Source organism: Pholis gunnellus (assembly GCF_910591455.1).
Source record: "Pholis gunnellus genome assembly, chromosome: 6".
Taxonomy (NCBI): Eukaryota; Metazoa; Chordata; class Actinopteri; order Perciformes; family Pholidae; genus Pholis; species Pholis gunnellus.
In genome coordinates this window covers 21,198,643-21,270,491 of record NC_136532.1, presented here as the reverse complement: position 1 = coordinate 21,270,491, position 71,849 = coordinate 21,198,643, and the positions used below count along the sequence as shown (strand labels likewise).

At 39.7% G+C, this 71,849-nt stretch overlaps 6 protein-coding genes across 6 annotated transcripts; 3 read left to right on the top strand and 3 right to left on the bottom strand.

Annotated features, from left to right (window-relative positions):
• Positions 1-5,836: 5,836 nt before the first annotated feature.
• On the top strand, positions 5,837-8,614 carry LOC306697037 (uncharacterized protein; the record flags this gene model as incomplete). Its single annotated transcript, XM_079160778.1, has 4 exons — positions 5,837-5,897; positions 6,083-6,376; positions 6,490-6,600; positions 6,767-8,614. The coding sequence occupies 4 exons, from the start codon at positions 5,837-5,839 to the stop codon at positions 7,795-7,797; spliced, it is 1,497 nt and encodes a 498-aa protein (XP_079016904.1). The 3' UTR covers positions 7,798-8,614.
• An 850-nt stretch (positions 8,615-9,464) lies between these two features.
• Positions 9,465-12,296, top strand: LOC306697798 (uncharacterized protein). The gene is made up of 2 exons (XM_079161846.1): positions 9,465-9,712; positions 9,886-12,296. The coding sequence occupies exons 1-2, from the start codon at positions 9,541-9,543 to the stop codon at positions 11,325-11,327; spliced, it is 1,614 nt and encodes a 537-aa protein (XP_079017972.1). The 5' UTR covers positions 9,465-9,540; the 3' UTR covers positions 11,328-12,296.
• A 347-nt stretch (positions 12,297-12,643) lies between these two features.
• On the bottom strand, positions 12,644-16,306 carry LOC306697096 (gypsy retrotransposon integrase-like protein 1). Its single transcript, XM_079160838.1, has 8 exons — positions 15,991-16,306; positions 15,325-15,518; positions 15,124-15,235; positions 14,882-15,020; positions 14,696-14,750; positions 14,328-14,585; positions 14,131-14,247; positions 12,644-13,309 (listed from the first exon to the last, which is right to left on the bottom strand). Exons 1-8 carry the CDS (start codon positions 16,157-16,159, stop codon positions 13,052-13,054), a joined length of 1,302 nt encoding a protein of 433 aa, XP_079016964.1. The 5' UTR covers positions 16,160-16,306; the 3' UTR covers positions 12,644-13,051.
• Positions 16,307-17,160: 854 nt separating this feature from the next.
• Positions 17,161-20,774, top strand: ogfod2 (2-oxoglutarate and iron-dependent oxygenase domain containing 2). The gene is made up of 7 exons (XM_079162116.1): positions 17,161-17,389; positions 17,499-17,555; positions 17,990-18,100; positions 18,193-18,292; positions 18,569-18,693; positions 19,134-19,391; positions 20,179-20,774. The coding sequence occupies exons 1-7, from the start codon at positions 17,255-17,257 to the stop codon at positions 20,443-20,445; spliced, it is 1,053 nt and encodes a 350-aa protein (XP_079018242.1). The 5' UTR covers positions 17,161-17,254; the 3' UTR covers positions 20,446-20,774.
• A 1,923-nt stretch (positions 20,775-22,697) lies between these two features.
• On the bottom strand, positions 22,698-48,288 carry slc4a5a (solute carrier family 4 member 5a; the record flags this gene model as incomplete). The annotated part of the gene is made up of 25 exons (XM_079161789.1): positions 22,698-22,863; positions 25,748-25,806; positions 25,909-26,097; positions 26,488-26,661; positions 27,266-27,334; positions 27,908-27,980; positions 28,169-28,347; positions 28,538-28,699; positions 29,202-29,315; positions 30,699-30,890; positions 31,643-31,704; positions 33,367-33,638; positions 33,969-34,102; positions 35,568-35,742; positions 37,140-37,268; positions 37,531-37,685; positions 38,640-38,727; positions 38,836-38,993; positions 40,631-40,686; positions 42,074-42,190; positions 42,644-42,796; positions 43,737-43,897; positions 45,087-45,216; positions 47,192-47,398; positions 48,231-48,288. 25 exons carry the CDS (start codon positions 48,286-48,288, stop codon positions 22,698-22,700), a joined length of 3,432 nt encoding a protein of 1,143 aa, XP_079017915.1.
• Positions 48,289-57,052: 8,764 nt separating this feature from the next.
• LOC306697616 (tetraspanin-15) lies at positions 57,053-69,759 on the bottom strand. The gene is made up of 8 exons (XM_079161622.1): positions 69,466-69,759; positions 65,192-65,377; positions 64,053-64,127; positions 63,813-63,908; positions 62,096-62,212; positions 60,852-60,902; positions 59,206-59,322; positions 57,053-58,268 (listed from the first exon to the last, which is right to left on the bottom strand). Exons 1-8 carry the CDS (start codon positions 69,562-69,564, stop codon positions 57,933-57,935), a joined length of 1,077 nt encoding a protein of 358 aa, XP_079017748.1. The 5' UTR covers positions 69,565-69,759; the 3' UTR covers positions 57,053-57,932.
• Between the last annotated feature and the right edge of the window lie 2,090 nt (positions 69,760-71,849).

Below are 71,849 nucleotides of genomic sequence, written 5' to 3'. Positions count from 1 at the left end.
AGAGGTGTTTCAATGTTTCATCTCACTGGCTGTAGATTGTTAATTAATGATATAATACCGTAGCTGATGGATACTGATGGTTTGATCAGTGGAGCTGCCTCATGTTGAACAAGCTGTGGTGGAATGTAACTACATTTACCTAAATACTGTATTGATGAACAACGTTTTGTACTCAGATGGCTACGATTTCATGGAAATTACTCATGAAATATTGAACATTACAAAATATAAATCAATTTGAAGGTATTTGTAATTTGATTCTGCCTACTTTCATTTTATGTTACATATACTTTACAGGCAAATATTGTACTTTTTAGTCCACTACATTTATTTGACAGCTATAGTTATTTGCTGATTAAGATTTTTATAAACCAAAATGTATAGTGCATTAAATATGATCTCTTGTTAAATGATGTGTCAGTGTGTGAACCTAGTAAAAATGAAATAGCTCCACCATAACTATCTGTAAGAACAATATACCACTTGTATATAAAATATATTTAAATAACACTTCCACTCAATCAACAAACCAGTTAATGTTCCTGCATCCCTTGTATCTATAGGCACATAGCTTTGACTTTCCTCTTGTGGTGGATGGTGAGAATTACAGGCTTTCACGTGTTTCTCACGTTTTTCCTTTTTATACAACACAGGGCTGGTGGGTAGGATATAATAAATATGGTGTTTCAAACTCCCGTACAGTAGGCGGAGGTATGCACCTGCTATCAGTTTATCCACTATTCAAACTATTCAAACTGAGAGAAGAAGGAGCACAACAATAAAAAAGCGGAACGAAACAAAGTAACTCGCTTCTACAGTCGGAACTTAAAAGCGTGACATCCAGCGGAAGTAAGCAACACAGCCGCTTGCACGTTTGGAGTTGGCTGGTAAACGATATCGTAGTCATTGCGGAGGCAATTATTCCATTTGAGAGTAAACAACAATGTCTTCAGTTGAGTATTTGAGAGAGTTTGTCAACGAGCGACTATCTGCTGCTGCTGAAGAAATATTCAGAGTTTTTGAGAAAACTATCTTCGAGTACAAGGAAGAGATCGACCGTCAGAGCAAACTGTTGGATTTTGTTTGGAAACCTGTAATAAAGTTACACAGGATAGGTGAGTACAACTTCATCATTTTAATACCACTAAACAGAGGAATGCCACTTAATCTAAATTGTTTAAATGTGTACTGGTATTAATCAATGCTGCATTCACGTGGATTCAGTCAGATGGTAGACAGCAAATCAGATCTTTCTGTCATGATGGAATAAGATATTTGATACAACTATTTTGTGACTACTGTTCTATTTAATTATTCTCAGACTGTAGCGTTATATAGCTAAAGCTGTGCTTTCTCTTAATAATCTTTTGCAAACTTAAGCAACTATCTCCGGTGTGAGGGAGCTACGTAACATTCGGTTGCAAATTCTATTTAATCCAAAACAGATGCCGGTGTTACGGTTTAACCAGGGACCCTGTTAACTGGCGACCTTCAGCCGAATGCGTCTGTTGTCATAGCTACGGCAGCTGTTAAAAACGAGAAGAGAACACGTAGCTGTCATCGTGAATGCTGCATTGTTTAGTTTGGCAATACAGTGTCAAACCTTCTCATTTACAGTCTGTGGTCAAAACATACCGAATTCCACGTTGGAGCGTCTTTTGAGGAAACTAGTCCACTAGAGTTTCAAACGTTGCTTGCTTGTTGCTTATGTGTTGAAACAGGAAGGGAGCAAATTCCCCTTCCTTTGAAATAATAAAGTTGGTTTAACAACAAACAAACACATAATCGTCTTTGGAGCCTGTTTTGTGGAAACATGTTTTGCGTAGAAGAACTCTGTAGCACAGTTAAACAAATAAATACAAAGGTATATACGGGATTCGAACTCATATCATTGAGTGGAAAAATAACTTGCAGACAGAGACAGTGCCGTCACGACATGATGGGAACGACGTATTTGTTGGAGGCATACATAGAAATCTAAAACAGTCAGCAGTCGCTCCTAAGAGCAGGGGTAACCAGATCAACTTGTGACCGCAGAGGGAACCCAGATTAATTTGTGACTGCACTGCTCGTTTACCATGCAGCATTTTGAAGTGTACCGCGGAGTACTTTTGAATACAGCTGGTTTCCGAAACAAATCTTTGTAGCGCTGCAAATTAATAAGGCAAACGTTTGTGATGTTGTCATGAGTTGAAAATTCACAATGTGGACAATAACGCATCAGAGCAAACCATAAATGGCAATGCCATAAAATGATGAATTTAACCAGCCAAGAACACAGAGATATCAAGTTGAGTTCATTTGACTTTAATCAGTAAAAAAAGACATAATCTCATTCAATTTGTCAAAAAGTTTAACATGGATTAGATTATTTTCAATTGCAAGCTGGACACAGAGTCTAGATATCAAATCTTCATTGGTAACTCTTGTGTTAAAGTTTTACCATGGGCATCGCCCGCATTGAGTTAGGTACAAATTGATTTTTGCTTTCGGGCATTCATGCGGAAGAAAAATGTGAACGTATCGGGATGGATGTGTGACACTGTCTCACATCCCTTTCAACAGGATTCCACATCCTGTGGAGTGCTGGTGTGCAAAGTAAGATTATGAACTCTACTAGGCATTTAAAAACTGTCAAAAGGACACGTATAACACTAACCTGTTATTTAAGGTAGCCAAGCTGCTATATAAGGGAGGCAGCATTGACTTCGCTGTGGACGAAGTTGTGGGAGATGCCCATGGTAAAACTTTACCACAAGAGTTGCCAATGAAGATTTGCTATATTGACTCTGTGTCCAGCTTGCAATTGAAAATAATCTAATCCATGTTAAACTTTTTGACAAATTGAATTTGATTGTCTTTTTTTTCGGAAACCAGCAGTCGTATCCTATTTATGTTGCTCTCTGTCCCTCCAGAGCTCCCACAGCAACATGTCTGTAAGGAGGAGGAGCTTCTCTCTGACCAGCAGCTCTGTATTCAGGAGAGGAACTCCAGTCTGGACCAAGAGGACCCAGATCCTCCACAGATCAAAGAGGAACAGGAGGAACTCTGCACCAGTCAGGAGGGAGAGCAACTTGAAGTGAAGCAGGAGACTGAGACCTTTATGTTGACTCCTTCTTATGAGGAAAGTAACCACACTGAACCAGAACCAACAAGAGACCACCAGCTCCTCTCCAACAACTCTCATGTAGCAGAACGCCAAGATCAGAAAGGAAGCGAGCATGAAGACTCAGAATCAACTAGGGATTCAGAGCCAGAACCAAAGAAAAGACATCACGAAAACAGAAGTCACTGTAACGATATTAACAACTTGTCAAGGACTTGCAGTGATCCTCAAACAGGTAAATCACTTTTCCAATGTCACACGTGTGGAGAAGCTTTCAAGTTCAGGTCACATTTTGACAAACACCTGAGAACCCACTCAGATGAGAAGTCACATTCTTGCAGCTTCTGTGAGAAAAGGTTCAGTAAGATATCCTCATTGAAGGCTCATAAAAAAATCCACATAATTGAGAAGCCGCATTCTTGTAAAACATGTGGAAAAGATTTTCAATATAGTAGTCACTTGATGGCCCACATGAGAACACACACAGATAAGAAGCCGTATTCTTGCAAAACATGTGGACGAGAGTTCAGAATCAGATATGCCATGATGGGCCACATGAGAACACACACAGGTGAGAAGCCGTATTCTTGCAAAACATGTGGAAAAGATTTTGGACGTAGTAGTAACTTGATGGTACACATGAGAACACACACAGGTGAGAAGCCGTATTCTTGCAAAACATGTGGACGAGAGTTCAGAATCAGATATGCCATGATAGTCCACATGAGAACACACACAGGTGAGAAGCCGTATTCTTGCAAAACATGTGGAAAAGATTTTGGACAAAGTAGTAACTTGATGGTACACATGCGAACACACACAGGTGAGAAGCCGTATTCTTGCAAAACATGTGGAAAAGATTTTGGACGTAGTAGTAACTTGATGGTACACATGAGAACACACACAGGTGAGAAGCCGTATTCTTGCAAAACATGTGGAAAAGTATTTCGAAGTAGTAATCACTTGATGGTTCACATGAGAACACACACAGGTGAGAAGCCGTGTTCTTGCAAAACATGTGGAAAAGATTTTGGACGAAGTAGTAGCTTGATGGTACACATGAGAACACACACAGATAAGAAGCCGTATTCTTGCAAAACATGTGGACAAGAGTTCAGAATCAGAGGTGACATGTTGGTCCACATGAGAACACACACAGGTGAGAAGCTGTATCCTTGCAAAACATGTGGAAGAGATTTTCGATGTAGTAATCACTTGAGGGTCCACATGAGAACACACACAGGTGAGAAGCCCTTTGTTTGCAAAACATGTGGGAAAGGATTCAGTCAGAAATCTTCACTGAACACTCATACATCAATCCATACTGGTGAGAAACTATATTCTTGCAAAATATGTGGGAAAGATTTCAGACAAAATAGTAACTTGACAGCCCACATGAGAATCCACACAACGGTTTAAAGCTGTAATTTTGCAAAATCTGCAAGGAAAAGTATTTTATCGTGTCATATAAGGGATGAAGACAACAGACAAGTAACCTTGTATTTGTCAAATATGTGGGAGACTATTCTCGTGCTTAATGCTCAAAACTCACAAGAACTCAGAAATGAGGAGCCACATAATTGCAGCACTTGAGGGAAGAATGTTACTCCCATCACATGGTTAAAATAAACACTTGATGATCAACAAACAGGAGAAAGCATCAAGTTGAAACAACCGTGGAGACGTGTTCACTAACTGAATGAAATACACTTTTGCAATAACTACGTCTCTGTAACAATGTAAAATGTGTGAAATAACATTGAGATGACCATATCTTAATCGAAAGTATCCCTTTATTCAACTATATTACTGACTTTTCTTTTAGCAAACTTTTTTTTTTTTTAAATTGTAATCTAAAACAAGTAAACATGTTACTTTCACAGTGGTTGCTGTTAATGGTGTGATCTTGTTTGTTGCAATGAATGTCAGTTCACGTTTAGTGTATTATTCAACAAGAACTCAAGATGCATGTACCTCAAGTAGTATTTGACAGTTCTATATGAAGCCTCCTACACATTGTTACAAGAATGCATTATATCAGTGGGTTGTTAACTCTCTAGTGTTGTTGGGTGACTTGTGTTGTCATCCTGTCAACTAGAGTATTGTCTTTTCTGTTTGCAGCATGAGATTTTATTTTATATGTTGATGTATTTTTTTGTTTTTGTAATTGGTTCAACTTGATTTATGTTTTGTTTTAGGGGACTTTAGAGATGACGCACATAAATTGTCGATGTTCTATATTTTCTGTTATTTGATCTCATGTATGTATTCTAACAATAAAGCTGCATATGGTGGTGATGTAAGAATACCAGATTCATGCTGAAGTCTGAAGTTATAAACAATTTGTTTTCATTGAGTCTGCAGATGTGTGTGACTGTCTTCAAAAGAAAAAGTAGCCTTAGTGAAGAAAAGTTATTTTTAGAGTGTTCAGGTTTAACATGCAAGAGGTGTTTTGATGTTGCTGCTCGCCGGCTGGATAAATGAGGACACGCTAATTATAGATAAAATCTGTTTCGTGGCCTTCATCGGCAAAACTATGAATTTGGCAATTCAACAAAAGAGAAAAAGTGACAGAATTAAGACAATCGTAGAGGCAGCCATAGAGATACTGGGGATTAAAAAAGTTAATTAAGGAACAAGTGCACTATTTGTAATGTTACTGAAGACGTGGAGCATGTTATCCTAAAATGTCGAAGATATAATTCAGACAGGAACATCTTGAAGCCAAAAATGTGTCAGTTGGGACGGAGGTGGAGTTTGGAGGGAGTTCTTGCAGCGGACGAAGAATCGCGTGAGTGCTGCAGGGCACTGTTGCGATTTCTTAAAGAAACAGGATTATACCGTAGGATTTAGTTGTTAGTAGTTGTTTGGGTTTAGTTATGTATTTATTTATATATACATACATATTTTTTATTTATTATTATAATTTAGAACAGTGATGAAATGTTTACCCTGAAACTGCTCACTCCGGTACAGTAAGTGGTGGTAGGCACCCATTCAAGTTGGTTGCGATCCGCCAATCAAATTTGAAGAAGAAGAAGAAGAAGAAGAAGAAGAAGAAGAAGAAGAAGAAGAAGAAGAAGAAGAAGAAGAAGAAGAAGAAGAAGAAGAAGAAGAAGAAGAAGAAGAAGAAGAAGAAGAAGAAGAAGAAGAAGAAGAAGAAGAAGAAGAAGAAGAAGAAGAAGAAGAAGAAGAAGAAGAAGAAGAAGAAGAAGAAGAAGAATTCTAGCGGAAGTAAGCAGAAAGACGGGCGCTTGTCGCGTGGAGGAGGTACATATCATTTAAACTTAAAAAGAGTCACCTTAATTGTAGTTAAGCAGCAATGTCGTCAGTTGTGTGTTTGAGAAAGTTTGTCAACGAGCGACTATCTGCTGCTGCTGAAGAAATATTTGGAGTTTTTGAAAAAACTATCGTCGAGTACCAGGAAGAGATCGACCGTCAGAGCAAACTGTTGAATATATTTTGGAAACCCCAAATAAAGTTACACAGGATAGGTGAGTATAACGTATATGGTAAAACAACAACAGGGCAATATGACCTGTAAATGAATAAAGGATCCTAATGATTTAAATACAAAACGTTACTAGTATTTTTCTGCTTAATATCTGGTCTTCTATCATCACTGTAGTATCTTATTTATTTTGCTCTCTGTCCCTCCAGAGCTCCCACAGCAACATGTCTGTAAGGAGGAGGAGGTTCTCTCTGACCAGCAGCTCTGTATTCAGGAGAGGAACTCCAGTCTGGACCAAGAGGACCCAGATCCTTCACAGATCAAAGAGGAACAGGAGGAAGCCTGCACCAGTCAGGAGGGAGAGCAGCTTGAACTGCAGCAGGAGACTGAGACCATCATGTTGACTCCTTCTTATGAGGAAAGTAACCACAGTGAAGCTCAGACTCCAAACCTCAATCCTGATGACACTATCAACTTACCCGTTATAAGCTCTGTGGTATCAGGACCAGAAAGCGACTACCTGCTCCTCTCCAACGACACTTGTACAACTGAGAGCCAAGATCACAAACAAGCCAAGAAGAGAGACTCTGGATCAACTAAACATGCAGAGCCGAAAGTTAAGAAAAGACGTGCCAAAAGGAAAAATCTCACAAAGAGTCAATCTAACCCGACTACGTCAAAGATTGACAGTAATACTGACACGGGTAAAAAGACTCTCCAATGTACCACGTGTAACAAAAGTTTTAAGTATCAGTCACATTTGCAGAGGCATCTGATAGTACACACAGGTGAATGGCCTCATTCATATAAGACTTTTAAATGTGACACGTGTGGAAAAGCATTTATCTATCAGTCAAACTTACTCATGCACCGTAGAACTCATTCAGGTGAGAAACCGTATTCTTGCAACACCTGCGATAAACGATTCAGTCAGAAATCAGCATTGAACTCTCATATAAGAATTCATACAGGTGAGAAACCATATTCTTGCAAAATATGTGGGAGACGATTCAGTCAGACATCAGCATTGAACACTCATCTAACAATCCATACAGGTGAGAAACCACATTCTTGCAAAACATGTGGGAAAGATTTCAGACTTAGTGGTGACTTGACAGTCCACATGAGAATACACACAGGTAAGAAGCAGTTTACCTGCCTCTCATGTGGGAAAAGGTTCAGACTTCGTGGTGACCTGGCAGTCCACATGAGAAGAACCCACAAAGATTTAAAGCTGTAATCTTGCAAAATCTGCAAGGAAAAGTATTTTAATGTGTCATATAAGGGACGAACTATTGTAATCTCCGAAAGCAAGTAAACGTGTTACCTTCACAGTGGTTGCTGTTAATGGTGTGATCTTGTTGGTTGTAATGAATGTCAAATCACGAGGTGTGTCAGTTCACTTTTAGTGTAATATTCAACAAGAACTCAAGGTGCATGTACCTCAAGTAGTATTTGACAGTTCTGTATGAAGCCTCCTACACATTGTTGCATGAATGGATTATATCAGTGGGTTGTTAACTCTCTAGTGGTGTTGGGTGACTTGTGTTGTCATCCTGTCAACTAGAGTATTGTCTTTTCTGTTTGCAGCATGCCATTTTATTTTATATGTTGATGTATTGCTTTTGTTGTAATTGGTATAACTTGATATATGTTTTGTTTTCGGGGACTTTAGAGATGACAGAAACACAAATTGTCGATGTTGTTCTACATCTGTTATTTGATCTCATGTATGTATTCTAACAATAAAGCTGCATACGGTGGTGATGTAAGAATACCAGATTCATGCTGAAGTCTGAAGTTATAAACAATTTATTTTCATCGAGTCTGCAGATGTGTGTGACTGTCTTCAATAGAAAAAGTAGTTTTAGTGAAGAAAAGTCCTCAGGTCAGCTTTAACATGCTTTAACATGAATTTTTATATAAATAAATGTTGATTGATTGATTGATTGATTGATACAGGATGTACCATTGTCGGTGTCCATAGATGAGATAATGCAGGAAGTGGAAGGAGGGAAAGTGGTGAAAGCGTCGAGACTTCAAATAAATTGAAATGGAATGGAAACTGATAGCCTGTCAGTGCTGCTTGAGTTTGAAAAGATCTTGTCTAAGAAAATAAAAATAGGATATATGGGCTATGACGTAAAAGAGTTTTTTCCAGCTCCTTTAAGATGCTTCAAATGTCAAAGAATGGGACACACTGCAGGGCAATGTAAGGGGAAACAGAGATGTGCAAGATGTGGAGGCGAGCATGAGTACGGAAAATGTGGTCAAAATGAAAAAAATAAATGTAACTGTGGTGGTGAACACAGCGCTGCTTTTGGAGGATGCCCAGTTCAAATGCAAGCAAAAGAAGTGCAAAAATATAAAATACTCAACCAAGTGTCTTATGTGGAAGCAGCACAAAAAGTGAAGGAAAAGGATAAAGATACATCCAGGGAAACCCACATGAAAAAGAAGAAAAACAGAAAATCCAGAAAAAAGTATTTCCTATATTTTAAATACAATATACATGTATTTTGTTACATTTTCTGGCACCAGTATTTTGTATTTTGTTGTAATATATTTATTTGGGGGTATTTTGTATTTTGTATCAAAATACATTTTAATGTATTTTTGCCCATCTCTGACGTAGGATTTAGTTGTTAGTAGGTGTAGTTTACTTTTATTTATTTACATGTATATGTATATATAAATATAAATATGTATACATTATTTTATTTTAATTTTTTCTGTTTTGTTTTATTTTATTTTATTTCTCAGATAGAACAGTGATGAAACTTGTATCCTGAAACTGCTCACTCCGGTACAGTAGGTGGCGGTATGCACCTATTCAAGTTGGTTGCGATCCGCCAATCAAATATGAAGAAGAAGAAGAAGAAGAAGAAGAAGAAGAAGTAAACAGAAGACGAGGCTTGTCGCGTGAAGGAAGTACACATCAGTCATACTTAAAAAGAGTCACCTTAATTGTAACTAAGCAACAATGTCGTCAGTTGTGTGTTTGAGAAATTTTGTCAACGAGCGACTATCTGCTGCTGCAGAAGAAATATTCGGAGTTTTTGAAAAAACTATCGTCGAGTACGAGGAAGAGATCGATCGTCAGAGCAAATTGTTGAATATGTTTTGGAAACCCGAAATAAAGTTACACAGGATAGGTGAGTACAACTTATATGGTCTGTAAAAAAACAACAACAGGGCAATATGACCTGTAAATGAATAAAGGATCCTAATGATTTAAATACAAAACGTTACTAGTATTTTTCTGCTTAATATCTGTTTTTCTGTCATCACCGTAGTATCCTGTTTATGTTGCTCTCTGTCCCTCCAGAGCTCCCACAGCAACATGTCTGTAAGGAGGAGGAGGTTCTCTCTGACCAGCAGCTCTGTATTCAGGAGAGGAACTCCAGTCTGGACCAAGAGGACCCAGATCCTCCACAGATCAAAGAGGAACAGGAGAAACCCTGCACCAGTCAGGAAGGAGAGCAGCTTCAACTGAAGCAGGAGACTGAGACCTTCATGTTGACTCCTTCTTATGAGGAAAGTAACCACACTGAACCAGAACCAACAAGGGACCACAAGCTCCTCTCCAACAACTCTCATGTAGCTGAGAGCCAAGATCAGAAAGGAAGCGAGCATGAAGACTCAGAATCAACTAGCGATTCAGAGCCAGAACCAAAGAAAAGACATTACGAAAACAGAAGTCACTGTAACGATATTAACAACTTGTTAAAGACTTGCAGTGATCCTCAAACAGGTAAATCACTTTTCCAATGTGACGCGTGTGGAGAAACTTTCAAGTTCAGGTCGCATTTCAACAAACACCTGAGAACCCACTCAGATGAGAAGTCACATTCTTGCAGCTTCTGTGAGAAAAGATTCAGTAAGATATCCTCATTGAAGGCTCATATTAAAATCCACACAAGTGACAAGCCGCATTCTTGCAAAACATGTAGAAAAGATTTTCGACATAGTAGTCACTTGATTGTCCACATGAGAACACACACAGGTGAGAAGCCGTATTCTTGCAAAACATGTGGAAAAGATTTTCGATGTAGTCGTTACTTGAGAGAACACATGAGAACACACACAGGTGAGAAGCCGTATTCTTGCAAAACATGTGGAAAAGATTTTCGATGTAGTAGTCACTTGATTGTCCACATGAGAACACACACAGGTGAGAAGCCGTATTCTTGCAAAACATGTGGAAAAGATTTTCGATGTAGTAGTCACTTGATTGTCCACATGAGAACACACACAGGTGAGAAGCCGTATTCTTGCAAAACATGTGGAAAAGATTTTCGATCTAGTAGTTACTTGATGGAACACATGAAAACACACACAGGTGAGAAGCCGTATTCTTGCCAAACATGTGGAAAAGATTTTGGACAAAGTAGTAACCTGATTTCCCACATGAGAACACACACAAGTGAGAAGCCGTATTCTTGTCAAACATGTGGAAAAGATTTTGGACAAAGTAGTAACCTGATTTCCCACATGAGAATCCACACAGGTGAGAAGCCGTATTCTTGCAAAACATGTGGAAAAGATTTTCGACATAGTAATCACTTGAGGGTCCACATGAGAACACATACAGGTGAGAAGCCCTTTGTTTGCAAAACATGTGGGAAAGGATTCAGTCAGAAATCTTCACTGAACACTCATACAACAATCCATACAGGTAAGAAACTATATTCTTGCAAAATATGTGGGAAAGATTTCAGACTTAGTTGTGACTTGACAGTCCACATGAGAATCCACACAACGGTTTAAAGCTGTAATTTTGCAAAATCTGCAAGGAAAAGTATTTTAACGTGTCATATAAGGGATGAAAACAATAGACAAGTAGCCTTGTATTTGTCAAATATGTGGGAGACTATTCTAGTGCTTAATGCTCAAAACTCACAAGAACTCAGAAATGAGGAGCCACATAATTGCAGCACTTGAGGGAAGAGTTTTACTCCAATCACATTGTTAAAAAAAACACCTGATGATCAATAAACAGGAGAAAGCGTTGAGTTTAAACTCCAGTGGAGACGTGTTCACTAACTGAATGAAATACACTTTTGCAATAACTACGTCTCTGTAACAATGTAAAATGTTTTAAATAACGTTGAGGTGACCATATCTTAATCAAAAGTATCCCTTTATTCAACTATATTACTGACTTTTCTGTTCGCAAACAGTATTTTCTTTAAACAATTGTAATCTAAAGCAAGGAAATGTGTTACTTTCACAGTGGTTGCTGTTAATGGTGTGATCTTGTTGGTTGCGATGAATGTCCATTCACGAGGTGTGTCATTTCACTTTTAGTGTAATATTGTTATGGTCGAAATCTAAATGACTAATTATAATGTGTGCTTACAAAGTCTGGTGTCCTTATGAGATCATTTTTATGGCACCCTGTCCTCGTTGTCTGAACTTCCTCTGACATTAAGCGCCACAGCTGTTTAGTCTATCCAAAAGAACACTCAGCACTGCTTGTAATGGTAAATAAAGTTGTAGACGGCGTCAATACTTCATGGCGTCTTCCGATTATAAAAGTGACCTTTGTACTAGAACCAATTGTTAAAGTGTCCAGATACGTAGCTGTATGAAGGCAATTCGTGTGTGTTATCCTTTTGTGACGTATATTGCCTGTGACACTCTTGTTTATCAGAGGCTCGGAGACAGATCTCCGAGCAGCCTTGACCCATGTATACTGTATGTGAATCAACTCTGTCTCCTTCTTGCAAGAATAAATGGCCTATGATTAATGATTTTCCATCAGTCTCGAGTGAATTTTTCTAACAAATTTTCAACAAGAACTCAAGATGCATGTACCTCAAGTAGTATTTGACAGTTCTATATGAAGCCTCCTACACATTGTTGCATGAATGGATTATATGAGTGGGTTGTTGACTCTCTAGTGGTGTTGGGTGACTTGTGTTGCCATCGTATCAACTAGAGTATTGTCTTTTCAATTAAATTATAAGTTTGATGTGATACCGTTTGGTAGTCTAGTAAATGGAACTTTTTATTTTTCTATTTGTATGAAACAATGTGAGTACTAGACATCCTGATCAACTCATTTATTTAACAAATCCTCATAAGTAATATCTGATTTCCCATCAGGTAATGACTATACACCAAGAATACGCCAATCAAACAATACTTCTATCTTAAAGTATTCCAGCTTAAAAATCTATTGTATGACACGGATAGAAAAAAATAAGTTAACATCATTTTTATGGGAAACAAGGTTTGTAGGGAAATCGGGTAAAAGCTCAACAATTAATGTGGGTCAATGTTCACAGCAATTTCTTGCTCCGTGTATTCTGGTTCTAAACACCAGTGAAATATCAACCAACGGACGTTCGGTTAGCAGCAATAAGCATCAAACTCATTTCACCAACATCTGGATTTCCATCGTCTGTCCAAGACTTCAGGCAGCTCGTGACAACATATCGTCATGCTCCACTGATCCGTCCACTCTACAAATCTCTTCCCAGTCCTCCTCAGTGGACGTCAGACTCAGCTAAGTGGTATTCTAACTCAGTCTTCATGTCCTCTGAGCTGCTTTGCTCGGTGGCCAGCACCGTCTCAACAGGAAAAGATAAATAAATACCGTCTTTCAGTTTTTTCGGGGAGGGCGAGTCTCCTGCACAGAAAAGAGGATCTGCGATTTTAAAAGTCATCGAGCGCATGTTATGTGTTCTCCTCTTGGTGTTCTTCTTCTTCTCTTGTTTGTAGGCAGCGTTCATATTGGCGATCACCTGGAAGTGGAAGAAACACATTCAGACACAAAACAGAAGGGATGGTAGTTTTTTCGTTTTTTTTTTAAAAAAAAGGACAAAATAAATATAAAACATCTGAGCTGAATAATTTCTCCCCACATCTACCATATGCTACACACAGCCAGTTATGTTTATGAGTTTAACAATTAATCCCATAAATGTGTGCATCTGTGAATATTGTTTTGACACGTTTGTTGTTGCGTAACACATGGGTAATACCAGCATTAACTTTGTACCAGTAATCATTGATACTTTCTTTATACAACAGGAAACTGTGGCATGTAAGTCATTTAATAAATTATAAAATAGATATATGGTTTCTTGGTTTGGTTGTTTTCTTTTGTCTTTTCTTTTAGTATGCAACATCTTCATTTTAGCATGCAAAAATTTGACTTATAGTCAAATGGACAGAAATACGACACAGACATAATGCAAATGTAGCTCTGCTCTTCTATTATATGTAAAAAGACAACTGTTTGCTAAAGTCTTTGCAGTAAAAAGTTGTACTTCGCTCCACTGTCTTGTTTCACTTTAGGTTGCAAAAAACCAAGATGGTAACAGATAAAAATCAAGATGGTGACGGAAAAAATCTCAAACTCGAGGCTGTAAAACGTCAGTCCACAAACCAAAGGGGGACTACGTTTACTTCTTATACGCAGTCTGTATACCCCCAACCCCCATTTCTGGGTTTTGTGTCAAAACCCAGAAAGCAGCGGATGATGTGCATGCAACAATCAGATAAACAAAGAACTAGCTTCACCACCAACAGCCATTGTAATAGAGTAAGACAAAACAATTACCAGCTGCTTCACAGAGTTCTGCTGCTCCTGCATTATGGTCATATATGCCGAGGCCTTCTCCTTTGTGGAATACATCTCCTGCTCTTGGTCGTCATAACCGAGCAGGCTCAAAGTAGTCTGGAGCAAAGGAAGTCAAATTAGTAAGCAAAAACAAATCCACAGAGTTAGATCTGTTTTTCTTGACAATGGAGCCCTACCTCGTTTGGTAAATTAGCTTTCCTGTTGAACATTAGGGAGTAAGGGCTGAACTTGGTCGTAGGGTTGGTGGACGTCCTGAAGAGAAACAGCACTGGGTCCAGGAAGTCGTCCCATTCCGCCTGCTTCTCAGTTACCATCTGCAAAATGGCATCCTTCAGTAAAGGACTCGTGCAGTCGTGGAGCGGGTTGAGCTGAGGTTGATCCAGAGGAGACACCTTCTGCACAATGTTCCACCTGCTACACAGCAGCTTTGTCACCTAGAAAACACCAATACAGGCACTGATAAAACTGGTCCACGACGGTGTTACAATATCTAATCCTTTAATTGATCGGTTTATTCTAATTGACTTTGTGACTGACATCTCACCTCATCACAGAAGTCAGCATTCTGTGTACACACTATTGCTTTAGGGGCACCAAACCTGATTGAACAGAGATCAGAATAAGTTATATTCCAGCTTAAAAATATATAGACATCAGCAGATTATATCGGTAAAAACCTTGTTTCAACCTAAACATGAATATTGAAGATTTTGTGAAATGCTTCTTCTACCTGTATATGCATTTGGAAATGCATTTCGCAACAGAGAGAGCGTCTGTCTTTTGCACTGGAAAAGCTTCTGGCCATTTACTAAAATAATCAATGAGGACTGTAACACTGGTGTTGCCTTGCTGTGTCTCTGGGAAAGGCCCTGGTCAAGAGAAGAGAAGAGAAAAACAGGCAGCAGGTCTCAACGTGTGGAAAGAAATGATACAGAATATAAAAAATGTGATCAACTGAATTGAGGCTGAAACCTGTTATGTCAATCCCAACAATATCCCAAGGTGCGTCCACTTTTATAGGCCGAACAATCCTTGCCAGGTTTTTATTCCTCTCTGTGTGCTGGCAGGTCTCACAGACTTTTATCTGAAACAGTTATCGCAGAAGGTTCAACTTTATTATCATCACGCCTCATTGATGTTAACATAAAAATGTAGTCATAAAGATGTAAGTACCCAATCCACCACGTCCTTGATGATCCCCAGCCAGTAGTACTTGCTCTGGATCCTGTGGACGGTCTTCTTTTGGCCCAGGTGGTGACCGATGTCATTGAAGTGGCAGTCGAGAAAAACCTGCCTCTTCCTTTCTGCCTCTATCACTACCTCCCTCTTCTCTTCTTTCTTGGGTCCCACATAGTACAGCTTGCCCTCTTGAATGTAGAAACGAATTAAAAGTGGGACATGCTGTGAATCACTTGTGTTATTCTGACTTGTGGAGGATGGAGAGAACGTCCCACCATACTTAGTAGTATTTAATGTTGTCTTGTTTATCTTGATGGTAGACATACATAGTTTATCAGTTAGGCATTATCTACAAAACGCCACTTATCTTCAGAATATGTGATGTTTTATAAGTAGTTCGATTGCTATTCCTATAAATGATCTTCCAACAAAGCACAAGTTACCTGAACAAGTACTAGAGCCGGTTTATGAGTGCAGGTTTTAGTGAATCATTTCTACAGGCTCCTACAGATGCATTTGAAACATTACGTTATGTCCTACATTGTTTACACTTGATGACAAGAAAAGCGATTTGAAATGTGCAGGGTTTTTGAAATGGAAGTGAGTGATGAAAGCAGTGCATTCTCAGTGTTTTTTTAAGGTTTTTAAAATAAACCTTACCATCGATCATAAATTTCTGGGCGTATCTTTTTAGATTCTTCTTTCGTAAGGGATTCATCGTCTGAGGAAAGCAGCCTTTAGCCACAAAAGTGTAAATGTCACCGAGTTTATTGGAGCTGGATTCGACCACTTCCTCCTCAGCCACTTGCAACGACTCCACGCTTAACATTTCCGCTTTAGACTTTACAAAGTAGTACAATGCACTACGTTTGTATTCTCAATAAACAAAAAAAAGGTGCTAACTGGCAATCGGCATATTTAGCAGCAGTGCTAGCTACTCCTATTGAAGACAAATAGCAAATAATCCACAACAAAAACACTCGGGATGAAGCTACAATGCTTGTGCCTGTATTCGTTCTCTTCTTCTACGTTTGTATTTATCTGTTTGGTATCCATTTCTACAACGAGCGCGCCCTTGTGGACAACAACTGATACTTCCTGCCAATCGATTACAAAAATGTCTAGTTTTCAAGTTATACCGGACATTATAATGTGTATTTTTTAGAAACATGTGTATTTTTGATTACCTGCCGTCAATCCGTCAAAATTTGCCGTAGAGTATTTATTGCGTTGCGTTTTTCTTTTCTTTTTAAAATATACTAAAATAGTAAAAATAGTGCGAGTCTGCCATCTAGTGGTCGCAGTTTGTAAACGCAGCTGCCAATTTGCCCCCTTGTGGACAACAACTGGTACTTCCTGCCAATCGATTACAAAAATGTCTAGTTTTCAAGTTATATGGGAAATATTTCTCATTAAGAATACTGCCACCGGACATTATAATGTGTATTTTTTAGAAAAATGTGTATTTTTGATTACCTGCCGTCAATCTGTCAAAATTTGCCGTAGAGTATTCATTGCGTTGCGTTTTTCTTTTCTTTTTAAAATATACTAAAATAGTAAAAATAGTGCGAGTCTGCCATCTAGTGGTCGCAGTTTGTAAACGCAGCTGCCAATTTGTCAATACCAACATCAGTACAAGTACACGGAGGATACAAATATAAAGTCCAATGTTAACGGCTACTATATTTCTTCAGCAACAAAAAAAAGGTGTGCAACGTTAGTCAATTTAAGATTTTAGGAAATTACACTTTTATTATTAAAGACTTCGAACCGGAAGTGTTATGTGTGTTTGTTGCTGCTGTCTAACTAGCGTGAACACAGAATCAGCCGTGTAGCTTGTTAGTAAACAGTCTTGATGGTATTACTACGTTTATTACACGTCTGTGTGTTTGATTGAAGCGTTTCCTTTTTCAAACTGGTAGTAATGACAAACAAGGAAGACGGAAGTCGCCGGTTTTACACCTGTAACTGTTTCACCACTGATAATATTTTCCTGGAGGAATACAAACTCCATGTCCGCTTTTCATCCGAGCAGCAGTTCAGACTGGACTACCAATCCGTGAGTGGATCTTAGTTACGTTTTTAAAACAAAACAATATATTTTGGGTGAAATGTCCTGTTTGTGAACTCTATTGTGTGTATTGTTGTGTTTAATTATTGCTGCGCAGATACTTCGGAGGCTTGGCTGCGTGACGGACCAACAGTTTGAGGATGTGCTCAACATGGTGAGGAATAGTGTGTTTACATGAGTAACAATACCAACATACTTTTAAAGTACTGACATGATTTACATTTGGCTGGTTCGCTTAATTTTAGGTGCGAAATAATCCTCAAACATTTCACTGACTTTATTAACCCACATGCATTTGAAACACGCCCTCACGGAGCTCCAGATGAAGTGATACATTGATCAACAGAGAATTAATCTGAATATATTTTGATCATCCTTTTTTTGTGACGATACTTGATAATAGTTTGAGTTCTTTTTCTAAATAAAATGCTCTTAATTCTCTGTTTTTTTGTTGTTTTCTTAACCTATTATCTCTGGGTTTTACTGTTTACTGCTTGTCTTACAGAAAAAGACGAGTACAGGATTTAATGAGAATTAAAAAACAAACAAATAGATTAACAACCCTGCCTTTAACTGTACTCCATTTAGATTTCACAGGAAGTGGACAGGCGGAGGCGTCAAAGTGTGACTTCTGCTGAGAGAGCCGTTGCTATTAAAGACATGTACCAGCCTCTTCATCCTCACGTCTACCATCTGCAGGTACCTTCTGCATCAGCCACTGCTAATAGCTTCATTAATAATGTGTTAACAACACCTTGCTGAGACACACTTTGCACACCACCTCTCCTCAGGAGTCCTTCCTCGCACCAAAGTTCAAGCAGATTGTTGAGTCTTGTCGAAGCAGCAACGTTGGTGAAGAAGGTCTCGGAGGCATGTTGGAGGAAGAGGCAGGTTAGCTGGAGGGTGTTTTCATTTCCTCTCAGTTTTGGGTTGACATCAAAGAGTACCCATAATGCCATACAGACACCTCATATTAGCGTACAAGGATGTTTAAAACCTCTAGGAAGTGGACTTAAGAATGGTCCTAAACTTTGACTCAGGACAATGAGGACTGCTCTCATTTGTTTGTATTGATTGCACCACATCGTCCCAGTTAGATAACAATATATTGATGTACTAAAATGCCACAAGGTGCATATTTAAGTGATTCCCGTCTTTCTGTTGAAGCTGCAAGGGTTTATCGCTTCCCTGTGTTTGAGAAACGCTTCTGTGAGGAGCTGATGGAGGAGCTGGAGCACTTTGAGCAGTCCTCCGCCCCTAAAGGAAGACCCAACACCATGAACCATTATGGGGTAATGTATGTGTTTCTACAGGCAGAAACCCCTGAAAAAGCACCAATTAACCTCACTCAGTCATTCACATTTCATCTTTATTCTGCCATGACATTTGGATCCTTGGCCTATCGTGGTTCCTCAGCCATGAAATATTTAGAACTCTGTAAAATATGAGAGGTGTATTCTAAGCAGGTACTTGCAGGAACCTTGATAGATTGTCTAAATAAGTCAGGGAAATTCAAAGGTCATTTCACAGTAACATTTAAATATTTAGAGCATTATATCTTTTTTTAGCCAAGATGGAGCGCTGCAGCTGAAACCTTAAATTGGGAAGATCTAAAATGTTGAAGCCATGAAAGATCTAACTTAAATATGTATGGTCGCAAGAAGGTCAGGAAATAAAACATGAGTTATACGTTCTAATATTCATGATATTCGTCTCATTTTCTCTCTTCCAGATCCTCCTGAATGAACTGGGTTTTGACGAGGGCTTCATCACGCCCTTCCGTGAGCTCTACCTGCATCCGCTCACCTCCCTGCTGTACCCGGACTGTGGGGGACGCTGTCTGGACAGCCACAAGGCCTTTGTTGTTAAATATGACATGAATGAAGACCTGGACCTGAGCTACCATTACGACAATGCAGAGGTCACCCTTAATGTTTCCCTGGGCAGGGACTTCACAGAGGGCAACCTTTATTTTGGTGATATGAGACAGGTATAATACTATACTATGATACTAAAAGGCAAGTGAGACATTTTCTAAGTCTGATCTTAATAGTTTTCTCTACTGTGTTTATGATTTAAAAGCAGGTGAAGAAAGGTTTTGCAGGATAAACTTTATATGTTCCTTAAAAAAAATCACTTACTGATTTCTCAATGCACTCTAAACACAAGTAACATAATGATATTGTGTGTTAGCAAGTTATGTAAATAAAAAATCACCTGGAACAAAAGATGAATGCTTTTGGGGCATTTTGGCCTCTTGTGGCCAAAACGAGTATTACAACAACAAACACTTTAAAAGATTATATTGACAGTCTTTCTGTCTGTATTCACAAATTAAAAGAGAAAAATGATCACCTGTTCCTAAGTCACAAATATAACCATAAAATAGGAGAGAAAACTGTTTAGATCGGACTTAGAAAATGGATAACATTTGTTGAAATGTTGCTTCTTTGTGCATTTTGAATCCTTTAGTTTTTTTTCTTAGAGGAATTGCCTTTAAGAAAAGGTTCATGTTTGGAAAGATCACCATTATCACATCAGAAACCAGAAGATGTCCGACGGTAGTGAAAAGTTGTGAACGTAGTTTCTAAGATAAGAAAGTCTGATGCAACTTTTCTGGCAGTTTAGAGCTACTGTAATGGCATCTCATGAAAAGCTAAACAACCTAATATTTTAAATGTATTATAACAGCCGTAACGGTGAGACCATTTTTGATGTAATTTCCATACAAAACAGCTAAACCATGCTTAAAGTCAGCGGTTGTATCCCCCCTGCAGGTGCCTTTAAGTGAGATGGAGTGTTCAGAGGTTCAACACAGGGTGACCGAGGGCCTCCTCCACCGGGGCCAACACATGCACGGGGCCCTGCCCATCTCCTCCGGCCAGCGCTGGAACCTCATCATCTGGATGAGAGCCTCCCAGGAACGCAACAAGCTGTGCCCCATGTGCAACCGGAGGCCGACGCTGGCGGAAGGGGAGGGCTTCGCTGACGGGTTCACCAAACACTCCGACGCTCTGCTGAACCCGTCATGTGTGTTGACGTGACGCTGCTATCAGCTTTTTATAAAGCCGCTGTAGGATTGGAAATTAGCCACTTTCAATTTCAAATGATTTGAAAATGATTTAAGTTTCTCGTTGTTGTAGCGTAAATTACACATTTTGAGTGTATTCCAAATTGGAATAATATTAATATTTATTGTTTGTACTATTAACAATGGTCATGGTACTCAAACTCTGTGTTTCGGACGTTTGGTGTAGAGTCCTATTTTGTGACTTTATTGTCTCAAATATTACTCCAATATTATCAAACAACCCATACTGGTCGAGCCCCCGTCTTTATAAACAGTATGATTGTACTATATGTTGTGCCAAAGAATAAAAAATGAGGGATACACCACTCTGAATGTATCTCTTTCATTACCAAACACCCAACATCTGTACATGAGGCCAGGGATTGCTGAGGCATTCACAATGTTTTTCAGAGTAGGTCCCTGTTTTGTTTGTATCTGTACTAGAGTGTGGATACCCGACCCGGCTGGGTTCGGACAGTTATTTACAATTCATGTTTGAGTTCGGCCTACTTCACACTTTTACTGCTCCGTTTCCTTAAGCTTGATTTATGCTTGCAGTATCCGTGAGCATCGCGAGCGTCCGCCCATCCACAATTACATACTTAGAACATTTTGGATGTGAAAAACCTGCCGCACGTAAATCACAGCCAACTCAGAATTTATGAACGGTCTGTTGTGTTTAAGAACACAACCCAGTGACCAAAAAAAATCAGTGCTTCAGCCTACATTAACTGTGTCAGGCGTGGGTCGATTTGGACATCGGGTCGGGTTTGGATAGAAATATGCGGCCTGAGCTGCACTCTCATCTGCACACACGAGGGTAACGCAACACATTCCCGCAGCTGGTTTCATGCTATTCCACTGGCTGTGACGAGCAAAGAAGCGTAGCTATGTTCCAGAAAAAGGCAGGGAAGAAGAAAATAGCCGGCTAGCTAACCTGGATGAAAACAATGGAGGATTTCAAACAAGGATGCACACAAGAAACACTGAAAATAAACATTGGTTTGTTTAGAAGCAAACTCCACAGGAAACCTTTAATCATGTGATATGGTGGATTGGTCACATGACCTGGCCGATGCCCGATCCACTTATTTAGGTTAATTTTGGCGCCAGAAATCCAGAAGTCAACATTGACAATACAAACCCGTATAATGTGCTTGTTTTGTGCACATTTTTAATGGCTGGCTGTAATCTTGTGTTTTCAATTTGATCAACTGTGTTTACCATTTTTACAAAATTTGGAATATCTGGAAGAATAGAAGTGAACACACCTTTGTGATGATGTGTGTTTAAGCCCCTGTGTTCAACACAAGACAAACCACATGCTTTGGAGTAACTGTATTTTAATTACATTATATCTGTCATTTTTTTGTTATTGACATATGCGTGGAGTGTTGTGGTGGAAGTTAATTATGTTTTGATACAGAGTTTTTGAGAGTAAAAACACAAATATAAACCCGTACGATACATCATGCATAATAAATCGATCCTTTTCAACAACATCAGCGGTTTTTGGTTGTTTCTTTTTGTTCCAGGTTAATGTGCCAATATGGAGTGTTGAACTGGAGGGAAACAGGGAGAGGAGAGTCTGTTCTCTGGGGTCAGAGGCACACTATAGCATATTCAAACAAACACCAAAACACAAATATGCAAACGCTACCATATAGTGAAAGACAGTAGACTTTACAACCTCATGGTAAATGGTTGTCACTAAAATGGTGCTTGTTTTCACATTTCCTGCCTCAAAACCAAAGCCTGTACACACAGACTGGTGATTGGACAATACGTTTTGACATTGTACCAATTTCAAGATTAGTTTGGATTTGGAGTAACTACATTAATAGTACAATATCAATACGTAGCTAAATGTATAAAGATAAATATTTTCACATTCAATATATAATCCTATACAGCACATACAAATAAATAATTCCTCTGGTATTGTGGCCATTTACATTATACAAGTAAATAAATAAATGTTTTATTTAATATATTATTCAAAGCAAAATCTGTCAAAACTGCACCAATTTAAAAGCAGACGAAGCTAAACCTTAAACTTCTCAAACTGCATTGATTGGATCAGTCCCATTTCAGTCGGCCTGTTAAGGAGTCAGTTTGCTCACAGCCGCAACCTTGTACTGTCGGTGGGGCAGCACTGGCTGCGTTGAGTAGTTTGCCCACACTGAGTCGTGCGTTGTTCTGTCAACAAGACGTAGAGTCTGAGCTTCATAACGTGGTCTCGCTGCTAATGTCCCGAGGGCGGCGGTGGTCGGTGTCTGAGTCGTAGTCCGACTCCATCTCGATCTTGACCTGGGGCACCGGGCAGGCCATTCCTCGGCCCATAGGCATGGCCGGAGACGACGGGCAGGAGATCTTCAGGTGGAGGGTGATGCTGAGGAAGGGCAAGCTCCAGTTACCAAACACACCCACAGACAAAAGCAATGAGGGGCTGAAGGAGGAGAACGGGGAGGGTGGAGGAGCTCAGCCATGTGGCATCATGACTCCCACTATACAAAAAGCTCATGTCAGTGATAAGCAGGAGAAAAATGAGTGATGAGTGAAATGAGCTGCTGTAGTGGTTGTCTGTGGCCACAACGCCTCATGGTTAAGGCTGGGACTGGTGGCAAAGGTAACTTTGAGGCTGGGAAAGGATTTATACCATGAACATGGGAATCCGTTTGTTGTGGCCCTTTGCAAACCGTCACTCCAAGAGAGACACGTTTAATATTCCAATGGAGCTGAGAGTATTTTAGTCCATGTCTACCTTATGCCTTATGAACATTATGTATACTGGAAACGGAGGAAGTTCTGATGCCAAAAGTAAATGGACCTTTATATTATCAAGACAATGTGATGTAAATAGTGATAAAAGAAAAATGTAACCTACAGTATCTTGACTAAATGACTACACTTTATTAAATGAGCAAATTCTGTTTTTTTATATATAAATCTTCAGTAGTTCACAAAACAAAACTACAGATTTGACTTTGAAGTTTCCCTCAAAGCAAATGTGTATTCATCCTTTCACCATTTACACTGTTTAAGTCAGTACATGTTGTAACACGACTGAATGCAGAACCTTATTTGAAGGCGGTATCTCTTTTGTTTTATTTTGAAACTGTTTAAAAACAGATGGACTTTGGTGAAAGAAATGCATTTAAGGCAGGTATAAAAGCACAAAAGAGAATCACAGAGCAACATCTTCTTCATATTAACCCACAGTTGACAACATCTTGCGAAACAAATTCAAATTAATCAATAATAAATTACACAGTCAATTCCAAACCATGCCTCTTTCAAAGCAATGCAGACATAAAGCACAATTTAGAAATGTTGAATCTTCCACAAAGGGAAAGAAACAGGGTCAAACTGAGTATTTGTGGTGAAATGTTTAGCTGATTGAGAAAAAGTTACCAGAAACAGCCTCACCAGCTGCTTTTTCAATGCAAACATCTCCATTGAAACTGCTGCAGCTCCAGGTGAAGGTAGTTCAGAGAGCAAAAAAGCGAGGGTCAGGCTACGTTTCACATGCAGGTGTGAGCATCACAGACTTATTTGCGAAAGCGATTCATCACATGGAGGAAAAAGAAACAACCAAAACAATGATGCTTGTTGCATGTTGATAATTATAAATTTGTAGACAAACTGGCCTAAAATAAATCCTTTCCATGTACTATACAACAGGCTTAATATACCACACATTATTTTTATTCATCTATTTAAATTCCATATATATGTGAATCCAAACAAAGAACCCTGACCAATGGCTTTGTAACACAGAGCAAACTATACAGCATGCAACACACAACAATGAAGAATTACAAAATGCTGAGTTGTATAGCGCAGTGCACATACTGTAAGACTTTTGGCTTTGGCACATGACACAGGAAGAGTAGCAGCAGGAGTATTAATAACATCACAACGATCTGCATTGCCTTAAAGTGCATGGAGAGGAGACTGAGCTCAAACATGACAATGAGGGGAACTGGACTATGATAACATATGTTACGTGTAAATAATCTGTCTGCAGTTGTAAATGCAAATGTCTGCCAACGAAAATGACAATTTTCTAAATTCATATTTATTCTTAAAACCTGACAAAGAATGACTGAAGGACAATGAAAGTAACAAGGGCATTGTATTATTAGATGGCTTGTCATAACATAATTAATTAATTTGGAAGTAAACAACACAGTACACAACTCATTCTGGCAAATAGTTTGTTTTTCATGGGAAAAGACACCATAATGTAATGCAATGCAATAATATGGCAGAAGAAGAGCTTTTATGGACTACATACATGCTACAGTGTCTACCTCTGTATCAGTGTTTGCTGTGATCATTCAACTAAATATGTTGATTGGGGCATATTCTTAAATGGTCAGTTCACCACAGAAACAAAAAAAACACACTTCAACTCACCCGCAGTGGTATCGAGCCGTGCAGAAAGTTTGAGTTGGAGTTGCTGGTTATTAAATATGCGTCACATAGATTTCTGCTGCCTCCTCATTACAACAAAGGTGAATGAAATTCAGTTTGTGGTGCCCACATCATAAGAAATTACATTTAAAAAAAACTGCCTAACTGATCTATTCAAACCTTTTTGAATGTTCCAAATCTGTTCCAAATCTGCATCGCTGCCGACAAGACACAAAGCTCAGAAGCTTTTTATATCAAAACCTTGACAAATAAAGTCTGCAAGCAACTGGAGGTTGCTGCTACACTCACATACTACACTCGTCACACTAAAGCATCCTTTTAATCATGGTATAGTACTCAAATCATCAGTGCTCTGATTGCTCTTTTACTGCCATGCCCGCTGCCACACTGCTCACTTGAAACCTCACTTCAACCCCGGCACCCCCCTGTAGGCTGTAAAGTCCTCCAGGGGGGGAATTATTATCGATGGCCTCCTCCTCTCTCTGCCTGGTGTTTCCTTGTGGCAAGTGATTAAGTCAGAGCCTAGACGCTAAATATTCAGACATATTATACATTCACATAATATTCTAGTCTGTTGACTGAGATATAACTAAAACTAGATTTACTATGTACCTTTTTTCTTTTTGGAATTTGTGTGAACTGCCCCTTTAATCTGTGCACATTTGACTGTGTATGACACACTTTTTCCCATGCACACGTGTGTGTGTGTGTGTGTGTGTGTGTGTTAAAGACCACTGTGTGTAGCAGCAGCCTGGCAGTACGCTCCCCACTGAGACTGAGCAACATCAGGATAGACAAGATCTTTGTAGGGGATGTGCAGTTTAAGAACACAGTACCTGCGATCCAAGTCTGAATCTGGGCTGGGTGAGTGGTTGGAGTAGGCGTGACACTTGTCCTGCAAGCAAACACAAACACACAATAGAGAGCCAAATCATCAGAAACCTGTGTCATGATCCATCTTTTACTGCAGGGGGCAGCAGAAGCTCTTGTTCCTCACCTCCTCCTCACTGTCGTCTGGTTTGGTCTTCTTCTTCTTGTCCTTGTCCTTGTCCTTCCCCTTCTTCTTATCGTCATCCTTCTTCTTCTTCTTCTTCTCGTTCCCGGGAAGGAGGTCGTCTAGCCAAGCCAGGTCGTGCTGGGAGAAGACCATGTCCAGCATCTTTCGGACGACCATCAGACCCAGAATCTGAAGGGTTCAACAGGAGATACACTGAGACACAAGCCTAATTTGAACTGCCATTAACATTCATCTCACATCCAAGTTATGGTCTGATTATCATTTAGCTGGATGGCATTTGTAAATGACATTAACATGTACCACTGATACACACAGTGCAATCAGATCACTTCCTCTTTGTGATAGTTAATAGATAGACTCTTTTAAAAGGGACATGATGCCTCTGTTATGTTTCTTTACATTCACTAACATCCGAAGAATACATTTTGAAATGGATATGTTATTTGATAATACTGGTTAGATCTTTACCTCCGTGGGCCTCTCTTCCTCCACCCACGATACAACAACACAGGATTTATCAAATGCTGTGTTTGGAAATGTGAGCATTTTATCACATACCATAACAGGGAAGATGATGGCCAAGAAGGTGGATTTGAGGGTCCAGAGTACAGCCAGGCATATGATCTGGACCAGTGTGAACAGGTGAACCTTCCTCAGAGGAACATGACGAAGGTAAGAGAAGTCGGGCTGGTGCTTGGACGGCATCATGTACAACTTAATCCTGTCCCAGAACTGTAGACGAAGGTCAGACAAGGGGGGAAAATGAATGAGAAAAATGTCTGAATAGCACAGGTTACTTACATGCAGAGCTCCATGAATGATTAATCACAAAGTATTTGTATGCGTCAGCTTCCTCGAGTTGGAGGAAAGTTACCTCGGAGCACCTGCTCCAGCACAAACTCACTGAGTCCCGAGATATAGTTTTTTGAACTCATTTGAATGTATTTGTAAAGTTGTTACTCTAGATATTGGTTATTATAATGAGACACCTGGCCATCAGAAGCCTACACTGACTCATTCAGTACAGCCACCCGTAGGTACAGTTTATGTTTTCAGCCCAGGGTTTGATATCTCTTGTTTATCCATTCCACATTTGCACATTTACAAAATGTGGGAGCTTAAAACAAATCCTTTTTTTTATCCCCCTTGTAATTCTGCTTTCTCTGCTATGTGTAAGGACACAACGGATCCCGTCTGCCAGCCTGCTTCTTTGTTTACTTGGCAGCTTTAATAAGCCGCTTCCCGCCTGCTGTCAGAAATGCAATAAGTAAGATGTCCGGCCACAATAACTCAATTTATTATTATAAACAACATCAACAGCTGCCACACAGTGTACCTGGATTCCACTGAGGGAAGCTACGCCCATGTAGAGGAAGACACCGTACAGCACAGGCATGGGGATGAACTACAAGCAGCAAGAAGGCCAGAAAACATGTTATTACAGTCACAGTTCAGACAGGTTTCTAGACTGCTAACACGATTGGCAGTGATGTGTGTTACATAAGCTCTGAGAGGCAAGTAAGACGTCTGAACTAAGTTGTTTTCTCTCCTGTGTTAATGACTTAAGAACAGATGAAAAAAAACATGATTCATTAAACAGGTTTTATTGTTGTTGTCTTTTGCCAGGATCATTTTTCTAAGTAATCTATTTTTCAATTTTAATGATTTTTGGGGATTTTATGTCCTACAAATTGTCAAAATTGGTAAAGGGAAATTACATTTTTATAAAAAAATATTTTAAACAAAACAAACTTTTCATGTGATTATTTATTTCATGTCTCATTTATTTATTTAATATCGAACACTTTGGGGTTTCAGTGTGATGTAATGGAAATACTAATAAGGATTAACTTGACTTCCAAAAGAGAAAAAAAAGGCCACTAAACAGTTTTATTTTCAGGAAAGTATTTGTTAAAAAGTAAGCTACATTCTCCTACATAGCAAATCTGAACAAACATGTGATTCATTCACTTCATACCTTAAGCACTGGGGCGAGGAAGATGGAGACTCCAGTTAGGGCAAACACCAAAATGCCTGTCATTCTTTGTTCTCTGTATATTGAACATTGAGGAATTACACACAAGAGATGGTCAAGTTAATTATTACTATTTCAAATTTTCAATTACAAAGGACTTAACAAAGTGTGTCTCTCATACTGTGATATTGCCAGTGGCAGCATCGAGGGATTAAGTCACAGTTTTAGTTTTATTTCTGTGTTTCTATCTTATTGAGGACCGACCTGACCCCGAGGAACTGAGGCTGCTCTCCGGGAGCGCTTGACTCACTCTCCATCTTCAGAGAGTCGATGTGAGCAATGGAGATGACGGTGGCAGCGACGTACCAGGGCAGGCCCATGAAGGAGCAGACGGCCATCAGGACGCCCACCCAGAACAGATCCAGGTGATATCCACAGCCTTTCTGCCAGGGAAATTTGGATTTGTTGTTGCTTGAATGTTACACTAGCTGCAATGTTTTTTCTTGAAGAAATACATTTTATTGATAAATTGATTCAATCAAACAAAGCGCGATATAGCAGAGGTGGAAACATGCAATAATACCACTTCATGATAAATATGAAAGATATGTATCATCCATAGATATGCCCTACCTTGAGTTTGTTCTCCTTGCGGTTAACAATGACGGCGCTGATCTGCTGGTCCATGAAGATGAGGATAGTGACGAGGAGCGCAGGGACAAAGCTGGCCACGTAAACCCACCACGGATTCTTACCGAATGGCATCACCAGCCAGCCACGACCCGGCCGAGTTGGCTAGTGGGAGACGAGAGGTCACTTTACTTCAACAACTGAGCAGCCCATCTCCACAGAGGTACGGGCACATTTTAGACAGAAATCTCTATCTATAATGAAATCATTCAACATTTTGGGACAGACATCTGCTTCCTTGCAGATAATTTGATGTATAGGTGCTGGTAGGCAGATTTTGTTTTTTCTTTGGAATGAGCCTACGCTAAGATAAGCTAACTCTCTCCTGGCCGTAGCTTCATATTTAATGGACAGACATGAGAGAGGTATAGATCTTCTCATCTAATTATCAGCAAGAAAGCATATAAGTATTATTTCTCAAAATGTGAAACTATTCCTTTATAGCATGGATCATCCAGTCTGGGAAAGCACTTGTTTGTCAACTAAAATAAATACATGACAATGATTTGCTTTTGTGCTGTCAAAAACGTTGTGAGAGCAGCTAATTCATATAGCTAATTTATTAACAAATGTAATCTTATTTTGAAAAGAGTTTGAAAATAGGTACCTTAAATTCTGTGGGGACGATTAGCTTGGGAGTTTTGAGTCCCAACAACATATCAAGCCCCACGAATGTCATGATGGCCATGAAGATCGAGAAGTCACTGATGAGTTTCCTCAACTGACAACAGACAGAGAAAAAATAAAATGAGAAAAATAGAAAAAGAAACGTTTCTTAGCAGAGAGACACAGACTGATAGGAAGCAACTCATATATATATATAAAAAAAGCTGAGCTAGTGCTTGCTTCACATGAGTCAAAGTATCATCCTCGTGTTTGTCTGTTTGACCTTCCACTTCCTGTTAGAGATCAGAAACAGGACAGATGTCAGCAGTAGTGCCATGTTGGGTCTGAGGGTATTGTATCAACACGGCTATTCAATCAACAACAGTACATTAACTATCAAAAGGGACAATAAGTCAATTAGAAGTCGTAAGCCTTTTTAGGAGCAGTAGGCTGCTTTGAAGGGCTGGGGGAGCAACTTGAGGTTCAGTGTCTCGCTTAAGGACAGACCTTCCGTAGGAGTCGGGGATCGAAGCGCTAACATTGTGGTTGAAGGACGACCCGCTCTACCCACTGAGTCAGAGCCGCCCCCACTGACTTAACATTTCTGGTATTGTATTCCACTGTTGTGGACATTTGGTGCATCAGTCTTCATTATTTGTTCATTATTTGACTTTAAATTAATCTTAATAAGTACCCTGTCTAGTTATTGGCCACTAGTAGTGCTATGGAGCAATGTTTTTCATTGATGGGCCCCTGTTTTGTTTGTATCATGCACACAAGCGCATTACACATTCCTGCTTTTGTATTGATCGACAGTTGATGGCAGTAACGGCAACTAAGCATAGCAATAGGCCAACAAAGGCATTATAGGTTAAGAATGCAAGCTAGCAAACGTGAATGGAACACTTTACAATTTAATTAGTTTGTTTAACCTGAAGGATGCTCACAGTGGGCCATGTGCAAGAGCCACTTATACAAACAGTTGCTACTAAAGTCAACTAAAATAAACTTAATGCAAAATGAATATTTTGTAGTTCATAATGTCATCATCATGACTTGCCAGTTTACTGAGAAATGTGACGGTTTATTTTCTTTTTGTATTTCTTGATTTTGTTTCTTGACATTCTCAATGTCATAGAGGATTAAAGCACCATAGCTTTTTGTATTTCATTAAAGCAATTACCATCATCTGGGGAGTCAAACTAGTTGGTTTTTGACGATAGAACTTGAAGTTCTAAGTTTTCTTTTCTCTTTCTAAGTTTTTTGTGAATAAATTTGGCCACACATAGAGCGGAACAGGCAGCCTGACAAAGTTTGTTGAGAGGATTTAGTGAGTCCAATTTCATTTAAGTCCAAGTTCATTCAAGTGCAATGAGGCGATGAGTCCAGTGTAATTTAAACTAGACTAATCTTACTTATTCTACAAAATATGTTGTAATATATATGTTTTATTCATTTAAGAAATATATACAGATAGACTGACAGATCATATTGTCACCTTGGTGGGGAAGTAGCGACTGAACTTGAACTTCTTGAGGGTGACAGTCATGGAATAGGTGCCGAAGAAGAGGATGAAGGACATGAGGGCCAGATCAGGGACGAACTTGCAGGTCTTTCCCACCAGAGAGCCTCCGTACTTAAGACACTCCTTCTTGCTCAGCTGGCTCCAGTCCAAACCTGTCACATTCAACTGGGGTGGTGGTTGGCAGTGGTGGGGAGACAGGAGAGGATGAAGAAGAGTGAAGTGTTTTGACACAGATGTAGAGAAAAAAGGAAACACAGACAGAGTAAAAAATTGTCATCACAGATGTGAAGTTGTAGTCCAGAGTGAGACGAGACGATGGGTTCGATGAAAGAAACAAACAAAGGAGAGAAAGAGGAGAACAAAGCGACTTCTTTATCAGACAGAGTTGATAATACTTGGTTTGGCTGTAAACAAAACAGGTAGCTCTTTTCTAACATTGCTATCATATGGGTTTAAATACAGCCCCAGTACTTCATTCTGGAAAAAGCTGATGTTTCCGACCCTTTAAACCTTCAGCTTGAACGACAATGCACCAAAATAGCAGCTCTATCTCCTGAAAATTACGTTGTCATACAACGAAACTTGTGTTGCCTAAACATAACCAAGTACATTTGTTGCGTTTTTTTGTTTTGTTTTGTTTAAACTTAGTTAGCATTTTAAGCCAAACTATGATGTTGTATGATGTTGTATGATGTATGATTTTTACTAAACTAACTAAGTAGTTTTGTATCATTTTTTAGTTTTGTATTGTTTGTTTACCACATGTTTGAAACGTTTAAAACTGCAACTGTTCCGGCCAGAAGAACATTTTTTCGTAATTGAAGGTGCAGTTGAGTTGTATGGAAACATATTTTTGAAGGAGACAGGGTTGTATATGGAGGCAACAAAATGAAAAGGGAATGAAAACAAGTACTTACCCCAGAGACACTAGAGCTGTTATCTGGTATTGGAACTAAACCATTGAAGATCATTGCAGCCACTGTTTATGAATGGGAGAGAGACAGGCAGAAACAGGGAGGTAATGAGACAGCAATGGAAGAGGGGGTGAGGGGGGAAACAAAAGGAAGAAAAAAAAAGGCAAAACACAATGAGAATCCAGCGGCTGGGCATTGCAGAGAGCACTCGAGGCTCATGCAGACAAACAAAGAGATACTCACTTCCAAGAGACGGTAGCCAAATTGTTTGTGCGTGGCGAAAACAAACAAGAGACAAGTCAGTTACAGAAATCAATGTTTACAAAAATCACTGCAAATCACTGCCATTTTCAAAGATCGTCAACAGATTACATAACATCTGTGAATTGGTACAACGAGGGAATCTCATTAGATTACCATTAAGCCATGCAAGCAAGATAAATAGTTCAAGTTCAAAATGTATCTTTTTACACATAAACAATGTTTATTAATAATCTTATATAATCTTATAATATAATCTTAGTGAGAGTTCTCTGGTGGACCAACTATGTAATGGTGAAACTGTTTCTGCACTAGTTTAAACATATACATTTCTGTACTGCAATTTTGTGTTACTTACTTGCCGGCATACAAGCGAATATTGTATATCTGCATAGGCTAATAGCAGTCAACACAGTATATTATCTGGGCCAACAGGAACCACAGATAAATGCAAAAATGTATACTTACACTAGAAAAACTATGAATATTTTTTTTTTCTTTAATCTGACATCACCATTGGCTTCCTAAAATGGCTTTAAGAGGCACCTGTTACTCATATCCAGAGCAATGAGTAAACATGAATATTTGGGAAAAAGATGTTTGTAAATTTTGTCAACAGTTTGCCATTCTGCTGCTGACTGTTCACTCTTGTTCTCGAAATGCACCAAACGGGACTGTTTACGAAGCAGCTTCTGCTTGCAACTGTTTCAACCTAATTAAAGGAAAAAATTGCAGCTAATTTTTCTCACTGTGATGGATCTCAAATGACTCTTCAAGTTAGTATTATAGTGCAGAGGTATGGTAGGAAATTAACTAATAGACTGCTGTAGAAAATGGTTGGTAGTAATTACGTAATTGGCGGCATAATTTGATTTGGAAAAGGAAGGCTACCACTAATGAGAACTGGACTTTCTTCTTAGAAGCAGCACTACATTTATACTTAGGCTGATATGATAAATGTTGTTTAAGATAAAAAATCACTTTAGTGCAGCTTGAAAATTTACATTGTTTTCCAAAACTCTCCGATAACTAGGCTTTAGTGTCATGACAAAACATTCTCACTCCCAACTCGACTGACTTGGTTTCACACGGGGCTTATTTGACCCATCCAATCCTCCCATCCCATCTGTCTTTTGTGGACTTTCTGACTCTATACTCAGATGAGAAAGTGTCGCTCATGAAAAGTGGGAAAAAGGTTCTCCACAACCAAAGGTTTGGTAAAGTGAATACGGACGTTTTTTGGTCTCCTCTACAATCAGCCTGCTTCGAATGTAAATTAGCATTCTTGCTAACTCCCACAGGTTTGTATCTTGTATTTTAAAGTGATGTTCAATAACATGCTCAGTTCCGACAAAATAAATACATTAATGAATCAGTCTACTGAGCCCCAAAAGAGCCACTTGTAGCCACACTGGCACCTTGTGGATAAGCCCCCTGCATCTCCCTGGGCCAAGGGGTGAACTCACTCAGGTCTGGAGCCAGGCATTCGCACTTGTAGGTGGTGACGTAGTCAGGCTTAAAGTCAGTGTTGATGGGGTAATATTTGAAGGAGCCCACCATCTTCTTGATGGCGTCAGAGATGAAGATGAAGGAGATGAGGCTTGAGAAACCCTCCTCGGTGAAGCGTGTCATGTATTTAATGATGTAACTGGCGTCTGTAGCTACCAGGATGAAACACTGCAGGCAGGAGTGCATACCGATCCACAGACGCAGCTCCATGTAGTCTATGTTGTTGTTCCTTTGGCAGAAGTCAGAGAAGCATGGTGAATGCATTGATGAAGGGAATTCATGTATACAACCAAAACAAACATATCCAATGCTAGTCTTCTGCACATATAGCATATGTATCTATAACATGAACATACGGAAAAATATAACAAATGCAGCAACCTATTCCAAGTGTATAGACTTTGAAAACATATGATACATATGTATCATTATCAAGAAGATATTTTCTTTATAATGGGATTATGTAATAATCCTCTAAATTACACTAAGAAGGGTGTCAGGTACAGTACTCCCACTTTGTCTGTCTACTGCAAGATCATTTGGCGCTCAAGAAGCTCACTTGCTGAATTCAAAAAGGAGCTTTTCAAATATGAGGATGGGTCCAGTGGAACTGAGGATGATGAGGGGCTGACCGCTGAAGAGACAGAAGACAGTGCCAGCCAGAGCTGTTCCCAAGAAACTCTCCATTACTCCCTGTTGGAAGGGAAAGAGAAAGGGAACGGAGGGAGTTAATATATACACATTGTTGTGGAATGAGACTCACAGATCAAGTTGGTGTGAAATGAAAGTGCTGCTGAAAATAGCTAGGAGAGTTGGGACTGATTTGAAAATAAAACGTTGAGGTGTGTGTGTGTGTTGGAGGGCGTGACGTGGAAATGACTGCGGTGTGTTAGTGCATCAGACATTAAACAAGATGTTTTATTTCAACTTGACAGTGAGAGGAGTGAACGAGTGCCAGTCAAAGCACTTATCTGAAATGATTCCTGTGTGCATCTGTGTGTTTGTGTGCATGAGTGTGTCAATGCTTGTATTGGTGCAAAGGTATTGATGCAGGAATAGGAAAAGGGAGACCTAGTCTGGTGCAAAACCACAGTGAGCTAAAAATACTCTGACTTCACAGTGCAGTGGAGCCTGAGGCTTATTTATGAAGCCAGACACGCTCTGGCAAGGGGAAGTTTATATTAGAGAGTCAAGTATCACTGTTTTATGACTGAGAAGTTTAAATTGAATTAATGATAATGTCTTGTAGTTTTTCTCAATTGTTCAAATATGCAAACACATTGAGATGACTGAAATGCTTAAAATATAGTTTTAATTCAGCACAAATAACATTTAAAACAGGAAAACAGTGTCACTTGTATACAAACTAGCACTGCATAGGTCAAGACCGTAAATATATCTTATATAACCTGATAAATATGACACACAAATTAAACTTCCTTAAATGACACCAGTGGCTGCTACTTGCCTGTGTGCTACAGCAATATTGTCTAGGCATGCTTTGGCACTGGACACATATATGCGTCAAGGACAATCAGACTTAGTATCAAGGATCATGCATGCTTAACTAATATGTATTGAATACACGATTTTAGTTTGACATTTTGTAAAATATGCTTATTTGCTTTCTTGTTGCAATAAATACGAAGCTGTAGAGCAGCTAAATAGCTTAGCACAACAACTGGAAGCAGAGGGAAATGACCAGCCTGGCTCTGTCCAATGGTAAGAGGAACAGCCTACCAGCACCTGAAGCTAACAAATTAACGTATTATCATTTGTTTAATACATAGAAAAAAAAATGTAAAAGGGCAAACTCTGGATTTACGGTGGGTTATATGCTGGACTACTTAGGAGCAGTGACTTCCTGAAGTCTTTGCTGGATGCCTGATAACCTCAAATTGACCATAAGATTACAGGAAGTGACTGCTCCCATCCAAGAAAACACATATAACCCCCCCATAAAACTGCAACTTGGTGTTTTTTCCTATTTTGCTTTTTGTATGGTTTATCTTGGACAAAGCCATGATTTATGCTATGATGTAAAGCCATAGAAACACAGCCTGACAGCATGTATAGAACCCTTTGTGGCAGAAGTGCAAATGTAATTCATAAATCACTTGCTCTGTTTCTTGAGTTTGGCGCTCTCATTCTGTTTTACCTGGTAGTTGTCGGTAGCATCTCCCAGCAGACCACCGAAGGTGATGGCGTTGGTGATGCAGCCCAAGTAGATGAAGAGCACTGCGGAGATGGACTGAATGTGGAAACCCTCATAGATATCACTAGGCAGCCATGGCAATTTCCGCTTTATGTCCCGGTACAGACCACCACAGAAGCTAATGTACATGGAAAAAACACACTGGTTAGGATGCTTAATAAAAAAGTGTCACAGCACTGAAACTGGTAGTCCATCACTGCTGCACTGACCCAAGATTATTCTTTGTATCCATTTTGAACAGACGCTCCATCCAAAAAAAAATCTGAATCAAGAACCACTTCAGATATATATTTCAGATAATGCCAGAATGGTCAACTATCTCAACAAACACTTGGTTATGGCTGGTCATGCCTTTGTAGCTGCTACACCTTCTCCTGCCGTCAACCCAGCTGACTCAGCACCAAGCGTTGATCCCCTCCCTCCAAGTAACCTCCACTTCTCCTTCCAGTCAGTAGAGGAGTTTGAGGAGCTCAGGTAGCTGCTCAAACTGGATCCTCATACTTCAGCTGGATTGGATACTCTAGACTCTTTCTTCTTGAAGTTAGCCGCTCATATTATCGCAGCCCCCATCAATTATCTGTTCAACCTTTCCTTGCAGACCTGTGTGGCCATGGGTGTATCTCTGCAACACTTTAAAGTGTTAAATGACATCATATGTGCCATCGATAGGAAAGAACACTGTGTGGCTGTGTTTGTTGACTTGGCAAAGGCCTTTGATTCGGTAGACGATATCATTCTGCTTGATAGGCTCAAGGACACAGGTCTTTCAGAAGGTGATCTGACTTGGTTTAACAGCTATTTCTCTGGGCGTGTACATTACATTACATTACAGTCATTTAGCAGACACTTTTATCCAAAGCGACTTACAATAAGTGTATTCAACATCGGTATTCAAGATAATTACTAGTCACCTGAAGTCATAAGTGCATCTCCTTTGTTAAACAAGCATCTAAGAGCATAAACCAGAGCAAAAGTACAGTGCAGAAACAATCTAATTCGAATACAATAAGTGCTAAGTGGAAGGCTCCGGGTAGCACTTCTTGAAGAGGTGAGTTTTCAGCCTGCGCCGAAAGATGGGCAGCGACTCTGCTGTCCTGACGACAGTGGGGAGTTCATTCCACCACTGTGGAGCCAGGACAGAAAAAAGCCGTGACCGGGTCGATCGGCCGCAGGGACCTCTGAGCGACGGGGCAACCAATCACCCCGAGGCAGCAGAGCGAAGTGGTCTGGCGGGGGTGTAGGGCTTGACCATGGCCTGGAGATAGGAATGAGCTGTTCCTTTCACTGGCTTGTAGACTAGTGTACAATCTGTGAGAGCTGAGGATTACCATCTGTCCCACTGTCCTTGTCCAAGGGTGTTCCTCAAGGGTCCATTCTAGGTCTAACATTATTCAAAATCTACATAAACAACGTTGCTCATGCTGCAGGTGGCTCTCACAACCATTTGTATGCCAGAGTCAGGTTAAGCTTAATCCAAACCTCTCAGTTGTTTACCATGTGGGCTGAACTACCTACCGTCCAGTGAATGCCAGCTCCTCTCCGAGCTCATGCTGCGGTGGCATCTCCTCGTCCTCAGCCAGGCCTCCTCCTCCTCCAGCTGTACCGTTGACCTGCCCCAGCTCGTTTAAGGAAAACACTGACTTTCTGCAGAAAAGACATATACATCACAGATGGGAGTAAATATGGAGGGTATCAATTTATACTTGTATGATTATTAAAGGATTATTGCACCCTGCATAAAGCTTAATTCAGGAATCAATATATTTAGCTCCCGTCTAAATCTTTGACAAAACAAGTTGATTTTAGTGAAGGCTTGACTTTGTACAAGCATATAGCTCATTGTGCGACAGACAAAAAAACTGAGAGCATTGCTGTACATTGTGGATGTGGATTAAAAAACTCCAACCTTTTGTCAGCCGAGGTGACTTTCTTGGGCGGCTCAATGCGAATTTTGGGATCCCATTCTCCAGGCGGCAGCACAATCACCTCATCCAAAAACTCATCTATGCCTGCGATGAGGTCCTCACGATCTCTGGCCTTGTAAGCTACATCACTGAAGAGCTGGAAGATGAGAGATAAAGAGAGGACTTCACCATTTTAATCAGTTTATATCACGATGATAGTAACCTGTCTATAAACTGCTCTAATAACTAGGAAGACAGACAATATTTTTTCCCCCAAGAGTGGTATGTGGTACCTTGGGGGTACCTTGTGTTGGAGTCTTTGCTGCTGAGTTTCTAGAATGACTTAAATCAAGCTAATAACTGCATAGGGATTCAGACGATGTCAGTTTTACTGTATGTTAAATGATTATGTGGGCGCTTAATGAAACTATTTAATGTGATAAATGTTTTTCCAATTAAAGTCTTGCAATCTTTGGTTTTCTGCCTCTTTTTCAGCTAGCTATTTTGTGGGCACATACAGATGAAGTAAGCACAGAAACAAAGCCAGTGGGCATTTTGTCATTGGATAGATGAGTAGGCATTAGTATACATTCATGTTAAAGCAACAAGCCAAAGCGGCTCTGTGAGGCTGTCATTGAGCTAAAAGCGAATGTCAACATGCCAACATGATCACAATGACAATGTTGACATGCTAAGCAGGTATACCATGCGAGTTAATTTGAACTCCCATTAGGATGCCAGATTACAATTGGGGTCAACCGGAGATCCCTAACCACTAACCTTACAGTCAGTGTTTGATTGTGGCAGGTATACATACTATTTTTGTGCAAAACTGTGGCAATCTAAAATAACAGCCTATTATGTATTTAATACTTGCTGTTATTCAAATACACACTACCATTAACAAGCCATGGGTGACTCATTATCCCAATAGAAGCCCTGCTCCTAACTGATGCTTAAAAATCATCATCACTTCCAGATGCAATTTAAACCCATGGCACATACATTTTAGTTTCACCTCCAGTTCAGTAAATGACACGTTCTCTTCCAACAAGTTTAGTGAGACAGATACAGTGTGCTGTCTAATAAATAAGGCATATCATGGACTTACGTCATCCACCATTAGGGTTGCTATGGCTCGGCCGATCTCGTTATATGACTTGGCTTTTCCTAGGGGTCCCAAGAGAATAAACAAGAATCTGTATGGTAATGAGACAAATGTGAGGCATGAGCAGGGATGGCAGGAGTCTCTGACAAGGCCTTTGATGTGTGGAGGTGAAGAAGCAAAAGACTGCAGATCATTTCACCTGGTGGGAACAGGGACCTCAGTGAGACCTCCTAGTGTTGTAGCCTGGGCCAGACGGACAAAGGCTACAAAGGGTTTGTTGAGAAAATCAACTTCTCCCACCAAGACGTTGGATGCCTCTGCATCTCTGGGTATTTTCTTCATGAATTTATTTCTGAGCTACAAAAAGTAGAGAGACAAAGAGAGAACAAGTTAAGACATCTTTTATCAGTACACGTCTGATTTATGTTGTTTTTGTCCTTTTTTTTCACCTATATCTCTAACTTTTCCTGACACAATTATACTGCAACATTAGTGCAAACTATTTTGATATTCAATTAATTGTTTCAGTCATTCAACGCCAAATTGACAAACATTCCCTGATTCCAGCTTCTAAAATGTCAGCATTTGCTGCTTTTCTTTGTCATAAGTGATAGTAAAGTGAATGCACTGATTATTTTATTGTTTTATGACATTTTATGGAGAAATAAAAACGCAAGAAGACAATAGACCAATAAATCGATAGTAAAATGAATTATTAGTTGCAGCCATATATTTGCGGCTGAAATGACTGGCTCTCCCCACATTGATCATTAAAGTGTCATGTTTATCATTTATCACGAACAGTCTCTAAACCTGGCAGTGATTCTGGGAGGGTATCGTTAAATCGGCAGAAATTTACAAGATAACAACCCTGTGATATTTCACGAGCATTGAACAGCATTATTCAGAGAGGCAAAACAAGACTGAAAGAGGGAGGGCAAGCTAACCTGACCTGTCTGATTGCACGTCAAGGTGTGGCAGGATATTGGATGGCAGCACAATACCACTCAGTGATGAAGAGCCTTGCCAATAACACACAGCCCAAATCTGTGGCTACATGTGAAGCCCAAGCACGTGGACTGGACAAAGAGATCCATGTTTTTCCAGGTGCCAGTTCAATATTGACACACATACACATACACACACACACACACACACACACACACACACACACACACACACACACACACACACACACACACACACACACACACACACACACACACACACACACACGCACACACGCAGTAACAAACTAGCACTTGTCCATTGTCACATGTGACCTGCTGTAGGCCTGTAAATACAATTTGAACATCCAGCCAACCACTCATGACTGGGTTACTTGGAACTGGACAACCAGTGCTCGTCGCCGTAGTTGCACCAACAAATAACACATTTTCATTCATTTGTTTTTTAACATTAGTCATCGCTGTGAAGGACACTTAATCTTGACCTGTCTGTTCAAAAGCTTGGTAGCCTAATCCAAGCAATAACAGCACGCACTTGCATCGGTCCAAGCATGTGACACATGGGTTTAAGCCACATTATTGCATCAGCCCCACAAATGAGTGAGTTATGGGCTTGCATGCTTCCTCTATCACTAGCTGTCACCTTCACCAGCAACAGCAATGAAAGATTGATGACACTTACGACTGAGCTGGTTCGCACCACTCTGGTAAAACATCAATTCAACATAACATAATGCCTTACTGAGACATGAGATCTCTGCGGTAATAAAAAGCCACAAAGTGGAAAATGAGTATAGATTCCAGACATAGCTTTGATGCAGATAAATAGACATTTTGCTATTGTAGAAGTTAAAACATGAATTTAATGATAAAGCCAAAACCCTGCAAATGTAAAACACACTTGCTTTGAGGAAATTTTGAGGTTGTTGAGCCAAATGATTGTTTATTACCTCAGTCAATATCACTCTCTAATGTGTTAGTACGGTATAAACTGCTGAAGTATGTGCAGCAGATTAAAGTCTTCACCTGGTCTGTGCTCGGAGTATCTGCAATATCATTCATACTCCTACTCTGGGCGTGACCTAGAGTTCAAAACAACAACAACAACAGTGATAACATCTTAATTGCATGCAATACATTTTAGATCATTAATGATCCAACTTTTGTAACTGTAAAATGAGCTACACAATACAGCTATAGCCTACAATAACAATATATGTACTTACCATTACCATTTATGACAATGAAAGAGCAAGGTAAAGCAATTAGACAAAAGATTGGCATTTTTGTACTACGTCTCCTCTTTTTCATCTTAACCACATTGGGCACAATATGTAAGACAATATACGACTTAGAAATTAGGGAGCACTGCTTCCAGATGAAAACTTAATAATAACATATTGAGTGAAATTGGTCCTTCTAATGCAGAAAACAAGTTGATGCACAAATCGTGCGTATTTAAAAGATGCTAGTTGAAGATGAAAATGCTCTGGGAAAATCCAGTTCAATCCAAGCTTTTTTACTACATTAAATTGTTAAGATGCCAACATCCATGACTTGTTACTTAAAATAGGTTATTTTACCCCAAAGGTAGTGAGCACTATTTACATTTTGAGGACTTTAATAACTCTTAAATTGGGGACAGTAAACAAATGTTGGTTTATGTGTTTTAGAATGAGTGGGTGAAGGGGTTGAGTCCAGCATTCATGAATTCTGCAGATCAATATGGCTGACACTGGCCTTTGAGTAAAAAGGTAGGTCAATTTGATTTTGGGCAGTTAATGCCATTCCTCTCTGACAAGCAGGGGCAATTCCAGGATTTAAAAAAAAATGAGGTAGCACAGGAGAGACCAAGAACAAGTCAGGGGGGCACCATGGGAAATCAGAAAATTCTATCAGAAATAAACATAGCGTTGGAAATTGGCTTAGAAAACATTGGCTATGATTTTCAGGCTCATGTGCAGTGCCCTGTGCTCTAATACATGCAATCTTACATTAAAAGTTGCACAGTGCACTAGACCTAAAAATCCCCTGGTACTCAAGCACAATGTCCATGTATGTAATTTAATCATATGTGGGGGGGGGGGGGGGGGGGGGGGCAGCCTGTACCTCCCCTTTAGACACACCCCTGCTGACAGACTGGAGGTTTGTTCCTGATGACAGTCAGTATAACTATATGATTGTGAAGTGAAAGAGTCATTGTGTAGAAGTACACAGTCTCTGTGTCAAAGCTGTTGTGTGTCAATTGGTTTGAGAGTTCTGTGATGAATATATGCTGTTTCAGAGGTTCTCACCTGATTTAAAAAAATATATTTTATTTAACCCTGTGTTTACATGAATCAAAACCTAACCAAATATTGTAAAAACCTTAAAAAAAACAGACAGAGTAAGAGAGACAGAGATGTATCTAACCATAATGCACAGAATGCATGCAAACCACAAACTGTGAACTTATAGACACACACTCACGCAGGCGACCATAGTTGGCGGCTTGCTGTTTCATTCGGAGGTCCTCTGTGGATCGATTAAAGTTAGCTATTGGCCCTGGACCTGTCCCCGGACCACCTCGGGGCCCTACATTACGATCTGGCAAGAAAAGGGAAACAGAAACAGACACAAACAGTAACAGAGGGGTGGGGGGTGATGCTTTATGATTTGTCTAGCAGTAGGTGTCCTGCCCGGATGAGATGAGGAAATGCTACAGCGGTAATTAACTCATCAAACATTAATACATCCCTTGTGGAGGATATGAGCCTTGTTGACTGCAGGAGTACGTTCATTCATTTACTAAGTGAGTCCAATATATGCATAATAAATGTATCAGTGGCTGCAAAATTCTGCATAGGACTAGAGTGGAGTAATCATTGATAAAGAAAATAAATTGCTATATATCAGTGACACTGTCATTTTATGTGATGGCATGTCGTAATACATGCTGTTCAATATTGTATGTAGTATTATCAATCATGGAAATGGTGGTCCCATAATGTATTTTTTTCTGTTAGATCATTTCCAAAAGCTATAGAACTGGACACTCACTGGAGGAGGAGCTGGACTTGCCAATGTCGGCTAGCGAGCGGTGGATTGGCTTCTTGGTCTGGTGTCGATGTTTCCTCAGCAGGACGAAACTGATTTGATCTCTTAGTTCAGGAGATATCATGCCTTCCTCTATCTGTCTCTCAATGATGTCATCTGGAAATGGACACATTCAAAGTTCACATGAGGGAAATTGGCATTGGGATCCAGTGTTCCCAATTTCACGCTTTCACACATTGTATTACTGTAGTTTGTTACCATATCATACTTTGCAGTCTATGTTGAGAGTATACACATGTATACAGTCCTGCTGGTCTTGTGTAAAGTACAAGTTATTGGTCTCAATTTAACACAGTGTAGAGCAGTTCACAACTGAGTGCATTTTGGAAAACTTTTAATATCCAAACAGCATGCAAATGCCCTTTAATATATACGCAGCTTATATACAACATCCTGTGATAGTGTCAGATTACAAGAGGTTGAGCAGCACTAAAGCACTGTTTGGTGTTTGGTTTAAAGAATGACTGTGCAGGGTGATTTTCGGCCTAACATTGGGAAATGTTCAGAGCAATAGACAGTGTTTGTGCATATCAGATGAATGAATGAAGAATCTTCTGTGTATTATCATAAATGTGATTTGCTGAAGAATTGCTCACAGCAAGCAGGAATTTCCTAAGAACAGACAAAAACACGAATTCTTCATTTAAGCCTAATAACACCAATTTGATTCAAATAGACCTTGTAGTTGTGGAGGTACACTCTATTAATTTTGGTCACGCCATTTTTGAGTTGGGGCCTGAGCCAGAGGCCTAGGGTTCAAGATGCAGTCACTTCCAGGTTGATCATCCAGAGCAGACAACACCTTACTATAATGCACTCATGGGCTTTTGGAGGGAGCTGAGTGTCTGGTGCACGGAAATAATTTACCTTGGGACAATCTATAAAACAGCTGACTTTCTGTGCAGCTCACCACTAAACTAGGGAACGGTTTGGTTTGCTAACAAGATATTAGCTAACATTATGCTACAAGCTGACATTGTGTATACACAGAAATGTATCTGGCCCAAAATGACCACTCAGTGGCTGAATGTCTCACCAATTATTTGCGGTAGTGAGTAGCCCTCCAGGTCCAGCAGCACCGTGCCTGTCTGGAGACACGTCCTGAGCTCAAAAAGACTATGCAGGGACAGCGTGGACACGTGTGGTTTACTCCACCTTTCTCCTCCCTCTTCCACCTTCTCTTCAAACTTTACCCACCTGAAGGCAGCAAAAACCACACAGACAGAAGACACGGGTGAGGAATACACAACTGTCGAGATTTCATTGAGCTCTGCATCTCAGCTCTGCTGGTGGTGCCCATTACTCAGAGATGTCTGTGGTTTGAGCTTCCAGCTGCCAGGCATGATGCTGGCAACTGATGTAGCTACGAATAAGAAGCAGACGGGTGTTTGTGGAGAAGAGCAGAGACCTCAGTTCACTCAGGAAGGAAAAGTGTTGCTGCTACTCATGTCAAATAATCACTTTTATGACCTTAACAAAATGTTGAACTCAGTCTTGTCTTGCAACAGTCCACAGTCTGACAATGCCAACTATTTTCATTTTGGCTTATGTGGTCCAAAATTCAATTTGAGTAGGCTGTGCAATAGAAAGTTGACAATGCTTTCTACATTGTTGGTTGATTGTGCAACATAACCATTTTCTGAGTTGATGTTGACCTTTAGATCAGTTTTTCAAACTGATAAATAGGGCAGCTCCTCCTGAAACATCAAATGTCATTGGCAGTTTTTTCATAAATATAATTTGGGATGAGATATTATGTTTGCCTTTTTATATGTATAATATCACTGTATATCTGCAATCAGCTTTTGTGATATTTTGCCTTGTCTAACAAACCCTTGGTTAAAGTATCCTGGTCTTGTAAGGATGAAAACTTGACATGTTTTCTGTGATTTTTTGTGTAGGCTTCTCTGTTTTTATTGCAACCTATATTGAAGATCTATGGTTGGTTCTCTCCCATTTATAATGTATAAAAACTTTTTTCTGCACAATCTCTTCTCGTGATATTTAGTGTTTTTATTATTTAAATTTGTTTCACCTGATATTTTATTATCTGGGTCATTTGATTGCCTCCTATTGGCTGTTTACACTATATAGTAACACCTGTTTTGTTTGTAATTCCTCAACGAAGACCTACAGTGGTTGAAACATGTAATTTAATGGTTTAGCCACTTTTTTTAAGACCTTTGAATATATCTCTCCTCATCGTTCTTACATTTTGGTGTCTGGATTGCCTTCTTGATAGTTCAGTATTGAGTCACGACATAATGTGAACATAGTTTGCTGGACACTGATCATTTTTCAAGTGGATATACTATACTTGCAAAAGCAAAGCAACAATGTGTGAATGAATGTGATTGTGCATGTGTTTGTGAGTATAGTCATCCACCTGGCCGACTCCTTCCACTCCAGTTCGTCTCCTTCTCGCTGTAGAGTGTCCATCTCAGTGAAGAGTGTCGGCGTGGGCATGTCATCATCTTCATTCAGGATGTAGCGTAGCCGCTCTGCCGCTGGAGACACTATGGAATGAAAGAATATTTTTTTGACATTTTATACCAGCATTCATAGAGTTTTAACAGGCTTTACAGGCCTGACGATTATTAAATGCAACCTAAGTCATAATATTAAAAAGATAAGCCGACAGTTTCTCTACAAGACAAACAGGATGTCCCTTTTCCTTTGCTGAGAGGTCAAACCAAACTGATCTTTTCTTTGTGAATGTAAATAGTGAACTAAAATCTGAATGAATAGACACAGACTTTAAAACTATAAATATTTTTACTTCCACCTTGTTTACGACCAGCTGTTGTATGTCATTCCAATACTGCTAGTGCTGTAGAGTAAATGCTCTACAGCACTAGCAGTATTGATTGCAGTATTGAAGTGTACATCCAGATCACACATTCCTATCTGATTATAGGTATTCAATTGTGAGCCTACTGTACTTAAAATCCATTTCATTATTGTATGGAAGTTCAATTGAACCCAATGTTCATCAGTGGTGCTGCAGGGTAATGAGTTGTCAGCTGACATGCTAACCCATGGACTGAGCTGTATGGTAGTAACTGTACACGGGGTGAGTCAATTATATTGAACGAACTATGAATATGTTGTTTTGTCTGAATGGCAAGTGAAACACATTTAAGAAATACAACATTGATGACCACTTACACCTTTCAAACAATATATTTGATGTAGAGTTTATTTTCCTTCCAATGCTCTCCAAGTCGTTTACGTCCCACACACTGGGTAACATTTTTGTCTTTTACATCTTTACTGTCCCTGCTATTTCCTCATGGTAATGGCACTATATGCATCATTGATATTCATGCCCACATTCAAAAAGACCATAGTTGTGTACAGTCCAGACAATTTATAACACCTCTGCTGCACTTGCCACTGCTTGTACCAAATTGATTTAGCAAGGTTGACAATGTTCCCAGGCAGAGTCTTTGAAAGCCAAAGCATCAGTGTTCTGCCAGGCGACTCATTACTCCAACCTGAAACAGAAGCTACACAGTCTCAGGCTGTGTCTCAGATTCCTTCTGTTCTCTGTTAAAACTGCTGGAAGGAAGGAAAATCAAATACAAAGGCATGAGGTAGAAAAGTGCAACAAAATTGAAATACATGACAAAGTCTGGATAATGTCTGTGCCAATTCTTTGGAAGGTGTTTAAATGTTTGAAGTAAAGCCTCCTTGGCAGCGGTGTGCAGAAAACTTGTTATGTACACCAGACTTCACTGGATTCATTTCTACAAGAGTGCAGCCCTACTTCCCTATATTAGCAGAAGTTGTATTAGAGGCTACTAATTTTCCTTTATTCTACAGTCAGGTTCTGAGTGGGCACTCCAGCAGTGTAAGATTGCACTCCATCAAGTTGTCGGACTTGTAAGTGGCCGATTTAAAAAAGAATGGTAAAAATCAATAAAGCAGAGGCTGTGATATCCTGACTTTTGGTTCCTATATGGTTCAAGTCCTAAAGACATTCAATCCTACAATTCCTATAATGCAACAAGTAGTGTCAATTGTTAGACTTCTACTGCCTTCTACGCAACCACATCGTCAAACTCTACATGCCACAGGTTTTATGATAAAAATGTGTATCCAAAAGCCCAACCTGAGATGACATGATCATCAGTTATTTTTTCTCAGATTTGATAAAGCCCCTCCAGAGCCACAGTAGACATTATAAGACTGTTATCTAAGGCTGAATAACACTAACCAGGATAAGTAAACTGCCTTTGACATGTAAAATAGGTTGAGTGTCCCTTTAGATTCGATTATTGAGATTCAGACACGACATTAATGGTTAGACTCGCAAGGCTGGTGGCCAATAGAGGTTGGTGATTGAAACACATCAAAGCCAATCAAAATGTTCCAGCACAATAGAAACAGGAAGAGTGATACATGGGAAAACTGATCAGGCCTCACATCATAACAATTTGCGGTTCTTGCTTATCATGTAACTTTATGGCTCTCTGGGCACTGACTTACCTGTGCGGTTGATGTCTTGGAGATTCTGCTCGTTCGAATCCACGAGTCCTTCCTCTGCGTCTCTGTAGCGGTTGTGCTCTTGCTGTCTGTGGTGACTGTAGGGTCTGTCCCTGTTCGTGTCAGCCGCCTCACGACTAGAGCGTCTTCGCCTGCGTTTTCGACGATATCCCCGAGGCACTGGGACACCTATGTAGATGGACTGATGGTCTGGGGACAAATACGGACGGTTCCTGGATGGTTACATGAATATTGTAAAATGCAAAACTAAAGTGCCAATATGGGTTCCTGGAGCACACAGATTTACCTAAAGAATGAGAGCACAGTTTTTCCAAAACAAGTGACTTAAATTAATGCTTCATGAAAGGCCTCAACATAGTTGACTGACAGCGAGTAACACTGGCAGATTGTTTAATTAGATCTTTCATTGATTCCTCATACTCAGAGAAGTGTTTTCATCAACTTTAACAAACTCTGAATTTATTATGTTTCACACCATGTCTGCTCATTAACAGATAAAAGCAAATCAAGTCTATTTAGAATCACTCAGGGCAGCAGCTTTCCTTCGACTTAGCATTTGGCTCCTAAAGTCCCTGTTTTGCAAAAACAAACCTGGATTCTGTGAGTTTGATCATCTGCAGGCAATTAGAGTGTCGCTCTAAAAACTAATTGCACACTAAACCCCATGTGAAATAACTAAACAACGGGGAGATGCAAACCAATATTGGATGTTTGGAAAAAGAACAGAACCTGCTGTTCAGTGTGAAGACAGAAAACACACAAACAAGGATATGCAACTTCCAAACCCCCCAAAACACAGACTCATACAAAACCACACAATCTCATGTCAATCTTCACTCCTCATGTTTAGTCTGAAACTGTAAGTTAGTGTGATGAATCAACTGTCTCATGATAAGAATAAGAGACAAAGTGGGCGTAATGGCTTCATTTCCTGTTTCTATTACTGTAACAGAGGGCAAATCCATGATGGATTTTCCATAGATATGAACCACACACATACAGTATGTGCACACACACTCACCCTCCTCCTCCTCGTAGCGAAGGTGAGAGACGCCCATTCCTCGGTCTCCATGGTCCATCCTGGTATAGAGGACGAAAGACAATTTTTGAAAGACTTCAGGTATGTGCAGCATTAGACTGTGTGTAGTGTGGTTCGTAATTGTCTGCGTGTATGGCAGTGGATCTCAACCAGGGGTCCTTGTGGGAGTTCTAGAGGGTCCCCAGAAAAATAGATAATAGCTTACTTTCACTATTAGATTATTTAACTAGTGAGTCCAGTGTGGCTAAGAGTCATAAAAGTGACTATTCTGATCATTCCTCCAAGGTTATCTCCTCAACTGTTGTTGGCAACTCTAGAAATCAGGTCTTAATCAGATCCAATAAACAAAATCTTTTCAGTTAGAGGTCCCTGAAGTGAAATCTGATGGGGTCTGTGACCTAATGTGTATCAATCAGAGGTCCTTGACATGAAATAGGTTGAGAACCATAAGTGTTTGCTCTAGAATGCACAATGGAAATATATGCTCATATGTGTGTGTTTACCTGTACACCTTGTGTTTCCATTTTCATGTCACACTGTATATTAGTGTTGTCATTTCTCTACATGCATGTGTGTTTGAGTGAGTTATGTATGTGTGTGTGTGTGTGTGTGTGTGTGTGTGCATCATCAATGCTTTATTTCTGACATAGAACACTTCAGCAGCAGCTCTTTGTCAATGACCTGCATGTTGGGTTACAGTGCAGATCAATGGGGAAATAATTAAAAGAGAGGCCAAATCAATGGAAAACAAATGTGCGGGTAACTTATCGCACGTGGCAACGATTCACATATTGAACGCCACCAGCAAAGTTTAAGGCCACCCTGTTCCTGCTGGTGACAGGTTAAACTCTAGAGAGAGCATACTTTCACAGCGTTATGTACACTAAGCTACTGTAATTGTAAGCAAAATGCCATTTGGAATTTGAATTTGCCTATATTTCTTTTAGAAGTGAAACGTGAGAATTCTGTTGAATATATTTAAGGCTTTAATACAAATGTGCCTGCTAGTGGAAAGGGCTTCAACACAAGCTAATAGACAGGTCGGACATATTATGACCGTATAAAGCTGTTAATGTGCTACCATTCAATTGCCTTCAGACATCATTTGGGGTATTTTGTGTCTCTGGCTGTGAGTCTAAATTAACTTTAATATAGCAATGTAAAGCAAAGTGAAGTGGTCATTCTTGGTCCGTTACTAAACTAGAAAGTTCCCCACAAACATCTGCTGTTATACTATACAATTTACTTTTATACCTGGAGAAATCCATCCCAATCACTGAATTAGTATGGTTCCAACATTGTACAATGCTAGAAGTAACACCACATAATAAAAGTAAAATTGATTGTTTATTTGTTACCGAGGTTTCTTCTGTTTTAAAATTGCAAAGGAATTCACTTGAAATACTACATTATTAAGATACAGTTTGCAGTTTTTTTCTCACTACTGAGTTTGCCCTGTGATTTCTAAGTATTTCTGGTTTCTACATCCCATAATGTGTATAATGTCTCTTTTATGCAATGACTCTCTTAAAATGCAACCCATCCCAGAGGGATGAGATGTGCAAAGTTGCTGGTGGAGGATGGGTTTAGCCCAGCAGAGCCCGGTTGAGCTGCTGCTGTGAATGTTTGTAGCGCTGGCTTCCTGCCTCTGTAATTAGTGCTGTCACATCAGTGTCCTTCACACCCAGTGGGCAGCTGGAGCGAGAGCTGTAGGCAGCCCCCCTCACGACCTGATCGATGGGCTCGCCCTACCTCCAAAACCCACACACCGCTTGATAGAGATATCCGCACGCACTAACACACACTCACACACACATAAACATGCACACGTGCAAACATCAATAATTTCCAGAATTCTGCAAATCCCAACATTCATGCACAATAAACAAGCATAAATGTTTGTGAACTCCTCACACGTATAAGCTACATACAGCACTCTATATAGTGAACACACAGACACACACACACACACACCTACACACAGTTGTGTTTTCATGACTTTTGGGGACATTATGTTAACCTAACCTTAAAACAAATCCCCACAATGACACTGTGTAATCAGAGTCCCCACAAGCTGATAAACATACACACGTACACACACACACACACACACACACACACACACACACACACACACACACACACACACACACACACACACATGCACATATATCAGAAATAGCACTTAGCACTTTTAACCAGCTGCACAAGGCCTAAAACTTTTGAGGGATTTGTGTTTGCGTGTGTGTGTGTGTGTGTGTGTGTGTATAGATAAAGTGAGAGAGATTACAGTTATTAGGATAAGTGGTGCTCATTAATGCTTCAGTAAGTTTACAGAAATTACTGTATGCCTCATCAACTTCTCAAAGCATTTTTAAAAGTCTGTTTAACTAACTTCTATCCACATAAGACGATGTGGTCATATGAAACTGTTTCAGAACAACTTTACAGAATGATCACATGCCACTTTATGTTTTTAAGCCGGGGAACCAAACCATCAAACATTAAACTATCACACCCAACTCTTATTGCTGAAAATAATTGATTGATGCTTTCAACTTGACACAGTCAGGCCTTAGACATATATGTTTAAGTGGAATATCAGTCTGAAGTTGATATTCGAGAGCCCACAATTCTCCAAAGTGTCTATATTTGTTTTTAGCTAAGGAAGGTAAAGTTGAGAATCTAAATGTCCTCTCTGACTCAACAGGCTGAGAAAATAAAAAAGCACCATTCAGACCAGAGAGCTCAGAAAGACAGAAAAAAACAATCAATGGTGCAGAGAGAGGAAAATAAAACATAACAAAACAGGATGGGACAATAAGACAAAAGGGTAAGACAACCTACCTGGATTAGTTGTCAGCTGGAATGAGTGAAAGCAGAAAAGGCCTTTGCTGCTCGTCGGGTCGCATCAATGAAAACATGCCACTGGAGCTTCAACTAACTATCGAATGGTACAAACTCAGCAAAGAGGAAAGCTCCTTTCTATTTGTCTCTGTCTATCTCTCGCTCTGTGTCTCTCTCTCTCATGGCTGGTTCAATAATGATCAAAACTAGGGCTCAGCAGAGGGCTCCAGGCACAAAGTTGTTTCAGAATACGTTTGACTCCAACCACCAATGGAAAAACTCTCAATATACTGTACCAGCAGGTTAATATATAGCATGAAAAGAGTGATAAAGAATTACAGGGTGCTGCTTGTAAAAACACACTGTGAGACCTTATCTGATCACCTGATCACCATTTTCAATATCCTATCATAGATTTTACATCAGGCTTTTTCCAAATGTTTTACAACTCCATAGTTGGATTGTAACAAAGCTTTTGCAAAAAGCTCCTGATGACATTCCTGGATAAGAACTGTTGGTATTTACCAGATATGAAAATACCTAAAGAAAGCCAAAAAGCTTTCAGTCCACAATGAAAGTAGATGAGCACGACTATCTGTGAATTAAAAATAGCTACTTTTTACAGTGCTTATGCCGGTGTGGTTGTGGCTGTGTGTGTTTGTGTTTGTGTATGTCTATCTAGATAAAAGCCACATACTTACCAAGCAGAACTGGGTGTGTCTGCAATCGTCGGATGTGCCTTAATGTCTGCCTGCAGCTTGCAGTGACCTATATCAGAATAAAACAACGTGAAGCAAAGATTTAGCACGTATTTGCAGTACCAACACTATCTCAGAAAACATTAAAAAGGCATGGAATGTGGGTTCACTTATGGATGGCATCACGGTCCAGGCCTAATTATCAATGAATATCCAAGAAACATTATTTGCTCATCATCTGTCAAAAAGAAACTCACATAGTGAGCTCTTCATCTAAAATCTTATTTTTTTTCATTTAAATTAGTTAGTTTTTTACAGCCATATTAACTCATTGTCTTCTTGCAAAAGGGAGCAACAACTGTAGGAGTTGCTTTGGCTTAGTTAGTCAAAATGCCTGTATTGTAGATAAAGTTCCCAGCGGTACTTGGTTGTTACAGAAATTATCTCTTAAATGAAGTCTCTGGTGTTAATCCCCTGCTATTTTAGGTAGAATAACTAATTAGTCAAAGTGTGACTTCACCCCCAGGACCCAGCCTAAGTCCACCTACATCATTTTGAAAAATGCAAAAAAAAGTGTGCATGGGGCTGAGCGATGGAACCACGCCCATCGATGTATGACAAAAGCCCCCACGCCTCTTTGACAAACATGGCAGCCAGAGCTGATTACAGCTTCTGCAGCTTGGGCAATAGCAGGCATAATCTCAGGTTCTGAGAAATGAAGCCAATGTAGAAGTGCCTTAAACTTGCATTCTCTCTTTAATATGTTTCTACTTTTTGCACTGTGTTGATTGTTGTTGATTGATTCTCTACTGGCCATCAGAGGGCCACTCCTCTGGTTGCAAAAAGAACAACTTCTAATGACCCTGCCTCTCACTTGATTTATTACTTCAGTAAATATTGTGAATGTGAGTGTATTGTCTCAATCACTAGTTCCAAGTCTTCTTATACAACATGATGTCGATTTTGTAAATTATGGTCCCATTTAGAATAAAATAGACCAAAAAGCAGATTATGCCTAAGGGTGTGGCTACCTTGTGATTGACAGGTCGCTATCATAGCCCTATACAACATCTCTACCTCGGCGTCACTGCTCCGCAGCCCAAATATGGTCACTTCTGTTCATTGGTTGCAAAAAAACAAGATGGCACTGGGCCAAAATCCAAGATGGTAATGTCAAAATGTGGAACTTGGAGGAGTGAAGTCCACAAACCAATGGGAATTCAGCTAGTGCAAACCCTTGTATCTCCGTCTCCAGAGTGGCCATCTGCTCTCCTCCCGGCTATAGTCTCGTAGCGCCTGGGAGCAGGGACCCAGAGCTGCGCGGGCCACCTGTTTTTTTTTAGCATGAATTGCAATTGTTAACCCTAGGCTTCCATTGACACCCTCCATGCAGATGCCTCAGTGTAACGAATCAATCATCCTCATGTTCTATGATCGTGCGCCAACTAGTGATCCTTTCGGCAAGTGCTTTTACCGCGCAAGTGTTGTACCCCGATGATATGATGCGGTATGGCTCTGTGAATCCTCTTTTAAGCCTATTTGCCCGAAACACACCCAACAGTGATGTCACAGGGTCCTGGAGTACACATCTACATCACTGCAGCAGCATGGGGAAATTGTGAGCGTGCCCTGTGGAGTTTTCTTGTGGACAAAAGAATTATGTGTATAGGCAGATTAAAACTCAATGTGTGAATTGTTGGAGTTTAACAAACATGTAAAATCCATTTCCTTCCGAAAAAACATTTGCAATGCCAAGCAGTGCCTGATTATTAATGAATTGCCTCGTCACATTATTTGCCCATCATCTCTCACATCTCTTTGATAGTGAGCTTTTTTCTTTGAAATGATCTCTCTTCATTTTCAATAAAAGCAAGCGGTTTCCAGACATCCTGTTTGTATAAAGAGAATCAACATAACCTTTTAATCTTTAACATCCTCATCATTTCAGACCAGACATGTCTTTGATATTATTTGAGCTTTAATATCAGAGTAGAAGATATTCATGGAGGTGCTAGCTCAGTTTTTTAAAGTTCCTGTCTATTTCTAGTTTCCATTTTGACCTTGGGGTAGTGCCACAATTCTAATATAAACATGCTAATTGCTTTAGATGTATGATTTGGTCATATACTCAACTATCTGAAAGCAGCAATTCACACCCTTCTCTTTGTGTTGTCAAAAGGCCTTCTGGGAGAAAATCGGCAACTGTAAAGGTGGAAGAGAGGGGACAAAAATATAGCTTCAACGAACAGAAAGTAAATTACAATACTATGTAACAAAATAACTCTTGAATCTATCAAACACAGAAGACAGATGATTTCTAACTGAATGATCTTTCAAAATGTCAAAATTACTTTTGCTCCAAGAACCCTCCCAGCACTTAAGAACAAATACACTGAAGCTTGCTCAGTCGATTGTTTCGATGATAACCCCTCTGCTTCTCCTCACATTGTGCAAAATCATAGAGCGGAGAACACCAGAGAGAAGCTATTAGAGGTAGTCTTTTAAAACTTAATGGAGTGGGACTGCAGATCCATTGAGGTGCGGCTGTAATAAGCGATTAAACTAAAGAGGTTAAGTAAGAGGATGAGACAGCAGGTTTACGTTTGATGAGAAGCCCCTGTGTAAACATGCACTTCAGTAAATCTGTAGTCTTCATACCCTTGAGGGAGAAGCTTCTGGTAAAAGTCTCAAATCTGTGTTGGTACCCTGCAGCACATGAAGCGTTTAGTGTGAAATTGACTGCAGATTGTTTGGTCAAGCTTTCCCTGTTACAGTTGCCAGATACGTAAGTAATTCAATCAAGAGTGCACACAGGCATGGACACTTGTCCATCCTGCAAATGTTAAAAGAGAGAGCTGGAGATACCTCATGCCAGGGACTGATGCTAGTGACATTAATATGTGTTTCAGAAAAGGAGAAATGGTATTCAAATAGGATGCGGGAAAACATATATATGTTGTGCAGAATCTCACATATCACATTAGAAAATTGAGATTGAAGAGATTTTAGAACCCTCTGATGAGTGTCACTTTGATAGGCCTTCATTGATTTACTGTATTTGTTCCCCCTTACCCACAGTCTGACCCCTAGTAGCCATTATGAGGCATTGCTGTTTTAAGCAGTGGTGGAAAGTAACTAAGTACATTTACTGAAGTGCCTTGCAATAGTATTCACCCACCTTGTTGTTTTTTCCTATTTTGTTTTATTAAATCCTGTAATTTAAATGGATTGTTGTTTGCTTTTTAATGTAATGGACCTACTCAAAACCATCAACATTGGTGAGGTGAAATGAAAAAAAAAGAAATTTGAAAAAAACAACTGAAAAGTGGTACTTGCAAATGTATACACCCCATTTGATATGAAGATCCTAAATGTAATCTGGTGCAACAAATTACCTTCAGAAGTCAAATAGTTAGTTAGATAAAGCTCACCTGTGTGCATCAGACGATCTCAGTATACACCTGTTGTTAAAGCTACCAGAGTCCGCAACACCGCTAAGCAAGAGGCACCATGGAGACCAAGGAGCGCTCCAAACAGGTCAGGGACAAAGTTCTGGAGAAATTCATATTAGCGTTGGATTATAAAAAATACTTTGAACATCCCACGGAGCACCAATAAATCCATCATTAGAAAATAGGGGAAACGGTGTCTTAAACTTGCATTGTTTCCAATGGGTAGCACAGGAGGACTCCTCTAGTTGCTAAAATAAGTGCAATAGTATGTAAGTCTATTATCTAGAGTCTATCTAAAGTACATGATAAAGCTGGGTATGTTCTCTAGGTAGTGGTTCCTTTGTGAGTGACAGATCACTGCCACGGCGCTTTTTGTCTCAAACCTTTAACCCTTTTTGCAGTTTAAACACATTCTCATCATAACAGCTCAAATACTTGAAATGATAGCAATGATATAATCTCTCTGTAGCTCTGCTGTTCATCCGCTCTCTCCACCATATGTCTGTAGGTTATTGACAATGTGTGCTGCTGTGTGTGCTGTAATTTCAGCAAATCTACAAGAATCCTGGACATTGTATGTTATTATCTGAGCTCAATATATGTGCAGCAAGCAATATGGATAGCGCACCTCCAAACACCGGAGCCTGTTCGCTGACAGATAAGGGTGTGGGAACTGTGTGAATGTGTATGTTTTTCTCCGCTCCTGATTGTATCAACAATTCATGTCCATATTATCATAATCACGTCTTGTTTGGATGTGCGCACATCCTGCTGTCAGGCCGTTGAGTGGTGTTTTTTTTTATTTTTATGGCTGACGCAGTTCCTCTCCTTGTCATAATGAATCCACCTGCTGTCTCTTGATCATCATGATGAGGGAGGAAGAGAGGTGAAGAGTGAATGAGGAGAGATGACCTGCAGGGGAGAGAGAGAGAGAGCGAGAGAGCGGCGTACATTCATGTGCTGTTTGTGGATTGAATTAACATGGCTGGTCTCATCCAGATAGGTCTTTAAGGAGGCAGTGTGTGTGTGTGTGTGTGTGTGTGGGGGGGGGGGGCGGCACAAGAGGAAGGAGAAATCAGCTTTTGTCAAAGAAACTAATTTGTTATTCATATTTTTGTCACCGCTTACCTTGACCTTTTTTGTGCTGAAGCTAAGACATGCGTCATTAATTAGATTCCAAAATGATTTACTGAGAAAAGTTTTAGTGAAGACGCTTAATTACCCAAATCCACGTCAACAACGTTCCCCGTTGCATCTCAGCCCCGCGGTTCTTTTCCAAAATGATGAATTCTCCTTCACATCTTTCGTGGAGCTTATGGCAATTTTTCCATGGAGGTCAAAGTAAAGTGGTCAGGAAAACACAAAGGCAGTAATTCATTTTGACTATTTAACGCCAGTCCAATCTCCATTGGTTGCCTGGCAACTGGTCCTGGCCAAGAAACTTAACAGTCTTCTCATCTAACTGTCGGCAAGAAAGCGAAGAAACGCATTTCTCAAAATGTCAAACCATTAACAGTTAAGTCTAAAGCTGGATCACATCCTGTCAGTTTAAATACTCCATATTCATCTAATAAATAAACAAATGTCAATTTGAAGTTAATCTGGATTTTAAATAAAGAAAAGAAATTTGGTTGTAATAATCACCCGCTTGTATTGTAGAAAAGCTGCTACAGGCAGGAAGAAAATTCAACACATTAGTTTGACCTCACACTAAATGACATAATCCTCTCTGGAGACAAAATGTTTCAGTTTGCGGATGAAATTGCAGCTTCATTGTGTTTGTAGGCAAAGCAACTCGGCACAAAAATCAGTAGACAAATTCAGCTTTATTGACAAGAACAGTAGTGCTGATACAAGGCAGGAGCTAGGGGGAAGCTCAAAACAGTGCATAACTCAGATACAAAAAACCGTCAAGAGTAGATTTTCACTGGATTTGTAGTCTGGATAATCCCTTTAGTTGTTCCATTAAAAGATGGAATAAAAACTTTAGTTTAAAAATGGAATAGACTGAAGCCCCCCCCCCCCCCCACCCCACGATGACAACCTAACATGTAAACTGAGAATCTTTTATTTTTTTTAATTGACTTTATATACAGTACAAAACATGCATCCCATGTTATTCCACAACTACCAGTCTTACAATGTACACTGACTGCACGAAATCAAAATCATAGTAAAAATAAATAATACACAAACTGTACACATCCGTCACAGATGCTACACGCAAGACATACTTGGCTATTCCCCGGACACTGAAAAACATCTTTTCAAGCTACAATTAATTTACACACCAAATAGTACTGTCCTCTGACTACTGGGCTATTGTTCAAAACAGCCTGAGGTAAGCTTTAGCACATGAGACAGAGCTCAATTTCAAAGGCTAAACAATTTTAATAAATTAAATGTAAAATAATGCCATGAATCTTTGAATATCAACTGCCACAAAGACAACAAATAATTGTGTTTTTTAAAAGCCAAAGTTGCTCCTTCAATTTTTGTTGTAAACGGATTCACCAACAAAGTGCCAAAGTACTTTTGATCCCTTTAGCTGACCAACTCTCTCTTGATCCAATGACGGACAGGTTCAACCATTAAGTAGTGCAACACAATTCCAACAAATGCAATGATTACAACGACAGAAATACAAAGGGCAAACCCGAAAAGGCGAGAAAGGGCAAAAAGACCAACTAGTGTTCCCTTTTCTGCTTCCGGCCAATATCTACCTCGTCCAGCCCGGTGACCGATCTGGACTGCTGCAGTTCTCGGAGCTGAGAGTGAGTGAGAGGCGCCTGCTTCTTGAGCCTTTGCATGTGAACATCAATGGGGTCGAGATCGGGCTCAACAACAGGGATGGGCAGGTAGCCGCCGTCCCTCGGCAGACACATACACCAGCCGGCACCAGCCAGGTCCAGCTCGCTGTACACAACCCCGACCTTCTTCAGGTTGAAGTCCACCATGTCGGTCGACTCGCTCATGTCCACCAGCAGGTTCCAGAAGACGCAGCTCAGCATGATGCCCAGCAGCTGCACGGAGACATTGGACCTCGTTAGTACAAAAGCATCTCGGGGTTTGGAAAAATAAAGTTATTAACTTTATTGTTTACTTTATCATTATCATCAATCAATGAATTAATTCATTCCAAGTAAAAATCATATTCATCTCTCAATAGACTCCGTAAGGAGACTAATAACAGGAGCACTTACACAACTTGAATCATTGTCAACCTCTTCTGGTTAAATCATCAGCACAAAACATGAACAACTACGTCAGAAGATATCTGGTGTGAGGTTAAAGTTCTGATCGGGTCCAGAGTAATAAAATATCCCCAATAGTCACACCGCTGTTTGTATTAAGAAACATCTATTTACAGGATCAACGCAGTGAAATAAATCTTACCCAGGAGTACATAAGCTCAGCAATTCAAAGGAATGGAAAGTAATGTCTGTTAACAAACAGGCACAAAGTGAATGGATTATTCTCACAGAAAACAGTGGTGTGAGGGCACTATTAACTATTTTTAGACTAAATTCATAAGCTACAATTTATACCAAAGCAGGAAAGAAACAATGGTATTTATTTATGCAGTTGTTTCAGAAGCGCAATTGTTTTAATTACTTCTCTCTGAGGTTGCTGCGACAAGATTTATAGACATTGCAAAGTGTAGCAGACAAATTCAAATTTATCAAAGGGCATAAAACTGTCAAAATGAAAATGAGTCACGGTAGCAAGATTTCTAAAAGCAAAATCAATTCAGTTTCTGCTTCTGGCAGCGTGTTTTTTATGAAGCATAAAAAAATAATTTGCCAGGCAGTGTTGTTGTGAGAAAAATGTAAATTTCACAGGAGGTGAGGAGTTTACAGTTCAGATATCAAGGTTAATTTGAAGCGGTGCATTTGGTTGGAAAGAGGGCTTCAAACCAACTTCAGTGTCAGCGAGTCGGTGCTATGACTTTTAAATTACCTGGGGAAGTCCAATGGCGCAGCAGAGTGCAACAGTTATTCCAATGTTGTCACTCATCCAGAGGTTGACTGCATGGATGCAGCCCCGCACATAGATCACCTCATGCAGGGTTTCACGCTGATGCACAGACCAGAGGAAGACAACAAGAGGAAAGTTTCAGTTTCAAACTAAAACTGAACAGTCACTACCTCTAAAAGAAGAGAAGAGAAAACTAGCAAGCTGAATCGGTGAAGTTCTAACACTCCAAAGTTGTCACACACAGCAGAAGGTATATACATTTCAGCTGTTGGCTGTAAAAACTAGATGCTGGAAGATGGAAAGACAAATGTAGCATTACAGACTCTGCTTGAACAAACAGCACACCATGATTGTAAAAGACAAGTCATGACATTAAAAAATACTCTTTAAGTGTTTTTCAGTCCTCTAAAGTTCTTAGAGGGATACAATTAAATCATAGAGCCTGATGCAAATCCTTCTTAAATGACAATAAGCTCGCAGAATTTAAATTGTTATTATCAAATTTGCCCAATAGCCTGTACGCTCTTTTAAAATCATGAAATATGAGATAACCAATACAAAAATAATCACATATTACAGGGATTGGTATTATATTATGGTATTATAGATTGCATATTCGCGTGATCAAATATTATTATCGAATGGAGAGAGTACCAGCGCAGGCTCTGTTCAAAACCACATACTAAAGATACTACTCATATTATGTATGACATCAAATTGAGTATGTGGTGCGTTCCAACTGCATGTGGAAAATGAGAGGAAAAGCGTGCTCCAACTGCTTTACTGCAAAAAAAAAAAAAGCTGCCAAGAATTAGTGTCACAGAATGTAATGATGCTCAGAAAACTGGGCGAAAGAAATCCTTATGAGCACTTAAAAAGCCAGACAGGAGTGTGTGCGAGTAGCTGTAAATGGGGGATTTACGTTCCGCTTTGATGGAAGTATTTCATGTTTTACAAGAGAAAAGACTTCAGAGATGAGGTCACTCTTCTACTTGGATTGATAGCATCTCAGGAAAAACTTAAAAAAACAAAACGACTAGCCTTATGTCTTATATTCTGGCCAATACGTTAAGTGAATTCTGTCCCACGTTTTCACAAGGTTCTTTGTGTTTAACAACAATTTGTCAAGCCTTTTGATTTCCATTATTTTATTTGACTATAATGAAATATATTAAAGTTACTGAGTATTGATAAATATACATTACTCTTTGGGATTGATTTACTCATCAGTAAATACATTTTATATGAGACACTTTTTATATGATTTTTCATCACTGGATTAAGAAAAATCTTCCATCTGGTTATTTGATCTATAAAAAGGGTTTATGAATTAAATTGAACAATATAAGATAATTTCCATATTATTAGATTTGATCATATTGCCCATTCCTACACTGTCAATTTGATTAAATAATGATTTCCTCAATTAACAGACTAATTGCTGCAGCTCTACTATGTTGGGACCTTCACTTAATTGTGACAGCAGACATTTTCACGGTGGTTTTAACATGTTAACAAATAAACGGTTTCTAAAGTGGTCCCGTGTGAGCCAGACATGCTGCGTTAAGAGTCATGATACTTAAAACCAATGTTACAAAGGGTCTACAATAACCCGTTGTTCCTCTTACCTCATTATCCAGAGTCTTGTAACCACATAACGTGTTGATGACCTCTCCTACCTGTGCAAAGAGTTAAGATTGAGAAAGTCAGAGACCTTAACTGAGCTAAGAGGACAAGAGACAAAACCATGGGGACCGAAGATGGACTTATGCTCCTCAAAAAGAGGTGTTCCTGTCCCCCGTCAGCCAGAGCGTGAACTTAAGCGTTTGCAAAATGGCTGCAGCCCTGACAGGTAGGGACTGATAACAGCAGAAACCTAGCCAGTGTTCAGCTTCCCTAATCAACTCCTCCATCTCTCTGGTGTGTGTGTGTGTGTGTGTGTGTGTGTGTGTGTGTGTGTGTGTGTGTGTGTGTGTGTGTGCGTGCGTGCGTGCGTGTGTGAGAGTGAGAGAGAGAGAGAGAGAGAGAGAGAGTATTGGATGAATCTGTCATTAAGTTTCTGCAGCACAGCTCCGCTGCTTCCAGAGACAGTATCAGTGTTGGGAGCAGAGGGACAGGAGTGATACCGGTCATATAGAGAGTGGAGGGAGCCACGAGGGAATTTAAAGAGAGAGCTTTCCTAGAGGCTATATACGAGAGATATGCTTTTCTCACACAATGAATGATGCCTCGGTAAAGCCGGAGACTTCACTCACTCAGTGCAGGTTTTTTTTGGATCTGTGCCATCTGTCAGCAGGGACGAGGATTATTGAACAAGATGGCTACAACATCACCGATACTGTGGTACCAGATGACATGGTATCAATAATTGCTCTCAGGTTTAAACCGACTCTGGTGCGTTTTCCCGTTTGCGTCACTTCAATTAGGCTGGTGTGAAAGCTGGTAATTACATTTCTGGTTTCCCAAGCCCATAATCAATTATTTATTGGGGAGCACCTTGTGACACCGGAGAATTCAAATAAACACATGTGGTGCTGTAATGTGCTGCATGACAGTCAGTCTCAGGGATTATTATTTCCCAAAGGGGGTTTATGTTCTGCCAACGCTGCAAGATGACAGGGGTCAAAACTGACCAATCAGTAGCGAGTTACCGGTCAGTCACTATGACGTTCTGGTCGATCCTCGCGGCTTCTCTGTATTGAGTCAGTGTGACCATGAACCAGACTACAGCAGAACTAAAAGGTACGGTTTCTTTCTTGATCTGGACTAACTGTACTGAAATAAAGGTGTGAAAGCAGAAAGCAACAAATGCTGCGGATGTTTTATGGGATTTTGTCTGTTTGGTGTGTATGTTTGTGTTGCCAGCACTCACCTTGCGGCGAACACAACAGGTATATGGAACCCCACAGGCTAATGGACCAGTACCGTTGCAGAAATGGTACTGGTTGACTCCCCAGTCCTTATACTCATCTCCTCCACAACATGAAAACTGGAAGACAACACAGTATTCAGACAAGGCAATTAGGAACAAAGCATGCTATCAAAACAAAAGGCTTATCCCAAATTAAAGTGTGAAACAACAAGCTTAAGTTCTCTAACATTTCTTCAACTAAAACAACCCGCTGAGTTACAGCTTCTGGTGTTCGATCCACACTTGTGTTTCAGCACGGAGATCCCTCACAATGTTGGCTTCTTATCAAGTCACCCAACACAACATTATCTCTCACCACATCCAAGTCCTACAGCAAACTAAAATAAATGTCTGCAGCGCTAAACAGGTGCTCATGTGAAGACTGCAGAGTTTCTGACGATCAATTAACGGCTATCATTTTGAAGTACTGGGTTTGAGTGTCCAACGTGTTGAGACCTTTCCCAGACGATGAAGGACATCTCTATCTCTGTCATCGCCTGACCTCCGCTGCATGCTGCCAGGAACCACAATGGCTGCGCAAATAAGACATTTTTACAAGCAGTGGGAAAAGAAGAAAAAGAAAGGAGGACGCAAGGCAGGAAGCGGGATGTAATGCCCTCTCTGTAGGTGATGAAAAGACAGCGAGTAACCCCGGATTGAAAAGGCAAACTATGGAAATGGCAGTTGTGAGACAAGAGACACATTCCTGCGCTCACAGCCAAAAGGTTAAACGTCCATTATAGCCAATTAATTTGTCTGGAGTTTCAAAGAAACGGAGCACGTACGGTTTACGCTTCAGTAGAGCCAAAACTGATGTTAGTTCTGCCGCTACTGCTCAGATAAAATATGCATCTCAGAGAGAACTTGATATATTTCTAAAAATACCCGCTGAAGCATTTTCCTGTTATTCGCTTATTTTTCTTCATCGATTTAATAGCTGCAGATGGCCACAAACTAAATCTTCGCCACATTTATTTTCCCCCACTATCATTTGCAATAACTAGCCCGTTCATCAAGGTAGACGAACAGACACCCCTTTATCTTTTTGCTGCTCTAAACGACTCCTTCAGATGTTTTAGTCTGTTTTTAGAAAAGCAAAAATAATAATCATTTAAAAAAAAAATATTTGAATCCAGCTACAAGAAGCATAATAATGAATAATCTCACTGTAGGTTGTGTTACTTGTTCGCCCACTAGAGAAACCGCCAAAACAGTACTTATTGGATATCTCCAGTATTTCATGAAATGATCATGTACCAAGAGGGTTTGAAGGGGCAGGCAGGCGTGTGTGTGCGCTTAAAGGCTTCTATAAATGAGATTCACGCCACCGTGGTCTCAGAAATATGACAAAGCAGACTGACTATTCCCACAGTTTTTCTGAAAATAAAGACACAATACTGAAATTAATGTCATGTTTTGATGAAATGACCAGCTTGGTGCTAAAGCGGCTGGATTACAATGCAGGAAAACAAAAGCTGTGTGACCATCTGACTTATACTAAGAAACAAATCTATCGTTATTAAAGCTCTGACTAATGCACAGTGAATTATTGTGAGAGAATCAACCTGTAGATCTTTTTATCCTGCATCTACTTACTGCAACAATATCAATAAATGCCACACTTTCTAGAACAATACTGCAATTCTGTTCATATTTTCTAGATACAATATCAAACCACCTTTTGCTGCATATAGTCCAAGATGTTTTTGAAGTCCAGATCATCGTAGTAGTGTTTGATTCCTTCACGTATACTGCTCTGGACCAAGGCAGATGTCTAGATGAAGCGGAAACACGGAGGAGAGTGGTGGTGCCAGTCAGACAGTACAGTGAAGGAGTAGTGACCTCACTGTGGCCAGAGGCCGTCGTTAGGCTGATAATATATGAGAATGTACAGCACGTGTGAGAATGTGACGTTTACCTTGTTTTCAAAGATCAGGGCCATGGTGAGCCCGATCGCCTGCAGAAGCAGCAGCACACAGAGAACACAGAGGAACTGCGGAGAGAGGAAAGAAGTAATTCAGAGGAAATATGTAGCATCGACGCACCAAGAAAACCATTTACAGCACTATTAAATACAAATCATTTTTTCTGGATATCAATGACACGATGCTATAGATCGGTAACTGTATCTTCTTTAATGCATCAGTTTCAGCTAAAATAAACCTGATCAAATGCAGATCAGATCAGAGACTTCAAAGCTTTTTAGATATTGCATTGGATTAATATTAAAGGACTCTGTATTGGGTTGTTTGATTGATTGGATTATTTATGGAATATTTGCTGACAAACTCTAAAAATGCTAACAAGACAAGCAAACATCAAGGAGCATAAGGTCCATGTTTCTCAGAGCGTAGCATTAACTCGAGGGCTTCCTCAGTATGACAAGCTTCTCGTCCTCTGAGCAGGAACATCACTAACTTCCCTTTCTATGGTCAACTTTTAATCCCCTTTTCTCAGTTCAGCTTATTTAGCTAAAGCCAATTAGATAGTTGCATAGCAACTACCATAATATATCCCTGCACACTTTGAGCTCTTTTTCTATTATTGGTAAAACCAACAGCTGTGCATTTTGCATTTGAGGTGAATCCTAAGTGGTCACTGATTTAAATGTTTTATGAACTGCTGCTGCTGGGCAAACTTTGATCACAGTACGTACATACATACATACATACATACATACATACATACATACATACATACATACATACATACATACATACATACATACATACATACATACATACATACATACATACATACATACATACATACATACATACATACATACATACATACATACATACATACATACATACATACATACATCACAGCTTTGAGTGTGTAATTATACATTTACATACAAATGTACGCAAATATGTACACATACATTTGAAGGTGTACCCTCGTATGTGTAATTTCCTATTTTATTCCTCATTACATCCCTGATTTTGTAACTCAGCTGACAATGCAAACTGTAAACAATTCTGACAATTAAAATGCCACACACACACACACCAACACACACACACATACACACACCTCATCCATCATCCCTACCATGTGCAGCAGGGTCTTGTTGTCCCTGAGGGATCCAACCATGCCCACCACCGACACGGTGAACATCACCAGGCCCAGCAGGATGAGCACCACAGCAGGGGCCAGGAAGAGGCCCTCCAGGGTTCTGTTCTTCTGCCTTTCCACTTCGGCATACACCCCCACACACAGCACACAGAGACCCATCAGCTGTAGGGAGAGAGAGAGAGAGAGAGGGGGGGGGGGGGGGTTCATGAGATAAACACCGTGACAATCCTCAGTTTGAAGTAGTGTTCAGGTCTCTGAACTATGAGGCTTTATTCATTCTCGTGGACCGCGGTTTAGAAGCCTCGAGTTTGACATATTGGCCGCCGACACCTTGGTTTTTGGCCAATTGTTTTTTTTAACAACCAGAGGTGACAGGGGTCATTCTTGCCACATCATAGTGCTCCACAGACATTTCTAAAATAAGTGACGTATTAGGCAGAAAAGATGTATTTACTAAACATACAGGTTGAGATGCTTTTGTTCCTAGTACACAGACCCCAAAGTGTGCTGAAGCTGTACAGAGTGCTCACATCATGGTGGGTTAAGGCTGCAACATTTGAACGGATGATTAAGGGCACAAAATATAGAAAGATCTCGGGTCAGCAGATAAATGTGGGGGGTTGTGAGGGTTGAAGGGGCAAGAAAGAAGGAGAACAAAGATCTGCTACACATATATGTATTCATATTTTTGGGAGACCTTTTGCTGATCTTTTTAAATATTGGATAATTGACCTCTTGGGGCCTTAAACTGTTATTTAAACAAAACAATCTGGTAAGTTAAGAGGAGGAATCACTCTGGTGGAATAGGAAGCTACCCATTGACATCAGGAAGGCGACACGCAGCCCCACCAAACCAAAAAGACTGAATCACTGGTTTAATCTTTAACATTGTACTGTTTTATATGTTTGTTTAATGTAGAAATGTTAATCAGTAACGTGATTATAGCTGTCAGACAAATGTAGTCGAGTAAAGAGTACAAAGAGTGGAGCAGAAGGATAAAGAAGAAGACTCGTAGACATGCAGGTGGGGAGATAGAGCAAAGGGGATAACCCCTGAGCGGTTAAGAGTTGCCTTGCTCAAGGGCACCTCGGTTGTGCCCAGGTGGTGAACTGGCAGAAAGGTAAAATGGAGAAACCTCAACATTGTACACAAGTACATGATTACATGTACTTAGAGCTAGCTGGTGAGTGTGCTGGATCACAGTGTCTCACAGCGAACCACTGTAAAGAGTATTACTTCAAAATGAGCCTCAAGTCTAAACACACTGAAAACTGTAACCAATCATCAGAGTACATGGAGAGAGTGTCGTTCTCCTGTTTAAATTCAACTAATGCAGGTGCTACAAAAAGAGAAGTAACAAACAGAGCTTGCTTTCCTGCTATTGATTTTCAATTGGAACCAGAGGCAATCTGCCTTCAGAGTGGGGTCTGTCTACTTCAACTCTATTTACTGCTCACAACCCTCCATAAAGCATTGACAGATACAAGTGGCGTTGAGCCAGCATCCAAAGTCAGACTCCCTACCTTCACTGCTGCAGTAATGAAGATAAGAATGAGTAGCAGACTTTGTAGAAAGTGATCCGATTCCGCCTCGGGAAAAAAAAAATAACGAAACTCGGAATTGCTAGCATTATATACGAGTTATCCAGGACATTAGAAAGGTTGGGATGACTTGCAGTCTGAGGGTTTGTCGGATCAGGGGCCCAAATCTCCTGAGCAGTGACACTGTGCAAAGACACATTGACCCAGGAAAGAGTCTAAACACGGTTTGTTTATGTAACAAAATTTAAGAGGAGACAACGCACATTAATCAACATGAACACTTGAATCCATGGTGTAAATGGGCCAGATTTAGCAGTACAGGCTGATTTTTGGTCGGTGGCAGGTTGATGGTAATAAAGAAAACAAAAGAGTCATATGAAGTTATGAAATCATATCTAGTTAAAAAAAACATACTATGATTTATTTAATGTGGTCCTACCTGTCCAAACCACAGAATCACGGCACTGATTAACAACTTTGAGGCCTTGCTAGATAAAAAAGTGCATAAGCCTGCTTTACAGTAAGGATGGCTTTTGGAGCTGGTAATCATTAAATGAATGCGTAATGAAAAATAGTATTTGTAGTAGTATGATGTGGTACGAGTGTAACTAACTTTGAGCAAAACAAAAAGAGAGAAAATAACATCAACCAGACCTATTCAAGTTCCACTGGATGAGGATCTCCAGCTTTACTCCTGTCGTAAGAATCTTACCTAAATGACATTAACCAAACGCATGAGCTTTTCTCTGTTAAGCTAAGCCGGGCCTCATTGTCCTAAATCACAGCAGCAAGAGGGAGAGATATTAGAGGGGAGCGACAGATCATAGGAGCGCTAATGAAATCAAACTACTGAGGTTCTGGAGTCATATTCATAATGTGCTTTAGGGTGAATATATATATATATATATATATATATATATATATTTGACAAACACAGTCAGGTGGGGGTGCAAATTGAACATTATTGCGAGAAGATGAGATGGAGTAATAAAACAAAGGGGTTTGTATGTGGGCCCATGTCGGCAGAGGATGACTCATCTTTACTTATCAATGGCCTGGCAAGGCCTGTCCAGCAATGTAGGCGTCTGTTGGACCCAAAATTAAACAATGCACTTAAAAAAAAAAAAAAAAGTTGGGCAGCTAATCGTCAAAGTGCCTGGTGTCTGGGTTGGGCGATATGGAGAAAATCAAATATCCCGATATTTTTGACAAAATATATTCACACCATGTGATTTCAGTTATGTGGACATAATGACTACGTGGAATAAGGTGGAACAGTTTCGGGAGTTCAGAGAATAACATCCCTTTCCTGTAATGCAGCCTTTAAAACCTGGAAAAGACAACACTTAAACCATATTACGATATTCTAAATCTTAGACAATATCTAGTGTCATATCATAATATCAACATAATGTTTATATTGCTCAACCCTACCTGGTGCATAGAAAAACTCTAACCACAACCAAAGTTACCCAATTTACTTGTGTATTCTTAGATAAGTGTGGCTTAATAAAAGAAAACTGTGTTATGACATGTGGAACATACTGAAACCCTAAAAGTTTGATGGGAGCCTTGTCCTGAACACACTTTTGCTTATTTAGCTGAAATGTATATATTTGGATTTGTTCATCTGCCACAGACTTGTGTTACCATCAAAATAAATCAGTGTGATCAGTGGTCAGCTGTGAAAAGTTACTGATTAATGTTTGTTCGCTCACTTTAATCCAAATGAACCAGAATACTGTGAACAGATCTTTAAACTGAGTTTGGAATAATGTAACTTTACCAACACGGTTATGAAGATAACATTTAAAATAGCGAGGCATAATATGTATGAATTAATTATTCATGTATCATTTACTGTTATGATTTATTTAAAATCATTACAATGAACATGAATTAGGTGAATAAGCAACAAAAGACACTTTCACATCGCTCCTATTTTCTGTCGGCAAAACTATTTACCCTCAGCAGCGTCCCTTTAAGTGGATACAACGCCCTGCACCACCGTGCTGTTCGCTAGCCAGAGATCGCTGTGTATCGACACCACAAGCAACATATTAGTCTCTTGTTTATTAGGATTGCCCAAAAATCCTTGTTTTGTCAAAATATTTTAATTCGGGAAGGTGGTCTGTGGTGCTAATGTCGATCATGCAAGCTAATCTTTCAACAGCTAGCTTAGCATCCAGAGAACGTCAAACCAGACCACATTAGAATATACGTTAACTTTAAGTGACGTTACTCAACAACAAAAACACAATGTTGTTAACAAAATGAATGACTTGTGTTTTACTCAATATAGTCTCCTGGTAAATACGGAATGCGCCAATGTCAACACAAGGCCACTAATGTCATTAAAAACCCAGATATACCCCGTTTCACGCTGTAACGTCAATAGGCGGAAGTCCGACAGGATTTTAGGTGAATCCGTGTTTTAGATTGAAATTGTTCTCCAATGTGTCGTTATCCTGGTTCAGGGTACATGCCGATTTGTACAGCACATCACATAGACTCGGAATAAGCCTGAGTTTATGCTCCAACATATACGTTATGTGTCTGGAGCAGTTAGCACGTTTAAACACGAGTGTTTTTCAAGAGGTTCTGAGCGATGACTCACTGAGGCTAGTGGGTGGTTCACGTCCACTACAATTAGCAGACAAGCTCAAACTCAAAGAATGCTGATGTTTATAAATGTACAGGAGACTTACCGAGAAGAGCATTGAGTAGATATTTAAGGTAAATTTGATGAAGTAGTAGAAGTGGTTGGTTTTCCTCAATTCAGAGTAGGACGGCATGGCTGCTGACATCAGTGAAGCTAGCTAACGAGCTAGCTAAACGTTAGCTACCCCTCGTTTACTTCAGGCAATATCAAAATAATGATAATTAAACATCTAATGTCGTTAATGAAATTTAAAAAAAGGGTTTTAAGAGAGCTAACTGAATTTTATATATGTAGCGGCCCTCATTTCTCACGTAGTGTTGTAGCCACTGAAACAAAACCACTTCCGTACGGCCCGGGTCCAGCGAGCACGCTTTGTTTTGACTACATTCTTAAAGGGGCAGTAAACACATCCTCGTTATTTAATTAGATTTAGCTGCTCCGGTTAATTTGTAACAATAATATGTGTTTAAAACTATTTTGTTTGTCACGATTAATTTTGTTAATGTTTGTTGCTTGTGAAATATAAAAATGATAATAAGATAAACCAATTAAAATGTTAAAAAGCAGACATTGAGGTCAGGACCTGTAGTAGCAAAACAGGTGTGGAACTCAGGAATAAAAATGGACCTATGAAAAAATTAAGAAAAAGGATGAAAATATAATGACCTCTCTAAAGAAACTGGGTCATACTAGTAACAACATAGTAAGTTACAGATATATAAACAATGAGGCTTGTTAAAAGTAATTCAATCCTTGTTGCATTACTTTTCTCGTCATGTGAACCGACTTGAAAAAAAGTGAATGTGACAAGAACATGCACATAAGTTAAAACATACCTAAAAGACAGAAAAACATGTTTTTGAGAAATACAAGCAGATAAGTTAGTAACTACGAGCTGTAATGCATTACGTACAGACTCAGTACACAGCTAATCCCTCTTGCTTCAGGTTGCATCAGTTGTTGCCGCTGACCGGTTGGATATATTTGGCATGCTTGTGACATTACTGATGCATTCACAAATTGGTTTACACACTTGCAAAGCTGTCCCTATGTTCACCCAGATGATTATCAGCACGTGTTTCCCATCTTTAGAAGTTGGTTTGTTTTCTTATTTCTAATGGAATCAGTAGTTTCACTTCCTCCTGAATTGCTCAGTCCTGGAGAGAGTTACTTTTACATAGCTGTGGTGTATAGTTTCAATTTTAGGTGATGTGCAACCTCATCTCCTGTCTACACTCCATTGTGTAGACAGGGAGAAGCACGAGCTATGAGTAATCAGGTTACAGTTGATGAATTACTGAAGTCCTTCAACCAACGTTATCTTCTTTCTGTGTAAATATCCTCACTTATTATGTCTCCTGTCAGCTGTTCTGTGGCTGACCCGACAGCTTCTGGCCTTATACTGGACTGCTCTGCCCTGATATGGAAGGGTAGTGCTACTCCAGTGCATGATTGCATCTAGTCCCATGATCATGAACAAGAATAAGTGTACAAAAAAATTAATTAACGATCATGCACTGCTCTGCAAAATTCATAAAACTCATCTTTCTGAAGGCTTATCTCACTCATCAGCATATTCATTGATCTTGGTTGAAGGAATTATATCTCTCATCCCTGTGCACATTTTGAGGGCCAGGTTGTCGGCAGCTCATCCAAGAGTCTCACATCATTCACACATAGTTGAGTTTAAATATTCAGAGAGAAGTAGGGAAACATTTAGACCAAACTACTGAAAGCCAATCAATCGAAGGGTCAGAAATAACATTTGGAATTCAGAAATGTTTTAATGTCTCTCAGTCCCTCAGGATCATCGGCCAGCCGGAGAGACAGTTAGCATGGACTGAATTGAGTTTAAATTCAGTAACCCAGCTCATTTCTTGTGTTAAGTCATCTGAATCCAGCACTTCCTCTGCCACTCCCTTTCCATACTCCAAACCACCCACACACACACATACACACACACACACACACACACACACACACACACACACACACACACACACACACACACACACACACACACACACACACACACACACACACACACACACACACAGAGGGAGAGCCTTTTGTGATCACTACGAACTAAGTGGCATAAAATACTTCCTCACAAATTTAATATGAAATTGCCATCATGTTAATATCTATGTTTAGGCAGTTCTGCACTATGATGGATGTCAGTGCTCTAGTACATTTCTGCTATTTTATATAGTAGAATAATATATTCCTGTTGCAGACAAATTCAAATGTGAGCAGCTCTATAAATCCACTTCTGGATTTTGTCACTCTTTTGATGACTTGTTGATTTCATGACACTAGGCTCTGTGAGATGAATATTTTCCTCATCTGAGATTAGATACATTACCTGACTGTAAAACAAATCCAATATATCCAATATATCCAACATAAATATATATATATATATATATA

Coding starts and splice junctions, on each gene's coding strand:
- LOC306697096 (XM_079160838.1), bottom strand. CDS start 16,159: ATGTTAAGCGTGGAGTCGTTGCAAGTGGCTGAGGAGGAAGTGGTCGAA. Junction 15,519..15,990: donor CCAGAAATTTATGATCGATG/GTAAGGTTTATT, acceptor TCTACATTCAAG/AGGGCAAGCTGTACTATGTG. Junction 15,021..15,123: donor TGTTGGGATTGACATAACAG/GTTTCAGCCTCA, acceptor TCTCTTGACCAG/GGCCTTTCCCAGAGACACAG.
- LOC306697616 (XM_079161622.1), bottom strand. CDS start 69,564: ATGTCAGCAGCCATGCCGTCCTACTCTGAATTGAGGAAAACCAACCAC. Junction 64,128..65,191: donor ACAAGACCCTGCTGCACATG/GTAGGGATGATG, acceptor CTCTCTCCGCAG/TTCCTCTGTGTTCTCTGTGT. Junction 62,213..63,812: donor TGGACTATATGCAGCAAAAG/GTGGTTTGATAT, acceptor GTTGTCTTCCAG/TTTTCATGTTGTGGAGGAGA.
- ogfod2 (XM_079162116.1), top strand. CDS start 17,255: ATGACAAACAAGGAAGACGGAAGTCGCCGGTTTTACACCTGTAACTGT. Junction 18,101..18,192: donor CTCACGTCTACCATCTGCAG/GTACCTTCTGCA, acceptor ACCTCTCCTCAG/GAGTCCTTCCTCGCACCAAA. Junction 18,293..18,568: donor CATGTTGGAGGAAGAGGCAG/GTTAGCTGGAGG, acceptor TTTCTGTTGAAG/CTGCAAGGGTTTATCGCTTC.
- LOC306697798 (XM_079161846.1), top strand. CDS start 9,541: ATGTCGTCAGTTGTGTGTTTGAGAAATTTTGTCAACGAGCGACTATCT. Junction 9,713..9,885: donor AATAAAGTTACACAGGATAG/GTGAGTACAACT, acceptor CTGTCCCTCCAG/AGCTCCCACAGCAACATGTC.